Genomic DNA, 67,983 nt, shown 5'->3' with positions numbered 1-67,983 from the left:
TATATATATATATATATATATATATATATATATATATACTACTTTAGAAAAAATATACATATGCATACATTAAATATAATATTATTTTAGTCTATAGAAAATATATACACATTTATATATAAAATATAATATATATACTACTTAAAATACTACTAGAAGTAATATTCATACTACATAAATACACTAAATATATACTACTTTAGAAAACATATACACATGTATACATTAAATATATACGACTTTAGAGTCTATAGAAAATATATACACATATATGCATACAATATAATATATATACTACTTAAAATATTACTTAAAATAATATACATACAACATATATACACTATATATATACTACTTTAGAAAACATATACACATGTATACGTTAAATATATACTACTTTAGAGACTATAGAAAATATATACACATATATGTAGAATATATACTACTTAAAATACCGCTTGAAAGTTGAAAGATATATACATTACGTTTTATAGAAATAGAAAATATACACATATATACATACTAGATTACAATATATACTACTTAATACAATAATACTTGAAGTTTTGAACATATATACAAAAATTTACAATTTTACATAAAACACATAAAAGATAAACTTATATTATTTTTATATTTCAATACTAGTTGTCTAAGTAATATTTGCTAACATTATTTTTATTTTTTCATCATATGTATATATGTTTATTTTAATTACTTAGTGTAAAGTTTGAGAGTAATATATTAAAAGTATTTAATTCAAACTAGAAATTCAATTTAAATTTTAAAAAAAAATGAGTAAGAAGTGAATGAATGTTGTATTTTATTGATTGTAAAATGATCCAAAACTTATAATTTACATGAATGAGAAATCTACAAATTTTTCATCATTTTCCAACTCATGTATGTTAATATTAACAGGAACTATCATAGGAAAATCAAAATCAGTAGGGGCAAAATCATACATTGGACTTGACTGTACTGAGTTCTCCCTTTAAGTCATAATTTCTTCAAGATTTTTTTTCGTCTTTTGGATCCTCCTCCATTCTTTTATTTCTTCGTCCCGCTCTAATCCAATCTCTAAGGAAAACTAGAACATTCTTAGCATTGCTTCCCAATGAGTGTCGGTTCTCTCAAAGTTGTTGTCGTCCTTGACTAAAAGAACTCTCCGATGCAATGGTTGACATTGGAACATTTAATATATCTCTGGCTAATTTTGAAAGAAAAAGATATTGTATTTCATTATTCTTCCACTAATCCAAGGCGTTGATCCTTTCTCTACGTTCCTCTATTGGCTGTCGAAGATAATACTTAAGTTCTTCCCGAAAATGTGTTCTGTATGTTGAAGGCGCAACCTTGTCCTAAATATTTAAAAAAAAAATAATCAAGACAACCACTATGTGCCTACCATTTAGAAGATGATGGCTCCTCGGGAGCTTGAGGAGCGACAGTTGGAGTGATAAAGCTACATCAAGTAATCGGCATAGTGGTTATATAATGCTTCCATGTAACTGTTTGCATCACTCATAGCCATAAACAAAGAAGGTTCTTCTTCAGGCTGTATCTCCAAAGCATTATAAATAACACAACTAAATTCGGACATATTATTATATTTCATACATGAATTTATTATAGCACCAACCAAGTAAATTGAAGAAAGCGGATAAAAATATTTTTTAAATTTAGCAAGCATAACAGTAATAGCTTCTTTGTAATTTTCTCTATTCTTATATTCTTTAAGCAAACAAGAAATGTCGGCTAAATAAGCTAAAATATTACAAACAGTAGGATAATAAGCACTAGAAAATTCAACCATAGCTATATTAAAAAATTCAAAAATTAAACAAGATCAACAATTGCAGCCCAATCAGAATCATGTAGCATACACTCAGGAAAAGAACCATAATATTGATTAAAAGTCATTGTAATAGGAACTCTTTAAGTAAGACAAGTTTTTAAATAAGTATAAGTAGCATTCCATCTAGTATCACATTCTTCAGTTATAAGAATCGGTCTAAGTCTATTTTATTCACATTTAGCTTTAAATTCTCTCACTCTACATTTTTTATTATTTCCTTGAATAAATCCAATAGCAAGCCAGTCTTTTCAATATAAAACTCAAAAAATATTAAGACCATCTCGTACAATTAAATTATATATTGGATAAATTACAAATAGCCCAAACTTAAGAGACAATATTACTCAATATCCCTTACCTTTTTAAAATTTACATTAAATTTTGGTTTTCAACTTTACTCTTTATACATATCAACGGAACCCCACATCATATTTTTACTCCACCATTATATCATGCAAGATATTTCTTTTTTTTTCCAAAGATTACCTTCCTTAAAATCTCTCCCAAATTATAATCAATTAAAGCATCGCCCTTCCCAATTTTCTCTCCTTCATTAACGTATGTAGCTATTTTTTTCGATAATTTCCTCTCCTAAAATCTCTTCTAATTTTTTTATTTTAAAATCAATTGATACATATATAAATTTATCTAGTTATTCATACATGTTTATTCCTTAATGGTGATTCATATGAATAATAAATATGATATCATTATATGGGTATTATGGTGATTCATACGATAAATATAGTTTGTATGGATTTAATGGGTGATACATATGATATTAATGGGTGATACATATGGTATTATGGTGATTCATATGGTAGATACGGTTATTATTTTAATTATTGGGTGATTCTTATGCTATTAATGTGTGATACATTTTGTTCACAATGGAGGGGAACGGAGAAACCATCCCCATTGCCGGAGCTCATTGTTCAGGTGAACCATTACTAGTCCACTAAATAACGATCCACTCACCACTGAAAAACCCCATAGCATCCTACCCTAAAAACCACCCCACCGGCGTCACCAATAGCCCACCAAAAGTGACCCATTCGCGTCAATTCCAGCAAAATTTTCAAATTTGAATCTCCGGTGATGGATAATACTTCAAATTTGAAATTTGGTCGAGGGTAATTGTGGATTTTCGGTATATAGAAAATCTATCTTGTAACTGATTGAGCGTGATTTGCTTTGCATAATAAAACAAAATCTGGTATATCCTAAAATAAATATCTAGTTAGTTTTAAATGTATTACTTTTCTTCTTCAACTTCAATTCTTCTTTTTCAATCTTCTTCAAACTCAATTTATCTTTTCAAACTTTACACCAATCCTACCTCTAGCTTTGGCTTTTTTCTATAAAAAAATATTTTTAATTTACCTAACGTTCACTGACCTCAAACGGTCGACGCCGGCGACATCATAGCTACGCCGGCAATAGGTAATGGATCTCTCTCCCTCTCTTCTCTCTATCTCCTCGAATCTCCCTATTCCTATCGCTACCTCTCCTCTCTCTCCTTTCTCCTCTGTTCCCTCTCTTAGACACTCTTATCGTTGGCGAGCTTAGAGCTCTTACCGGCTCGACTCGACTTCTAGTGATGGATAAGTAGGGCATCTTTGGTCAGAAAGTCAGTCCAAAAAGGTTGGTACAAAGAAAACCCAACAAACAGTTTTCAGTAAGTTATAGAGGTCACTCTGCCATTATTCCAGTGATGCATCGACGGGAATATTTTTGCAACCCATTTCCGGCAATCAAATCAGCAGCACGTAAGAGCATCCCGGTGACATCTAAACCTTTGATTTTTAGATACTTCTTACTATTTAATTTCACGGTTTTATTGTGTTACTCCTTATTCTTTATGTACGCAGTACAATTTAGTTTCCTGGATTGTTTGTTTTTTGTATTATTTTTCTTCTTTCAGTACTTATGACTATAGTTATGCCTGGATCACTTAGTGGTGGGTATTATTGTATGGTTCTAGCTGAGAGGTCGATAGTGTATTTGTGTGCATATCTGTTATTCGCCTACTATTTTTATACTGTTGCTTTGTTTATTTGTTGGTTTGTCTGCTGGTCGTACGGGGCCTTTGTTACGGGTATTAAGTAGTGACCATGGGGGTTGATGATGGAGTAGGGTCATGTTTGAGGGGGTCTGATGATGATTAAGTTGGTCATTGAGGGGTTTACACTTCATGTGTGTAGTGTTTACGTGCCGCGGATGGACTTGGTTGAGGAGGTGAAAGAGAGCTTTTGGGAGGCTTTGGCTGAGGTGGTGAGAAGCATGCTTAGCTCAGAGAATATGGTCATAGTAGGGGACTTCAATGGGCATATTGGTATTTTTCTGGATGGTTATGATGATGTGCATAGAGGGTTTGGTTTCGGCGAAAGAAATGGTGAGGGGGTTGCTCTGTGGGATTTTGCGAGGGTCTTTGGATTGGTGGTTGTCAATTCAAACTTTCTAAAGAAGGAGGATCACCTGATTACTTTTCAAAGCGCTTCAGCCAAGACTCAGATTGACTTTCTACTACTTATAAAGGGTGATAGGGCTTTGTGTAAGGATTGTAAAGTCATTTCGAGTGAGCATCTTTCGACTCAACACAGGCTTCTGGTGATGGACTTGATTATCATGAAGAACAAGAAGAGTAGGTTTCAAAAGGGTAAACCTAGAATTAAGAGGGGTGGCTTGATGCCTGTTAGTGCACTGGAGATAGGGGAGGAGGTGGTGGGAATAAGGGTATGGGAGTGTAAGGGGGATGTGGATGTTATGTAGGATAAGGCGGTCAGCTATATTAGGGGGAGGCTATAGAGGTGTTGGGTGTTTCGAGGGGTCAGGCAGGATGACATAAGGGGGACTGGTGGTGGAATGAGGAAGTTAAGAAGAAAGTGAAGATCAAGAAGGAGGCATATATTTAGTTGATTGAGAGTAAGGATGAAGAAGAGAAGCAGGTGAATAGGGAGGTCTACAAAGTAGCAAGGAAAAAGGCTAAGTTAGCAGTTACAGCGGCTAAGACAACAACGTTTGAGGGTTTATATGGGGGATTAGGGGAGAAAGGCGAGGAAAAAAGGTTGTATAGTCTTTCTAAGACTAGGGAGAGGAAGGGTTATGACCTCGATCAAGTGAAGTGCATTAAGGGAAAGAACAGTAGAGTGTTGTTGAAAGATGTTCACATTAAGAAGAGATGGTAGGAGTATTTTCATAGGCTTTTAAACGAGGAAGGGGATAGAGGCATTGTGTTAGGGAAGTTGGAGCACTCGGAGGAGAGCCGCAATTTTAGTTACTGTAGATGTTTTAAGGTTGAGGAGGTCACAGAGGCTATTCGTAGAATACGAAGGGGTAGGGTGACAGGGCCCGACGAGATCCCGATGGATTTTTAGAAGTATGCTAGTGGAGCAGGGTTAAGTTAGCTGACTGATTTGTTCAATGCCATTTTCAGGACTACGAGAATGCCTGAGGCTTGGATATGGAGTACGATGATTCCTTTGTATAAAAACAAGGGTGACATTCAGAGTTGTAATAACTATAGGGGAATTAAGCTGTTGAATCACACTATGAAGATTTGAGAGAGGGTAGTTGAGTGGAGATTGAGAAGGGTCATGTCCATTTTAGAGAATCAGTTTGGTTTTACGCCTGTTCGCTCGATGACAAAGGCAATTCTCCTGGTGAGATGATTGGTGGAGCAGTATAAGGAAAGGAAAAAGGATTTGCACATGGTGTTCATCGATCTGGAGAAGGCGTATGACAAATTCCGTAGGGAGATTCTTTGGAGATGCTTGGAGGTGATAGGAGTGTAGGTGGCATACATCAGAGCTATTAAGGACATGTACGATTGAGGAAAGACTCTAGTGAGGATGGCGGGAGAAGACGTAGGGCATTTTTCGATAGAGACAGGTTTGCACCAGGGACGACTCTCATCTCTTTCCTTTTTATGTTGGTGATGGACGTATTGACACGGAGTATTCAAGGTGAGGTGTCATGGTGTATGTTATTTATGGATAATGTAGTGCTGATTGATGAGATGCGGGGGGAGGGGGTGAATGAGAAATTGGAGGTTTGGAGGCAAACCCAGGAATCTAAGGAGTTTAGGTTGAGTAGGTCCAAGACAGAGTATTTAGAATGCAAGTTTGGTGACTCGATTCAGGAGAACGGTGTGGTGGTGAGGTTGGACTCTTAGGATATTTGTAAGAAGGATAGTTTTAATTATCTTGGGTCTTTGATTCAGGAGGATGGAAAGATTGAGGAGGATGTCTCTAAGCTTATTGGAGCACATTGAATGAAGTGGAGGCTCGCCCCGGGAGTGTTATATTGTAGGAAGGTTCCCCTTAAGCTTAAAGGCAAATTCTACAAAGTACTAGTCCATCTGGCCATGATGTATGGAGCTGAATATTGGCCAATCAAGAACTCCCATATCAAATTATTGAAGGTGGCGGAAATGAGGATGTTGCATTGGATGTGTGGTCTTACTATAGGGGATAGAGTTAGGAATGAGATTATTCGAAAGAAGGTGGGAGTGGCTTCAGTGGAGGACAAGATGAGAGAAAGAAGGTTGAGATAGTTTGGGCATGTGATGAGGAGGTGCACGGATGCCCCTATTCGGAGGTGTGAGAAACTAGCTTTGGATGGCTTCAAGAGGGGTAGAGGCAAGCCAAAGAAATACTGGAGGGAGGTTATTAGGCATGACATAGAGCAACTGCAGCTTAATAATGAAATGACCCTAGACAAGAAGGTGTGGAGGTCGCGGATTAGGGTTGAAGGCTAGTGTGAGTATGTGGGTTGTGGCTAGGTGTTAGGAGAGTGTGGGGGTGGTAGTACTCTTAGGCCTGTGAGTGTATTGTTTACTACTAGGAGAGTATTTGTTTTCCTATTTCTTATTTCGTATTGCTTGTACTTTACTTATTTTGTATTTCCTTGATATTTACTGTTATTATCTTATCGCTTATTTCTGTTGTGTTATACATCCTATTTCGAGTTGCATTACGACCTTGCTATACTATTATCTCTCTTGAGCCAGGGGTCTATCGGAAACAACCTCTCTACTTCTTCGGAGGTAGCGATATGGACTGCATACATTTCACCCTCCCCAGACCTCACTGTGTGGGAATATACTGGGTTGTTGTTTTTGTTGTTGTTGTTGTTGTATCCAAATAGTTGGGATAAAATGTAATAACACTTACACATTCAGAAATTTATGTAAATTTGACAAGCACACTTAACATGAAATATTTCAAGTAACAATGAAGAAAGTTCAACTTTTAACAAGTCAATAGAAGTCTTGTTGTTAGATGCATTATCAAAAGCAATACATAAAACTTTTCTTTCAATACCATAATATTTTCCACTAGATAATTATAATATTCGAGAGAGATTGAGAGAATAAGATTGTGTGAAAAATGATTTAAAATTGTATGGTATTTTGTAACACCCTGCACTTTTCTTAGCTTAGATTCATCCCTAGAATGATAAGGGAGATCTTCCAAAGTAAATATTTATTATTTATTGTGGAATTCTTTAGATTTAGACCTTCCATTATGTGGTAAATTGAAGAAGATTTCCAACAATATAAGATTTTCCTAAATCCAATAACTGAGTAAGAAGTTATGACTATTTTAAGTTTCAGTCATAAAACATCATTGTTTGGACCCTTAGCGCATCGCGGATCAGTGTAAATTTCCAATTGTCCCAATTCAGTGGCCCTCTGTTATATTGACACATCGCGGAGATGGTCAATTTCCCTTTTGTCAATTTCCATAGGTCCAGCGTGATAATAGCGCATTGCGCCATGTGCCAAAATGGCATTCCAAAGGAGCACCGCGATATCTCCACGTAGCGAAGTCTGCCCAGTTTTCATTTGTCGATTTCCAGTGAGCCATAACGATAGTGATACGTCGCGGTGGCCACCCAAATCGGGAAAATATACATTTTTCAGTTGCGTTACAAAGTTTAAAAGGGGTATTTTGGTAAATCTCCAACCCCCAATCCGTCCAAAAACAAAAGATTAATCATATTTAAAAGAACTTTATGTTTTATTCATCATTCTCCCTCAAACAAAATCCTAAGGCTCATACTTTCTCTCTAAGAAACCTAAAATTTCCTCCATCAATTTTCTAAGATAATACAAGACTGAGAATCCCTTATTCAAGAACTCCAAGAAGTCATCTCCAAAACATCAATAAAGATCCAAGATTCAAGTTCTAGCATCTAGATCATCAAATTAAGGTATGTGTGGTTTGAACAAGGATAATTCTTTCATTCTTGTGCCCAAAACTTTATTTTAATTACAAATTTACTACAATTTATAAGATTTCCCATGAAATTAAAGTTAGGGTTTATGCCCATTATCATTATTTGCAAGATTATGAGATTTCCCATGATTTAGAAGTTGAATTACATGACTATATTCATATTTCTATGCATTATGCAGAAATTTCCAGATTTTATGATGAATTATGAGTGTTTAAATTATCAAGCATAAATTTTAAGATGTTTTAACATGAGATTGATGCATGGGTTGTTAAGCCCCAATTTAAGATTGTTATTTTGAGATTATTTATGTCATGAGCACCCTCAGATAAGATTATTCACAGATTTTGATAAAGATTTGACCTTTTGGTCCTAAGCTAAGATAAAGAATCCACTTTGTTGAGATAACTTGAGATTAAAAGAAAGAAAAGCATAATTGATTTTCTTGTAAACCCTTGTGCTATTTTTGAAGTGAATTACTTAAGTGTTTTAGAATAAGAATGGGAGTAGTATTTAGCTTCTAGTTGGGTAGGTTACTACGGTTTCATACCCCAAAACTATGTGCCAACTTAGGATTCAGATTTATTCCAACTTCTACATGGATGACTCAGATTGTGATCACTAAGATAGAAGCTCTATTCCGATGTCAAGGGTAGAACATTCATACCTAATGGGGGCCAGACGTGAGACTCTATGGATTCTCACATGGTGTATGTCGGTTAGAAAAATCTCCCAACAGATGTCCCCCACTCTTCAACAGTCAATTGATTTAAAGATTTAAGATAAAAACATATGTTTTTGAAGTTATGGTCTTAATATTTTAAGCCCTAAGATAAGCTATTTTATAGACTTCATAACTAAGTGTAATGGATCACAAGGTTTACATTATATGTCTAATCAATTATGATTATGATTTTCAGATTTTAGATTACTCAAGCCTGTGTGAGTCATTTACATTTAGCATGCATGATTTTATAAAGTGTGATGATATTATTTGCTTATTTCATTCACCCCCATATAGTCAGTACATCCTCAAAGTACTGATCCACATATATGTCTATGTGCTACATTATCTCATAATGTAGGTTCAGGTGCTCAATCTCAACAGCGTGAGTGATCTTCGGGCATCTCTTCTATATTCCTGCAGTTGGTAAGTCCTCATAGTTCGAGGACTTGGTTGTTCAAACTTTTAGTTTATTAGTAGATGTTTATCATTTTATTTCAAACAGTTTGAGTCAGCTGGGGCCTGTCCCAGTGACGCTCTAGATTCAGATAGTAGAGGTTTGTCGGACTACTAGATTTAGTATTCAGATTTTTATTTTAGTACTCAGATTTCCAGTATTTTCTTTATCAGATTTTGAGATTAGTATGATTCAGATATACCTAGATGATTCAGAAAGTTTTCCGCATATATTATGATTTTTCATTTATATTTCTCCTATTTTAAGGTTCAGATTTAGAAAAGGCAGCCAGGGTTAGCTCAAGACTACTTGTAGTTCGAAGCACCGTATGGCGTCCCGGGGATCAAATTTTGTGGCGTTACAAACTTGGTATCAGGGCCTAAGGTTTATGGAGTCCTAGGGAGTTAGACAAGCCACGTTACATATATTCTTAATCATCGTGTAAAGAGTGCCACATCTATGAGCAAGAGGCTATGGAGCATTTTAGAAAATCATCTCTTCTTTCATGATCTATTATGCATTCATTGTCTCTATATACTTCTAACTCGTGATTTCACGTGACATAAAATGTCTCATCATTGAGCTAACACCCACGAAAATGATAACCAGCTACCTCAGCCTGCAAATCCTTTGAATAAAAATGTGTCACATACAGTGTTTTGGGCTGCCTTTCAGGTGCTAGCCCAAGCTCTGATACCTAATGGTTAGAACCACTGACAAGCTGCAGGCCCACCTTAGCAAGATGGTGTAACAACCCGAGACTACCCCTTAATTGTTACACGGTGCTTATGGTCCCGAGGGACTACAAGCTAACCCATGAGCTGGTACCTACTGTGAGTACTGAATAATATAGTCATGACTACAGAAGAATGACTGAAATGACTTAAGGTTTTAATAATGAAACAACTACTGAATGATAAATCTGGCATAATATTAAAATCTGAATAATCTGAATAGCTAACTGTAGTGTCTGAAAAGCCTCTAAACTTAATACTGCGAGTTAATGGGATAGGCCCCCAACTAACTCTACTAAATACTGAGATAAATACATGAAGTAATAAAATCTGTCCTCAGATGATGAGGACTCACCACTTCTACTGTACTGCTGATGATCTTAGGGACTAAGTGTGATCTAGGAACTGAGCGTCAGCACCTATGATATGATACATCATAGCGCAAAAGAAAGGTATTTGATCAGTACTTTGAATGTACTGGTACGCTAAATGAGGTAGACTGATATGCATGGTTTTATGAATAGGAATAATAATAATAGCTAACTGATTATACATGTAAAACATAGAGTACTGAGTAGAGAACATGAAATCTGTAGGTACTGAAAATATAGACAAAACTGTAAATACTGAGTATGCATGACAGTCTATAAATACTGAAGATACATGAAAATCTGTGAACACTAGGGATGCACGACCAAGCATATAACATAAACTGAGTAAAATCTGTAAACTGAAATACTGACAAAATACTAATATCTTTATGCTTTGGCCAAACAACTCTAAGATAGTGTAGCTAAACTGAGACCGTAATAGAGACTATATCTGAGATGATATTTGAGACTGTATCTGAGACTGTGTGAGGTATCATCTAACCGACATTCCTTAATTTGGTCTAATCGGGGTCCAACCTGTAATCCCAGTTGGAAGGGTGTTAATACCGTGCCATGGGTACTAACAATGGTTGTGTAAATCTACTAAACTGATATAACATTGAAAGGACTAAGGGGGTCAAGCCTGGACTGATGGGTGACCCCTGTGAGATAGTCAAGCCTAGTCTGATGTGTGACTACTCATATCCTACACTGGCTACATAGTTTTGGAGTGTAGAGACTTTTACTAATTACTCTATCTATCTGATGGGAAAGCCACCATCCCTGCACTCGCTCGGTGCTGAATCCTACTCCTAACTGAAACACACTAAGATACTAGACCGTTCTAAGTTTAATGACTAATATTTGACTCTTCTGATAATGCTTATAGTATAATCTGAAGACTATTCTATAATGTACTGAGACAAGACTAAATAAACAGCTATAGTTTTTGGGTATTCAATGCCCCCAGGACTCAAAAACAATAACAGTAAAATGACACTAAAACTTGGAGATTAGAACATGAAGGCTTTTATTAAATCAATCACTTTTGTAGGCATTTTATCAAACACATGTAGTTCATGGTTTAAAACAATCATAGGAACATCATAAAACATATAGAAATAGCATGAATCCTACATAATAGAGTTAAATCATGATCTTGTTTAATAAATAACAATATTAAAACATGGAGGATTAAATAATAACAATTGGGGTTACAGATTGGACCCCAACTCAGCTATATTGTGATTATTTGGGGCCTTTCGCTTAGATAACTACCTCCCATAATTTCAGTTACATGATCAGGATATTCAAATATAGCCATACAATTTTAGTAAAAGAACTCAGATAGTTTTTTAGAATTCAGGACTGTCAGATATAGTCAACTCAGAACAGTACAGAACTTAGCTAGTTCTATCAAAAACTAGATTGTCAGATACAGTCGCTTAGTATTAGTTATTTCAGTTATACAGCTATTAGTATCTCATGTTATCAGCACTCAGGCTCAGTAATCATGTTATCACGATCTCAGTTACAGTTATTACATATTCATGAATGCATTCTCACGTTTATGTTATCATCCAATTAGTATAGTTCATGCATGTGAACCCTTTGCATTTATCCTACCTCACATGCATACTAGTACATTCAATCGTACTGATGCATTTGCGCTATGGTATTTTTATAGCATAGTTTCAGAAGCACGAGCTCCAGAGCATCAGTAGCAACCAGGTTTAGCAGTGAGTCCTCATCATTCGAGGATGATATTATGAGTTATTTCATTAATTCAGTTTTAGCTTTCAGTAGATGAAGTTAGTTGGGGATATGTCCCATCAACTCCTTATTCAGACAGTTAGAGGCTTTTCAGACTAGCATGTTCAGATAGTTATTTTAGTTGTTTTTGGTATTTCATACCCCACCCAGATGTTATATTTTAACAAATATTATGTCTCAGTTTTGAACCTTGCGGCCTTACAACCTTTATTTTTGCATTTACACAGTATATTATACAGTGTTTAGTTACAGATATCAGTCATGGGTTAGCTTGTGGTCCTTTAGGGTCATGATCATCGTGTAGCATTTCGGGTACCAGATTCAGGGCATTACAAACTTAATATCAAATCCTAAGGTTCAATAGTGTCCTAGGAAGTCTGAAAGCCGCATCTAGTAGAGTTTTGTACATGGGTGTATTGCGCACCATATTTTTGTACAGGAGGCTATGAGATGTTTTAGGAATAGTTTCCCTTATTTTTGTATTCATGTCGTGCCAGTGAGAATAATCTCAAGTTAATCTCTCAATCTAATCTATTTCTCTCTTTTTTCTATAGAACATGCCTCCCAAAAGAAAAAAAGGGAATTAGTCAGCCCCTCAGCCTGAAGATCTTTTGGGCGAACATGTTTCTCATGCAGAGTTTAGAGCTATATTCATTACTCTTGCTCAGTCAGTTGCAACTCAGAATAAATGACCAATTATTATTTCGGCTAATCCAATGGCCAGTTTAATTGTAGACAAGATTCGAGACTTTGCCCGAATGAATCCTCCATCCTTTCTTAGGTCTAAGTTAGATGAGGACCCTCAGGAATTCATCGATTAGGTCTATAAGATTATAGGCATCATGGAGGTTACTTCTAATGAGAGAACTGAGCTAGTTGCATACCAGTTGCAGGGCGCTGATCATACTTAGTTTAAACAGTAGAAGTTAGAAAGGCCAGATGATGCAGGGCATATTGAGTGGTGGGAGTTTTTCACTGTATTCTTAGATAGATTCTTTCCCTAAAAGTTGAGAGAGGCTAAGGTGTTAGAGTTTATCAACCTCAGGTAGGGTAACATGATGGTGAAGGAGTATTCTCTTAAGTTTACTCAATTATCTAGATATGCCCCTCATGTGGTTGCAGACAACAGGGCCAAGATGAGTAAGTTTGTTTTAGGGCTGAATGATAGTATGGTCAATGAGTGTAGGTCTACAATATTGAATAGTGACATGACTTTAGCCAGGCTTATGACTCATGCCCAAAATATAGAAGAGCAAAAGATTAAGATGAGAGAGAAGCAGAATAAGAAAGCAAAGACATGTAATTTTAACTTTGCTCAACCAAAATTAGAAGGAGGAAACCATTCTCAGTTTCACTTTAACTCATCAGTTCCAGCTCCTTCTTTATCTAGTGCTCCAGCTCCTAGATTCAGAGATGGTAACAGAGATAAAGCGCTAGGCTTTTAGTCTCAGGGTAGTGTTAGCAGTGCCCGCGCCTATCCTCTTTGCCAAACTTGTGGCAAGCACCATCAGGGAATTTGCAGAGCTGGCAGTGGTATTTGTTTCAGATGTGGCAAGCCAGGCCACCGATTCAGAGATTGTCCTTAGCCAGGTCCTCAGGGCTAGTAGAACTGTTCCTTAGCTCAGTCCGATCAACCAAACTAGTAGGGTGCCACCTCCAGTGCTACTAGTAGGCAGCGCCTAAATCGAATTTATGATCTTCAGTCCCAGCAAGATCATGAAACTTCTCTTGATGTGATTACTGGTACATTAAAGATCTTTCATGTGTATATTTAACATTTGCAAGATCTAGGTGCTTTCTTGTCTTTTGTTACTCCCTATATAGCAGTTGATTTCAGAATCAGTCCTGAAATTCTAGTAGAACCCTTTTTAATCTCTACCCCAGTGGTAAAACCATCATAGTCTGGCAGGTATACAGGAACTGCCTGATAATGATATTTTAGAAAGTCACTTCAGTAGACTTAGTTGAACTAGAGATGACTGATTTTGATGTCATTCTCAGCATGGATTGGCTTCATTCCTGCTATGCCATAGTCAACTTCAGAAATAGAATAGTCTAGTTCTAGTTTTTGAATGAACCTATCCTAGAATAGAGGGGTAATACTTCAACTTTCAGAGGTCAGCTTATTTCCTACCTTTGGGAAAGGAAAATGATATCTAAAGAATGTTTCTATCATCTTGTTCATGTTAAAGACTCTAGCTTTGAAACTCCCGGTCTTGCATCAGTACCAATCGTGAATGAATATTCAGATGTCTTTCTCGAAGATCTTCTAAGAATTTCTCCCGAAAGGGAAATAGACTTCGGTATTGATCTTCTTCCAGATACTCAGCCTATATCTATTCCACCATACAGAATGGCACCAACTGAACTCAAGGAATTAAAAGAGGACTTGAAGGATCTCTTCGATAAGGGATTCATCAGACCCAGTGTATCCCTATGGGTACACCAGTATAACTCGTGCACAAGAAAGATGGTTCTCTCAGAATGTGCATTGATTACCGTCATCTCAATAAAGTCATGATCAAGAACAAGTATCCTCTTCCTAGAATTGATGATTTATTTGATCAACTTTAGGGTGGCAGCTATTTCTCTAGATAGACCTCAGATCCGGCTATTATCAGCTCAAAGTCAGAGAATATGACATTTCGAATACAACTTTTCATACTCTGTATGGTAACTTTGAATTTCTAGTCATGTCTTTCGGTATTACTAATTCCCCAGCCACTTTCATGGACTTGATGAACCGGGTGTTCAAATAGCATATGGACCTATTCATCATAGTTTTTATAAATGATATTCTGGTCCATTCCCGCAGTGACATGATCATGTAGACCACCTCAGTGTCGTACTTCAGACTCTTAGAGATCATTAGTTATTCAATAAATTTAGTAAGTGCGAGATTTGACTAAGGTCAGTAGCATTCCTTGGTCATATCATTGTCAGTGATGGAATTAGTGTAGATCCTTAAAAGACTAAAGCGGTAAGAAACTGGCCTAGACCTATAACTCCATTAGACATCAGGAGGTTTTTGGGTTTGGCTGTCTATTATAGACATTTTGTTGAGGGATTTTGTTCTATTGCATCCCTTATGTCCAGACTGACTTAGAAGAAAGTTAAGTTTCAATGGTCAGATCTTTGTGAGAAGAGTTTTCAAGAATTAAAAACTTAACTCACCTCAGCTCCAGTCTTAGCTCTTGTAGATGGTTCAGATGGGTTTGTAGTGTATTGTGATGCATCCAGAGTAGGTTTGGGTTGTGTCCTCATACTGCATGGTAAGGTGATAGCCTATGCCTCCAGATAGCTTAAACCCCATGAAAAGAATTATCCTACATATGATCTTAAGTTAGCAGCCATAGTGTTTGCCTTGAAGATTTGGAGGATTTATCTATACGAAGTTCATGTAGACATATTCACAGATCATAAGAGCCTTCAGTATGTCTTTTCTCAGGAAGATCTCAATCTTCATTAGAGAAGGTAGTTAGAGCTCTTGAAAGATTATGACATGAGCGTTCTTTATCATCCGGGCCAGGTCAATGTAGTGGCCGATGCTCTCAGTAGAATGTCTAAAGCTAGTGTTGCTCATGTTGAGGACAGTAGGAAGAATTTAGCTCAGGAGGTCCATCAGCTTGCCAGACTAGGCATTTGCCTAGTTGGTACAGAGGAGGGTGACATATGGGTTTGGAGTAGTTCAGAATCATCTCTAGTTTCCAAGGTAAAAGAAAAACAAGATAGGAATCCCAGTCTAGTCAAGTTGAAAGAATCAGTCAAGGATCAGAAGGTAGAGGTTTTCTTCCAAGGGGGAGATGGTGTTCTACGTTGTCAGGGTCGTCTATGTGTTCCAGGTGTAGATGACTTAAGGCAGCGAATCCTTGAAGAAATGCATGGTGTGAGCTACTCTATTTATCTAGGGTCCACAAAGATGTACCGCGACTTATGGGAAATCTATTGGTAGAGTGGGATGAAGAAAGATATTGCAGAGTTTGTGGCTAAGTGCTCTATATGTCAGCAGGTAAAGATAGAGCATCAGAAGCCTAGTGGGTTAATGCAGGAGTTTAGTATTCCTACTTGGAAGTGGGAAGAAGTGAACATGGACTTTGTGACGGATTTGCCTCGTACTCATCATCAGCATGATTTAGTTTGCGTCTTTGTAGATAAAATGACCAACTCAGCTCATTTCCTTCCACTCCATACCTCTTATTCAACAGAGGAATATGCCAAACTCTATATTAGAGAGTTGGTTAGATTTTATGGTGTTCCATTATCCATTATCTTAGACAGAGGTACCCAGTTCACCTCTTATTTTTGGAAAGAGTTCCAAAAGGGTCTTGGTACCCATGTTCATCTAAGTACAACCTTTCATCCTCAAACAGATAGTCAAGTAGAAAGGACTATTCGAACTCTAGAAGATATGCTAAGGGCATGTGCAATTTATTTCAAGGGTACTTGGAATGACCACTTGCCTTTGATTGAGTTTGCATACAACAATAGCTATCATTCCAGTATTAAGATGTCTCCATTCGAAGCTCTTTATGGTAGAAGATGCAGATCTCGAGTTGGTTGGTTCAAAGTTAGTGAGGCTTCAATTATAGGGCCTGACTTAGTATTCGATTCCTTAGAGAAAGTCCAGTTGTTCAGCTAAAGACTCTGACCTGCTCAGAGCTGATAGAAGTCTTATGCAGATATACGCAGAAAGGATCTTGAGTTGGAGATCGGTGATTATGTCTATCTAAAGATCTCTCCCATGAAGGGAGTGATGATATTTAGCAAGAAAGGAAAGCCCAATCCTCGATATGTCAGTCCCTTTAAGATACTTAGTTGTTTCAGCAAGGTAGCTTATGAGCTCGAGTTGCCTTCAGATATAGCCTCAGTTCATCCAGTTTTCCATGTCTCATTTCCTAAGAATTGTATAGGTGACCTGGTAGTTGTAGTCCCTATTCAGAGCATAGACATTCAGAACAGCCTCTCCTATGAACAGATTTCAGTCAAAATCTTAGACTATCAGACTCATAGACTGAGGAAAAAAAAAGTTTCTCTAGTCAAAGTTCTTTGGCAAAATCAGTCCATTGAGGGAGCTACTTTGCAAGCAGAAGCCGATATGTGAGCCAAGTATCCTCACCTCTTCCCTGCCAAATCAGGTCTAGCTCAAGGTAACAGTTCTCCTTAAACTTTTCAGTTTCATGTTCAGACTTCAGTTACAATCTTGGTACTCAGTTCATTCTCAGAACTCCATTATAAACTCGACATTAAATACCACTACACATTTAGTCATGCATTCATGTATCAGTTCAGTTATATAGCCATGCATCAGACGTGCATTCTCATTGTGAGAAACCCAATTCATTAGAACACTTAGTAATGTATTCAAAAATCAATTACACATGCATCAGTTATGCATGCTCAGTAAGATATATTCAGTAATCAGTCATGTCAGTCATGAAATAATGTTCCAGTCATTCATGCTCAGTATGTGTTTTAGTCTATCATTTCTCCCCTCTTAGTCAGTCTCATTCAAGGACGAATATTCTCAAGGGGGAGATATTGTAAGACCTCATAAAATACTTAAGCTTAATTCAGTCCTTTAAGCTTGTCAAGGGGGTCACAGGCTTAGAAAATTCTAGCTAGGTACCATACTTAGCTTAATTTTATCCTTCAAAAGTTGGAAAATTCATTTCGCCACCTTAACATCCATTAGTGGTCTATATTCTTGTTAATTCATGATTAGGAAGGTCAATAGATGTTCCCGGACAAGTGTTGGATTTTTCGAAACTCATTTTAAGCAAGTTTGGAAGTCCAAAATAGTGGACCAACGTGATCTTGGCATGCCGCATCGCCAATCACATTGGTCACCAGTTGTGCAGACTGCCATAGCCAAAACAACTGAGGCTCGACACGCTTATGGTGCACCTCATTGCGTATAGCATCAAAACCCTCAACGCGTCGCGTCGCCCATAGCACCGGAGCCCAGTTATTTAACCATTAAATATCCGTATTTTTAAGGGCAAAGGGGTAATTCTCCCATGCCTATATAAGTCAAAAACACAGGATTAAGCCTGATTTACACCAAAATATAGCCATTTCCCTTAAGATCCTCTCAAGAACACATTAGGGTTTTCAATTGGGGATCCAATTCCAAGCAAATTTCTCCATGAATCATCAAGAATCTTGCATCTAAGGTATGCATAGTGCTCATTCATGGACTCCTTTCGTCCATGAAGCATAAGAATCAAGTTTTAAATTATGAATTATGATATTCATTCTATGAACTGAATTATGTTCATGTGTTGTTGTATGAATTACAATATGGAACCTTTATTATGTCTTTATGAAATTACGCTAATATATGGACTGAAGTCATGAAATTGGGTGGAATTACAAAGTAAAGTTGTATTAAATTCATGCTCATGCCTAAGCCTTAAATCATGCAATCTAAGTGGTTGATAAAATGCCTAGTAGAATAGAAATTATGCTTGCTAGTAAAACTGTGATCCAAGTTATGAATATACATTTTCCCCTATGTTTAAAATAATTTCCTAGGATTGTTGTGTAATACAATTGCGTGATGATATAATTATGATATTAAAATGATGAAGTTAATACATGATCATAAGCATTCTAAGCTATATACAATATTATGATAACCATGTTCTTCATGTCATAGTATAAATTGTTGATGTTGGCCATATATTCAAGAAAGTCATGCTTTGTCAGTTTCCTACTATCGAGTCCTGGGGGTACTTGTACCCGAAAAATATAATTGTGTACCTAGAGCCAATGTCATGTTTCACGATATCCTTAGTCAAACCATGATCCATAGAACTCAGTCAGTCATATGACTCAGGAAATCTAAGTAAATTCAGAAAGCTCAGTAGTATTCGTCAGTCAATAGAACTCCATGAAATCAGTGTAGTCCAGTTCAGTTAATTATATTTAATGTCTATTCAGATAGGAGTAGGAATTAGCACCGAGTGAACCCAAGGATAGGAACTCACCTGTTATATGTGGGTGTGATTCTTAGAAGAAATCCTTGTGTTCCTGAACTATGTAACCAGCATAGTTGAGACATCATAGCCTGTTATATGAGGGTAGATGAGGTGGCTTAACTTGTTATATGAGGGTTTCCACCATTCTCACTAGAGCTACTTGTTATATGAGGGTTACTCACAGATTGTCCTTACCAGTGGTACGGTATTGACACCCTTCTAATTGGGGTTACAGATTGGACCCCAACTCAGCTATATTGCGATTATTTGGGGTAGGTCGTTAGATAAATACTTCCCACAGTTTCAGTTACCGGATTAGGACTATCAGATACAGTTTTAGTAAAAGAACTCAGATAGTTTTTCAAAATTCAGGACTGTCAGATACAGTCAACTCAGAATAGTATGGAACTCAGCTAGATCCATCAAAAACTAGACTGTCAGATGCAGTCGCTCAGTATTAGTTATTTTAGTTATACAGCTATTAGTATCTCATGTTATCAGCACTCAGGCTTAGTAATCATTTCGGCATAATCTCAATTATAGTTATTACATATTCATGTATGCATACATGTGAACCCTTTGTATTTAGCCTACCTCACATGAATACTGATACATTTAATAGTACTGATGCATTTGTGCTATAGTGTTTTTATACCATAGGTTCGCACGAGCTCCAGAGCATCAGTAGAAGCCAGGTTTAGCAGTGAGTCCTCATCATTCAAGGATGATATTATGAGTTATTTCATTAATTCAGTTTTAGCTTTCAGTAGATGGAGTTAGTTAGGGACATATCCTATCACTCCTTATTCAGACAGCTACAGGCGTTTTAGACTAGCATGTCCAGACAGTCATTTTAGTTATTTTGGGTATTTCATACCCCACCCAGATGTTATATTTTAATAGATATTATGTCTCAGTTTTGAAACTTACAACCTTACAGCCTTTATTTCTGCATTTATACAGTATATTATGCAGTATTTGGGTATAGATATCAGTCATGGGTTAGCTTGTGGTCCTTCGAGGTCATGAGCACCGTGTAGCATTTTGGATACTAGATTTGGGGCGTTACATAGGCTGAGCATTTGGGAGAAGGTCTATTCCAAAGTTGATTTCCCTTTCGGGAGGAACTCCGGGGATATCTTCAGAAAATACATTTGAGAATTCATTTACTACTGGAACTGATTCTAGAGTTGAAGTTTCTGAGTTAGAGTCTTTTACTTGAACAAGATGGTAAATACAACCCTTTGATATCATCTTTTTGGATCTAAGGTATGAGATCAATTGACCCCCAAGAGATGTAGTACTACCCCTCCATTCAAGGACTGGTTCATTTGGGAACTGAAAATGAACTATTCTATTTCTATAGTCAACTGAAGCATAGCATGAGTGGAGCAAATCCATCCTAAGAATGACATCATAATCCATCATCTCTAACTCTATGAGATTAACTAAGGTAACTTTCTGAGATATTGTGATCGAACAGTTCCTGTATACCTGTCTAGCTATAATGGAAATAACTATTGGGGTGGACACTGAAAAGGGGTCTACTAGAATTTTGGGACTGACTCCAAAGTTGATGGTTATATATGGAGTTATAAAATAAAGAGAAGCTCTGGGGTCTGGTAAAGCATAAACATATAAGTGAAAAACCTGCAACGTACCAGTAACTGACGACCGAATGAAACTGATAACTGATGGGACTGGCCCTATTAGCGCACATCAGTACCCTTCTGAGAAACTACCTGAAACTCCCAAATCCATTGGCCTGGATTGCCACACCCAAAGATCACATCACTACCCACTCTACACTCACCCTGATGGTGTATCCCATACTTCTGACATAAAGAATTGGTACGAGAATTGCTAACACTGACCTGGGACTTAGATCCTGGTGCCCTATCCCTATGGTCATTTTTGAATTTAGGTACTGGGAAACTGGATAAAGAGTGTGCTGGGGTTGTAGTCCTCTGATGAAACTGAGGACGGTTACCACTTTCTGACTTTGGCTGATTGAAATCAAAACTACCCGTTCTAGCTCTCTTATTTCCTCCCTCCCTCTCCTTAATCTCTTGCTCCTCTATTTGTTGAGTATGAACCATCATCCTAGAAAAGTCCATCTCACTAATCAGTATTGCGGTCCTGCACTCCTTGACTACACTATTAGATACGCCAGACACAAACTTACTCATCTTAGACCTGTTATCAGCTACCACATAAGGAGCATAACTAGCTAACTGAGTAAACTTGAGGTAATACTTCCTCACACTCATGTTTCCTTGCCTCAAATTAATGAACTCTTAACACTTTGGCCTCTCTCAATACTAATGGGAAGAATTTGTCTAAGAAAGTTATGGAAAACTCTTCCCATTCTACAGGCCCTGCATCTACACCCCTATCAAACTTTCACTTCCTAAACTAAGTATGGGCTACATCCTACAATTGATATGCTTCCAACTCGACACATTGACTAGACGTCACCACATAGCATCTGTTACCTTCTTAACCAAATCAAAGAATTCTTGTGGATCCTTTTCAGACTTGGACCTCATAAAAGAAGGAGGATTCATCCAGGTAAAATATTAAATTCTAGTTGCAGCAGTATTGGCCACTGAGTTGGCCAAATCAGCAGTTGGTCGTTCATTCTGTGCTGCTATAGAGTTTACTAGAGTAGTAAACGTAGCCATAAACTCTGTGTGAGAGACGTGCTTATCCAGAGGATCTTCCTAGACGGGCTGAGGAGCTGGCTGAGCTCCAGAGCTTTTTTTTTCTCTTCTTGGAAGGAATATTCTGTAAACGGGAGGAAGAAATGTATTAGATAGGTAATTTAACTTAAGCTCATGCTCACTCGTACGACATGAATACTGAAAGAAGGGAAATTTTTTTTTCCTAAACGCCTTGTAGCCTCTCGTCCATAAGTGTGGCGTGCTACATACCCATGCACAAGACTCTACTCGATGCAGATTTTAGACTTCCTAGGACACTTTAAAACGTTAGGCTTTGATACCAAGTTTGTAACAACTCAAGACTACCCCTAGTCATTACACAGTGCTTACAATACGAGGGACCACAAGCTAACTCATAAGCTGGCACCTACTATGAGCACTAACTAATATAATCATGAATCTGGAAGAATAACTGAAATACCTTAAGGTTTTAATAATGAAATGACTAATAAATGATGAATCTTGCATAATACTAAAATTTGAATAATCTGAATAGCTAACTGTAGTGTCTGAAAAGCCTTTAAACTGAATACTACAAGTTGATAGGACAGGCCCCCAACTAACTCTACTAAATACTGAGATAAAGACATGAAGTAATATAATTTGTCCTCCGATTATGAGGAATCACCAATGATACTGTACTGCTGATTATCTAAGGGACTAAGTATGATCCAGGAATTAAGCACCAACACCTATGATATGATACATCATATTGCAAAAAAAAAGATATGTGATCAGTCCTTTGAATGTACTTATATGCCAAATGAGGTAGACTGATATTCATGGTTTCATGAATAGGAATAATAATAGCTAACTGATTATACATGTAAACATAAAGTACTGAGTAGAGAACATGAAATCTGTAGGTACTGAAAATATGGAGAAAGCTGTAAATACCGATTATGCATGTCAGTTAGTAAATACTAAAGATACATGAAAATCTATGAACACTAGGGATGCATGACCAAGCATATAACATGGACTGAGTAAAATCTGTAAACTAAAATACTGACAAAATACTAATATCTATATGCTTTGGCCAAACAACTCTAAGACTGTGTAACTGAACCGAGACCGTAACTGAGAGTATATCTGAGACTATATCTGAGACTGTATTTGAGACTGTGGAAGGTATCATCTAACCGATATTTCTCAATTTGACCTAATCGGGGTCCAACCTGTGACCCTAGTTAGAAGGGTGTTAGTACCGTACCACAAATACTAACAATGGTTGTGTGGATCCACTAAACCTATATAATGTCCAAAGGACTAAGGGTGTCAAGCCTGGACTGACGGGTAACCCCTGCGAGATAGTCAAGCCTAGTCTGATGGGTGAATACCCATATCCTACACTAGCTAGATAGTTCTGGAGTATAGAGAATGCTACTAACGACTTTGTCTATCTGACTGGAAAGCTCCATCCCTGCACTCGCTCGATGATATATCCTACTCCCAACTTAAAAACACCAAGATACTGGATTGTTTTGAGTTTAATAACTGATATCTGACTCTTCTGATAATGCTTATAGTATAATCTGAAGACTATTCTGTAATGTACTGAGACCAGACTAAACAAACAGCTATAGTTTTTGGGTATTCAATGCCCCCAGGACTCAAAAACAATAATAGTAAAATGACACTAAAACTTGGAGATTAGAACATGAAGGCTTTTATTAAATCAATCACTTTTGTAGGCATTTTATCAAACACATGTAGTTCATGGTTTAAAACAATCATAGGAACGTCATAAAACATATAGAAATAGCATGAATATGACATGATATAGTTAAATTATGGTCTTGTTCTATAAATAACAACATTAAAACATGAAGGATTAAATAATAACAACAATTTCATAGTAACATGGTATAGAATCATAGTTCATAGGATTCATGGGTGAAACCATAATTTAAAACATAATAACTTGAAAAGATCATTATTTTATAATTTAAAAAGGTTTCTTGGACTCCATAGATGAAAGGGGATCCATGGATGAACATCTAACATAATTTAATTGATGGATTTCTTGAAGTTCTTGGTGAATTCTTAAGGATTGACCTTGAATTTGAGAGGTAGGGTTCTTTATTAGGAGAGAATCTTCTTTAATTTGAGGGAAAAGTTATTAAAATAATGAAATAATGGGTTAATTAGGGTGAATTTCGTGTTAAAAGCTGACTGGGGAGAGGGAAAAAGAGTGTAATGCCCTCACATTTAAAACTCAAAATTATTGGAAAATTTATAATTTTTTGAGCTGGTGCAACGTGGTGCTGTCGCGCTGTGTCACTAGAATTGAACAATTAGGAACTGAGGGCTTGGCGTGACGCAGAGGAATCGTGATGCCCTTTTGATTCTGAAATTCACCTTTGGCGCGACGCGCCATTATCATGACAGGACACTAGAAATGGACAATTGGGATTTTGGTTGATGGTGCGATGCGGTGGTTATGCAGAGATTCACTAGAAATTTACAATAGTCATTTGTGCTGACTCCACAACGCGCTAAGGGTTAAAATAATGGTGTTCAATGATTGAAACTTAAAATCACCATAACTTCTTACCCGGTTATCAAATTTAGGCAAATTTTATATCGTTAGAAAGCTAATTCAATTTCCTATGCAATGGAAGGCTCTAAACTAGAAAATAATGAGTGTTTCAAAAATGATATGTACAAATACTAATGTATAAGGACTTAGATTATGTTAGGCAAATAGGGGTATTACAGATGGGGACTTAGTTGCAGCCAGAATCCAAGATTTTATTAGGATGAATCCGCGAGAATTCCTTATGTCGAAGAAAGGTGAGGACCTACAATTGTATCTAGATAAGGTTAATAAGATCACCCAAATTATACATGTTTCTGAAGAAGAGAGTGTAGAATTGGTATCCTATATGCTAAAGAATGTTGCATATGATTGGGTAGTAATGTGGAAGAAAAGTAGAGGGGAGAATGCCGCTCCCATGACTTGGCAAATTTTTCAGGATGCATTCTTGGATAAGTTCTTCGTATACGAGATGAGGGAAGCTAAGATAGAATAGTTCATGAGCCTGAGGTAAGGCACAATGACTGTGAAGGAGTATTTCCTCAAGCTGAACCCGTTGTCTAAATATGCCCCTGAACAGATGGCTGACCCTAGGTCAAGCATGAGTAAGTTTGTGAACGGTGTGTCTGGTTTGGTAGTTAAGGACTATAGGACTACTATACTTATTGGAGATATGGATCTTCCTAGATTGATAATGCACGCTCAGCAGATTGAGGTATAAAGGGGGAAGGAAAGAGAAAAAGCAAATTAAAGGGCTAGAACAGGGCAGTTTGATCATGGTCAAAATAGGTCTAGAGGAGGAAATCATTCACAGTTTCAGAATCTTTCATCTATGCCTACACCTTCTTCAGCCAGTGCTCCTACACCCAGAAATAGGTAAGATCAGTAGGGTAAGTCTTCTATGTCCAGGTCTCAAAATAATGTGAGTAATAGACCTAATCATCCCTCATATGCTAACTGTGGTAAGAATCGTGGAGGTGAATGTTTATGGGGTCAGAAAGGTTGTTATGGTTGTGTCCAGCCGGGTTACGGAATCAAAGAGTGCCCGCATGCTAGGCGGGGGAATAGAGATGTTCGTCCTCAGACTCAGGAAAGTAGTGCACTAGCAAATCTAGGTCGCCCAGTTCCTCCTTAAGGCACATCATCTAGTACCAGTGGCGGTCAGTGCCAGAATCGGTTTTATGCTTTAACATCCCATCAGGAGCAGAAGGTTTCACCCGATGTTGTGATTAGTATGCTTCATGTCTTTCATTTTGATATTTATGTTTTGTTATACCCTGGGTCGATTTTCTATTATGTGACCCCATTAGTTGCAGTAAATTTTGAGATAAATTCAGAAAAGATCCTTGAGCCTTTCTTGGTTTCTATGCCAGTAGGAGAGTCGGTTATTGCTAAGAAAATCTACAAGAAATATCTTATCATTGTCCTTCATAAAGTCATGTTAGCATACCTAATAGAGTTAGATATGGTTGACTTTGATCTTATCCTTGGTATATATTGGCTCCATTCTTGTTATGCTTCTATAGATTGTCATACCCGTGTGGTGAAATTTCAGTTCCCAGATGAGCCAGTCTTTGAGTGGTTAGGTAATTCAGTGTCTCCCAAGAGTCATTTCATATCTTACCTTAAGGCTAGAAAGTTGATATCCAAAGGTTGCATTTATCATCTAGTTCGATTCAAAGTCACAAAGTCTTAGTCTCCAATACTTTAGTCCGTTCGAGTGGTAAACGAGTTTCCTGATATTTTTCCAAAAAATATCCTAGGAGTACCTCCCGATAGAGAGATAGAATTTGGTATTAACGTTCTCCCAAATACTCATCCTATTTCTATCCCTCCTTACCGTATGGCTCCCACAGTGCTTAAGGAGTTGAAGGAGCAACTCAAACATCTTCTAGATAAAGGCTTCATAATGCCTAGTGTTTCTCCATGGGGCACTCTCGTCCTATTCGTGCAAAATAAAGATGGTTCTTTACGAATGTGCATTGACTATCATCAGCTAAATAAGGTCATAGTCAAGAACAACTATCCCCTTCCTAGAATTAATGACTTGTTTGATCAACTCCAAAATGCAAGTTAATTCTCAAAGATAGACCTTAGATCCGGCTATCATCAGCTTAAAGTAAGGGAATGTGATATGCCAAAGACAACTTTTAGAACCCATTATGGTCATTTTGAGTTTCTATTCATATCTTTCGGGCTAACCAATGCCCCAGCAGCTTTCATGGACCTTGTGAACAGAGTGTTCAAATAGTATCTAGACATGTTTGTCATAGCATTCATAGACAATATCCTTGTGTACTCCCATCATGAGGATGACCATGTAGACCATCTTAGAATTGTCTTATAGACTCTTAGAGATCATCAATTATTTGCCAAATTTAGCAAGTGTGAATTTTGGCTAAGGTCAGTAGCCTTCCTAGGTCATATTGTTTCCACCGAAGGCATAAGAGTCAATCCCCAAAAGACAGAAGCCGTAAAAAATTGGCCTAGACCTATATCTCCGTCAGACATTAGGAGTTTCTTGGGTCTAGCTGGTTATTACCGCCGTTTTGTTATAGGTTTCTCTTCTATCGCATCTCGTATATCTAATTGACCCAAAAAAAAGTTAAGTTCCTATGGTCAGATTCCTACGAGAAGAGTTTTCAGGAGTTGAAGACTCGACTCACTTCAGCCCCAGTTTTAGCATTACCAGATGTTATAGACAGTTTTATTGTTTATTGTGATGCTTCTAGAATTGGTTTAGGTTATGTGTTGATGCAGAGAGGTAAGGTCATAGCCTATTCCTCTAGACACTAATCTTTCCATGGGAGAACCATCTAAACCGAACCATTACCCAATCACTTAGTCAATATTAGGATGATATTATTATAAAATCACATATTAACAATAATCCAGGACTAATTATTATTAATGCGGAAACCAAAACTACTTACTAAAATTCTCAAGACCCGAAAGTCATCGTACAAGAACTACTAACAAAGATCATGTCTAAAAAGACATCCAAAAATAAAGTAAATAAAGAATGTTTCATTGACCGAAAGATGGACAAGAAGAAATAAGATGACCCATGGCAGCCTGGAGACGGAGTGTTCACCCTTAAATCAAGATCTGCTATCAAACTCTAGAGGTGAGGTCATGTCTGAGCCTAGAACACTTTCTGCACTCAACAAAAGAAAAGTACAGGGTAGTATCAGTACAAACCACCATGTACTGGTAGGTATCATAGGTTAACTCAATTTAATAGCATGTAGACAACATAAATCAAATAACAAGTAGACAAGTATCGTCACACAACAAATATTCAATGAATCAATAATACAGCAACAACAGGTCAAAGAGTGCTCACAAACAAGCGACATAACTATCAAAAGTATCTACCATACTGAAAACATCCACCGAAATAACACAAATATGTACACACATGCTATGGGACTTATTTTTACCCAAATAGTCATGACCTACAGGGAACAATCTATGTTCATGTACCGTAACAACGTGGTACCCGATCCAACATAAATATAAACGTACCGGCGTGGTACCCGATCCAACATAAATATAAGCATACCGGCGAGGTACCCGATCCAACATTAATATAAACATACCGGCGTGGTACCCGATCCAACATAAATATAAACGTACTGGCGTGGTACCCGATCTAACATAAACATAAAAAAGTATTATCAATATCAATTTACACAACCTCACAGCATGCCACACAATGTGCCAAGTTTACAAGTACACTTAAAGTCATAAGACAATTCCATCAAGTTAATTTTCAATAAACATTCATACACAAATCAACAATCCAAACATCAACAATTTCAAGCATATCCGAATACCAATCCATAAGTATCCAATTTAGGAGCATCCACACAATTAAGTCGAGTTTAAACTCCAATTAAACCGTAACCTACCTCAACCAACGAATCCAAAAGTAGTGAATCCACAAACGCCTTGCCTTTTTCTCAAAGTTTCAGAACGTTCAAAATTTGTTCCAAAATATATACTCCCAATAAAAATATGAATCTAATAACACCCTTTTATAAATTCTTACGCTAAGAATTCTAAACCTAAAACTAAAGTTTTCTATTAAGAAGATGGTAGTCAATAACAAATGCATGAAAATTTTCCCTTAGGCCTAATATAACCATGAATACGTACTACTGGGATTATGAAATCTTGACATTATCTACCTTTCCCCCTACATCATCATCATAGGCCAATGATTAAAAACCTTTACACAATTAATAGAAAAGAACAAGATTTATATAACATAGACACCTAATTCTAAAACAACAATATACTTATTTGTGCGCCACTGCCTAACATTACACCCCACGTTACTGTGCACCATGACATGATAATTACCTATTAGTAGATAAAACTTCAATTCCATAGCCTAAATAGCCTAGTTAGTTCGTCAGTTTTCATAGCAATGCTACTGTATCTTGGCGTTATTAACCACCAGAAAAAAATAATTCCAATAAATTGGTTACTTATTGATAAGCTCATTACAGTGGTACAACATATTTCAATTCAACGAAAATCTAACCTGGAGTTTACACCAAGAGATGAGAGATTTCTTTTTGAAATTGTAATGGTGAAAACCTGGGTTTCATGCCCTTCTTCAGGCAAATTTCTGATTATTTTAATAAGTATGAAAACCATCTCTACTTAAATTTATTCTAATACCTAAGTCTCAAGAGTTTTGGAAATATAGCTTGTCCCATAACTATCAACTTAAATAATATTTAAAATACCCAATAGATCCTTGAATATTATTTGAAACCTCGAGAAAATAAAACAAATATGTACATTGACTAAAAAGAATATTTCAGACCTATTGAAAACATTACGACACTAATCGGAGGTCGTCCAAACTAAAATTGACCACGATCGGACTTACTTTATCAAACCTCAATAATTCAATGACTTATTAAATTACTTCTAAACACCTTAAGGGTTGGTACTATTCGCCCCCGTAAGTCCTAATTCACGTATACAAACTACGGAGAGCCCTAAAATAAAGAAGATGAGAAAATTTCACAAACGACAGAGAGAGTTATTACATCAAATACTAATTAAACAACCGTTCATACCCGAACGGGCAAAGAGAAGACTGTGGATACCTGCTACGCATGTCTGCTTTGGTTTCCCAAGTGGCCTCCTTAATAGGACGATTCTTTCACTGGACCTTCACAGATGAAATCTCCTTAGTCCTCAGCTTAAAGACAACTTAATACCTAGTAGAGCTTATGTATACCTCCACCGCCCCAGACTCGGAAGGTTCAATCAGTATACAACTACACAAGGCATATTCTTCACCCATATATATTTATATATGCAACAGTCCTATACTGGCTGATAAATATAAGTGCATACTGATGATAGGTGATGTGCGTATAGAAATGAATGCAAAGTACACAATCAATATCACCACTCATCATAATTGTCCTCATCAGGACCATCATTATCATAATCAACCTCCAGCCTTACCATATATCAGTACATCATTAATAGTATCCTCCGGCCCTACCGGGTATCAACATATTATAATTATATTCTTCAGCCTTGCCGGGTGTCAAAACCATCACAATTGTATCCTCTGACCTTTTCAGGTACCAATATCATCACAATAGTATTCTCAGACCTTGCCACCGGCCTTGTCGGGTATTAACATATCACCATAATAGTCATTACTGAATAACATACACTATAGTACTCATAAAATTAATAGTCATGTCACCATAGAATATCTATCTATTCAATACTTTCCAACTACACGTTATTAGCTAACCAACACTTATTATAATATAATCACTAGTTCACTAGTCATCACATAACCCCTAGTTATTAGCCTAAACATTATCCTTTACATAATAATTATTTATGGGATACCAACTAACTACTATTTATTTAATAGCCAACATCTAACATCTAGTCAAGGTTCATCACTAGACCAAAACTGTCATTTATCCACCATTCATTATTATCAACTAATCATCCTATATTCGTTAATCATTACTAGACAACACATTACTGCTTGTCACCTAACCATCTTTTATTAGCTGACTCCAATTCATTATCTAACCATCTTTTACTAACTAATCCTTGCTTAACTATTCATTAGTTAACCATATAGAAACTATTCAAAGTTATTAACTAGTCACCTCTTATGCCAACAGCTCTTATTATCTAGCCACATTAACATACAACTCCTCGTTTATCGACTAATCGACATCACAAACTTAGTCCTCAATACCAACCAATCTTCACCTATGTTAGACCTGAGCTCACCATAAACCAGCATTAACCATTGCTAGCTACCATGTTTCAACTAAGCAAGATTCATTAAATAATACATTAGATTCCTAGCCATACAAGTGTTATAGTCCCCTAATAGACAACTAGTTACCACATAGCTAAACCGTTAAATAGGCAAAACAATCGTAAGATCATATTTAAGCTAAAATCACACCAATTACCAACATAATACTCATGAATGTACCAAATTTGTGCATGCCATCATCAGCATCCAATCAATAAAGTCGTAAGCAATATACTGCATCTTCCTCCCATATTGGAAAGATGTGTATACAAACATATATGTATTCATAAACTATAATCGTATCCTTTACACTGATAAACACTCCTCGAATATTCATTCACTATCATAACACAGCCTTTGACTCATTAATTCATCCAGAATAGTCACAACATCATAATCATGGCCATAGGGCAATATGCATTGCCGAAACTCATATCAAGAAATTATATTTATAAGTCATAGCATATCTCTAATCATCTCACATATAGGAGGTATCTTACATATTAGAGGCATAATATAGATAAACATGTAATCATCTATAGAATATTTTATATCAATAGGTCATACATCATGACTACGAGGAATCTCACCTCTCTAGGCTAATTTACATATCTAAGAGGAAATAGCATCTCTATAGGTCAATCATCAAGTCTAAGAGGAAATAACATCTCTAAGTGCCCAATATCCCTTCTACAGGAAGTATCATAACTATTAATCAAAATCCACAATCTAGGAACATCAATACAAGTTACCAAGTTATGAAGTAACCTTATTCTAAGGTTTACTAGCCTCATCTATGTCTAACATCCACAACTTATTCCATAAGACTTAACACAAGTTAGGCCTAAGTGGGCAAGACGGTCCTACTTCTAATCCTCAATTTCCATAAATAGGCAAACTATGCCCTAAACTAGGCTAAGGTATCTAGTTCATCTTCTAAATGTCTAGTAAGCCATATTCAAGCCTAAGATAGCAACTTCGACTAGAACTAAGGTACTCAAGTCAACTCTACCCAACTTACGATTTCAAGACTACTACGTTAGCCCAATAAGGCTAAATGTACAAATCGTGCTTCAATTACTAAAACCACATCCCAAACATAGGTTTACATCATAGCCACACTACAACTAATCTAAACTAGAGAGAAAAACAATAGGACTCAAAAGAGGTAGAAACATGCCATTTTATGGGTCCCACATAATTAGAGCCTACAACACATTATCCTCCACAATATTGTTAATGTCCATCTAATCATCATACCGTAACCACTCAACAAGAAATATCCACCAAGTATCACTCAAGAAAACATCAATCATGGCATTTAATATTTCATTTGTTCTCCTATTCAGGGTCATCACTAATTATTTTATGAATGTAACTAAGACATTTGATTTTGCATTGCCACTATCATGAAAATTACTATCCTCTAAAAGTTTCATATATCAGCCAACTTTGTGGGACATGCAAATATATAATTCAACCACAAGGTCAAGTCAATAATTTATCTTCTCAAAATTTTTCCTAATGCATAAATCTACAACTACAACTTATGTCCTGACATCACTAACTCAATATATTTCGACGACAAACACTTCAAGGTCAAGTCAAACCTCTCTTATATCAGTAACACCAATTTAAGATATATAGAGTCATTCTTATTTCTACCTAACAATATTTTTATTATGGGCTTTACTTAACTCTTAATCACCTCAAGAGTGGTCCCCACACCACTAGCATATAAGCAAGGCCAAACAAAATAAATTGATTATAGGTCATTGACAGTTTCATCACCAATATCACATTCCAGATGAGTCATCAATCAAATTCTATAGGTATCAACAACCTCTTCTTGTTTTTATCACTTTTATTTAAAACTCATTATTTTTCCAAGCATTAAGAATTTGTCATATAAGGAACTCAAAGATAATGTCACTTAGCTAGTCCTCACAAGGAACCTGTTATAGTTTCAATAATAAAACTACACAAAAATTCTAAATACAGTCTCAATGGTCGGACCACACAAGGATCCCCAAATAATATCAAATAATCAAACTACACAAGAGTCCATCCACAACATCATTAACAAGAACCTCTCATAATGAAAAACACATATCACCTCAGTCTTTTACTTATGTCACTTTTTCACCATCTTTACTCAATATTATATTCTCATATCATCCTCTCAATTCTTATACCATTAAACTCATCAGTATAATAGTACCAAAAATAAGTAAGCACTATAGAATTTCTAGTTTCATAATAACAAGAAATCAAATAATCCCATCACATTTATCAACAAAAATAACTTAGTCAATTTTCATCACTTAAGAAAAATTATTCACAACAATGACAAAATCTAGCAACACAAGTTTAGTCAAATATCAAACACAATCAATCAATAAGTTCACAACTTTCACAAGTCTTTACCTATTAACAATAAATTTTAGACCTTATTAACAAATACCAATTGAAATCTCCAAGATTTTTATTCAAAATTATTAAGATACCAATTGGAATCATCTAGATACCAATTGGATTCAATCGAGTAGTCCAAGATTGGGATGGCACGATGGAGAGAAAGAAAGCAAAATCACTTCTACATGCCTCATAGCCTTACAAAGATTAGGTGTGGGGACCTTCACATCAATCTACGAAACTCTACTTGACATTGCTCTTATTAACAGATACCAATTGGAATCACCAAATAACAATTGAATTCAAATAATAGCATGTAAGAAAGAAGAATTTGAATTTTCCTAGTGTCCTATAGCCTTCCGAAGAAAAGTACAGAGGTCTTCGTACCGTTCCACAGGACTCTACTAGACATGTTCTTGTACAACGAGATCAGTGAATCTAAGGTTCTAATACCAATTTTGTCACGACCCAAATGGCCATGAGTGACACCCATACTAATCTTTTTGTGGTAGAATCATCTAAATCTAACCAATACCCAATCACTTAGTCAATATTAAGATGATATTATTATAAAATCACAAATTCACAATAATTCAGGACTAATTATTATTAATGCGGAAATCAAAACTACTTACTAAAATTTTCAATACCTGAAAGTCATCGTACAATAACTACTAACAAAGCTGTCTAAGAAGACATCCAAAAATAAAGTAAATAAAGAATGTTTCATTGCTCGAAAGATGGACAAGAAGAAATAAGACCATCCATGGCAACATGGAGATGGAGTGCTCACCCTTGGATCAAGATCTGCTATCAAACTCTAGAGGTGAGGTCATGTCTGAGCCTAGAACACTTTCTGCACTCAACAAAAGAAGAGTACAGGGTAGTATCAGTACACACCACTATGTACTAGTAGGTATCATAGGCCAGCTCAATTAAATAGCATATACATAACATAAATCAAATAACAAGTAGACAGCCATCGTGACACAAAAAATATTCAATGAATCAACAATACAGCAACAACAGGTCAAACAGTACTCACAAACAAGCCACATAACTATCAAGAGTATCAACCATACTGTAAACACTCACAGAAATAACACAAATATGTACACACATACTATGGAACTTATTTTTTCTGAAATAGTCATGACCTGCAGGGAACAATCTATGTTCATGTACCGTACCAGCGTGGTACCCGATCCAATATAAATATAAATGTACCGGCGTGGTACCCGATCTAACATAAATTTAAACTACCGGTGTGGTACCTGATCTAACATAAATATAAACGTACCGGTATGGTACCCAATCCAACATAAATATAACCGTACCAACGTGGTACCCAATCCAACATAAATATAAACGTACTGACGTGGTACCCGATCTAACATAAACATAAACAAGTATTATCAATATCAATATACACAACCTCACAGCAGGCGACACAATATACCAAGCTTACAAGTACACTTAAAGCTGTAAGACAATTTCATCCAGTCAATTTTCAATAAACATACATACACAAATCAACAATCCAAACATCAACAATTTCAAGCATGTCCGAATACCAATCCACAAGTATCCAATTTAGGATCATACACACAATTAATTCGAGTCTAAACTCTAATTAAACCGTAACCTACCTCAACCAATGAATCCAAAAGTAGTGAATCCGCAAGCGCCTTGCCTTTCCTCAAAGTTTCAGAACGTTCAAAATATGTTCCAAAATATATACTCCCAATAAAAATACGAATCTAATAACACCCTTTTATAAATTCTTACTCTAATAATTCTAAACCTAAAACCAAAGTTTTCTATTAAGAAGATGGTAGTCAGTAACAAATGCATGAAAATTTTCCCTAAGGCCTAATATAACCATGGATACGTACTACTGGGATTATGAAATCTTGACATTATCTACCTTTCCCCCTACATCATCATCATAGGACAATGATTGTAAACCTTTACACAATTATTAGAAAGAACAAGATTTATATAACATGGACACTTAATTCTAAAACAAAAATACACTTATTTGTGCGCCACTGCCTAACATTACACCCCACGTTACTGTGCACCATGACATGATAATTACCTATTAGTAGATAAAACTTCAATTCCATAACCTAAATAGCCTAGTTAGTTCGTCAGTTTTCATACAATTGCTACTGCATCTTGTTATTATTAACCACCAGAAAAAATTAATTCCAACAAATTGGTTACTAATTGATAAGCTCATTACAGTGGTACAATATATTTCAATTCAACGAAACTCTAACCTGGAGTTTACACCAAGAGATGAGAGATTTCTTTTTGAAATTGCAATGGTGAAAACTAGGTTTCATGCCCTTCTTCTGGAAAATTTTTTATTATTTTAATTAGTATGAAAACCCTCTCTACTTAAATTTATTCTAATACCTAAGTCTCAAGAGTTAAGAAAATACTAGCTTGGCCCATAACTATCAACTAAAATAATATTTAAAATACTCAATAGATCCTTGGAAGTTATTCAAAACCTCAAGAAAATAAGTCAAATATGTACATTGACTTAAAAGTATAGTCCAGACCTATTGAAAACATTATGACACTAATCGGAGGTCGTCTCAACAAAAATTGACCACGATCGGACTTACTTTATCAAACCTCACTAATTCAATGACTTATTAAATTTCTTCTAAACACCTCAAGATAAATCCTAATCCACGTTGACAAACTATGGAGAGCCCTAAAATAAAGAAGATGAGAAAATTTCACAAACGACCGAGAGGGTCGTCACGGAAAATTTGGAAACACTACTTGTATGGTGTACACATTGGTGTGTTCATGGATCGCAAAAGCTTGCAGTATGTGTTTACTCAAAGGGAGTTGGATCTCCATCAGAGAAGGTGGTTGAAGTTGTTGAAGGATTATGACATGAGCGTGTTGTATCATTCGGGCATGGCGAATATAGTGGCAGACGCCCTTAGCAGATTATCCATGGGCAGTGTTGCTCATATAGAAAAAGATAAGAAAGAGTTAGCTCAAGAAGCTCATCAATTGGCTAGATTGGGTGTTAGGTTGGTTGATTCAACTGAAGGAATCTTTGGGTTCAAAGTATTTTCGAGTCTTTCCTAGTTTCTGAAGTGAAGGAGAAGTAAGATATGGATTCTAGTTTGGTCAAACTAAATGAGTCGGTTAAAGACCAAAAAGTAGAGGTTTTCCCTTAAGGGAGAGATGGCGTGTTGAGATACCAGAATAGATTGTGTGTGCCTTTTGTGGATGAGTTGAGATAGAAAATTATAGCTGAAGCATATAGTGCATCTTATTCTATTTATCCAGGTGCTACCAAGATGTACCTCGACTTGCAGGAAATCTATTGGTGGAGTGGTATGAAGAGAGATATAGCTGAGTTTGTAGCAAAGTGTTCAAATTATCAATAGGTTAAGGTAGAGAACTAGAGACCTGGTAGTGTGTTGCAAGAGTTTGGTATCCCCACTTGGAAGTGGGAAGAGGTGAATATGGATTTTGTGACTGGTTTATACTATTTGCGTCATCATCATGATTCGATTTGGGTTATTATAGATAGATTGACTAAGTCAATGCATTTCTTGCCAGTTCATACATCCTATACAGCTGAGGATTATGCTAAGTTGTATATCCAAGAAATGGTTAGATTGCATGGAGTTTCTTTGTCTATCATCTCAGATAGAGAAAATCAGTTTACTTCTTAGTTTTGGAGAGTCTTTCAAAAGGGTCTTGGTACCCAATTTCATCTTAGTTCAGCTTTTTATCTGCAGACAAATGGTCAGGCAGAAAGGACCATTCAGATTTTAGAAGATATGTTGAGAGCTTGTGTTCTTAATTTCAAAGGTAGTTGGGATGAATATTTGTCGTTGATTGAGTTCGCTTATAATAATAGTTATTATGCTAGCATTCAGATGGCTCCATTTGAGGCTCTTTATAGGCAAAGATGTAGGTCACTTGTTGGTTGGTTTCAAATGGGTGAGGCCATTTTAATTGGACCCAACTGGTATTCGAAGCCATAGAGAAAGTTCAGTTGATTAGGGAGAGACTGAGAGTATCCTAGAGTCATCAAAAATCTTATGCAAATGTGAGAAGAAGAGATCTTGAGTTTGAGGGTGATGATCTAGTGTATTTGAAATTTTACCCATGAAAGGGGTGAAGAGATTTGGCAAGAAGGGGAAGCTTAGTCCCCGATATGTTGGCCCTTTCAGAATTGTGAGTCGTGTTGGGAGAGTAGCTTATAAGCTTTAGTTGCCTACAAACTTGTCAGCCATTCATCCTATATTCCATGTCTCTATGCTTAAGAAGAGTATTGGTGACTCCACTGTTGTAGTTCCTTTAGAAAGCTCAGATATTCAGAATAGTCTTTCTTACGAAGAGATTCTAGTCGAGATTTTAGATCATCAGATTCGTAGACTAAGGAACAAAGAAGTTCCATTGGTCAAAGTACCCTCACCTTGGGAAGCAAAAGCATATATGCAAGCCAAGTACCCTCACTTTTTCTCCATAAACTCAGATTTAGTCGAAGGTAATACTCTTCATTGATACAATTCTTTTCTACTCATATATTCATCTATATAGTTGTCCTCGTGTAAGTTCATGCACTCACATAATTACTCAGAAGCTCAGAATAATTTAGATTCAGACTCGCAGTTTATTTCAGTTGTGCATGCTACCTTATATTCTCATATTCCTTAGAAATGTCAGCTTAGCTAGCCACATTCGAGGATGAATGTTCCTAAGGGGAAGATATTGTAATACCCCTCACTTTTCTTAGCTTATATTTATCCCTAGAATGTTAAGGGAGAGCTTTCAAAGTAAATATTGAATATTTCATATGGAATTCTTTAGATTTAGACCTCCTATTATGTGGAAAATTGAATAAGCTTTCAAACGATATAAAATTTTCCTAAATCCAATAACTGAGTAAGAAATGGCTATTTTAAGTTCCAGTTGTAAAACACCATCGTTTGGACCCTTAGCACATCGCGGATTAGTGTAAATTTCTAATTGTCCCATTCCAGTGGCCCTCCGCGATATTAGCGCATCATGGAGAGGGTCAATTTCCCATTTGTCAATTTCCAGAGGTCCAGCGCGATAATAGCGCATCGCACCATATTCCAAAATAACATTCCAAAGGGGCACCGCGATGTCTCCACATCGCGGAGTCTACCCAGTTTCCATTCATCTATTTCCAGTGAGCCACCACGATAGTGGCGCATCGCAGTGGCCACCCAAAATGGGAAAATATACGTTGTCCAATTCCGTTACAAAGTTAAAAGGGGCTATTTTGGTAAAGCTCCAATCCCCAATTCGTCCAAAAACAAAAGATTAAACATATTTGAAAGCACTTTATGCTTTATTCATCATTCTCTCTCAAACAAAACCCTAAGGCTCATACTTTATCTCCAAGAAACCCAAAATTTCCTCCATCAATTCTCCAAGATAATACAAGATTGAGAATCCCCAATTCAAGAACTCTAAGAAGTCATCTCCAAAACATCAATACAGGTCCAAGATTCAAGTTCTAGCATCTAGATCATCAAATTAAGGTATGTGGGGTTTGAACAAGGATAATTCTTTCATCCTTGTTCCCAAAACTTTATTTTAATTATAAATTGACTGCAATTTATGAGATTTTCAATGAAATTAAAGTTAGGGTTTATGCCCATTATCATTATTTGCAAGATTATGATATTTTCAATGATTTAGAAGTTGAATTACATGACTATATTCATATTTCTATGCATTATGCAGAAATTTCCAAATTTATGATGAATTATGAGTGTTTACGATATTTTAACATGAGATTGATGCATGGGTCATTATACTCCAATTTAAGATTGTTATTTTGAGATTATTTGTACCATGAGCATCCTCAGATAAGATTATTCACACATTTTGATAAAGATTTGACCTTTTGGTCCTAAGCTAAGATAAAGAATCCACTTTGTTCAAATAACTTGAGATTTAAAGAAAGAAAAGCATAATTTATTTTTTTGTAAACCCTTGTGCTATTTTTGAAGTAGATTTCTTAAGATATTGAGCATAAGAATGGGAGTAGTATTTAGCACCGAGATGGGTAGGTTACTACGATTTCAGACCCCAGAACTACGTGTCAACGTAGGATTCAGATTTATTCTTACTTCTACGTGGATGATTCAGATTGTGATTACTAAGATAGAAGTTCTATTCCGATGAAAAGGGTACCTAATAGGGGCAAGACGTGGAACTCCATGGATGCTCACATGTTGTATGTCGGTTAGAAGAACTTCCCAACAGATGTCCTCCACTCTTCAACGGTCTATTGATTTAAAGATTTAAGATAAAAGCAAATGTTTTGGAAGTTATGGTCTTAAGATTTTAAGCCCTAAGATAAGCTATTTTACAGACTTCAGAACTAAGTATAATGGCTCACAAGGTTTACGCTATATGTCTTATCAATTATGATTATAATTTTCAGATTTCATATTACTCAAGCCTGTGTGAGTCATTTACATTTCGCATACATGATTTTATAAACTGTGATGATATTATTTACTTATTGCATGCACCCCCATATAGTCAGTACATCCTCAAAGTACTGATCCATATATATGTCTATGTGTTATATTGTCTCATAATGTAGATTCAGGTGCTCAATCTCAGCAGCATGAGTGATCTTTGAGCATCTCTTCTACATTCTTGCAGTTGGTGAGTCCTCATAGTTTGGGGACTTAGTTGTTCACACTTTCAGTTTATTAGCAGATGGTTCTCATTTTATTTCAGATAGTTTGAGTCATCTGGGACCTGTCCCAGTGACTCTCAAGATTCAGATAGTAGAGGGTTGTCGGACTACCAGATTTAGTATTCAGATTTTTATTTTAGTACTCAGATTTCCAGTATTTGCTTTATCAGACTTTTGAGATTAGTATGATTCAGATATACCCGGATGATTCAGACAGTTTTCTGCATATATTATGATTTTTCATTTATATTTTCTCCTATTTTGAGGTTCAGATTTAGAAAAGGCAGTCAGGATTAGCTCAGGACTACTTATAGTTCGGAGCACTGTGTGGCATACCGGGGATCAGATTGTGGGGCATTACATATTTATAGCAAAATTTTTGAATTAATTTTTTTAAAATAAACCAATTATGGACAAATGGCCATTGGATCCAAACGACATTATAGCCATTGGAAACAGCTAGCCCAGCAACAAGCCAAAAGTAAGAAAAAAATATATAATCAGGTCAGGCCGGGTATCTGGTGGGCCTGGTCCAGTTTAGTTACTAGGCGGGTCCACTGGACCTGTCAACTGAGATGGCCCAGACCAGGACCGGCGGCCCTATAACCCGGAGACCCATCGGGCTGGTTCATATTGGGCCGGGCCTTCTAAATGGGCCGAAACGACCCAGTTGACAGGTTTAGTTGAAACATACCGATTGTCTCCAAAAAATAACACTATTAACTAAGAGCCAAAAACTGACAAAGATTTATCAAATTTATAGAACACCCAGTAAATGATAAAAGAAAAAAGATAAAAATTGCTCTCAAATTTTCTTTCACACAAACTACTAAGACCAAATATATAGTTGAAAATGTGAGACTGCCATCAATCAAAATATATATATATATATATATATATATATATATATATATATATATATAAAGGAGAAACATAGAGGAGGTGATGTGGAATCCTTTATGGTCTTCATTGACATTTATCTTTTTTCTCATTTTTTTGACAATTTTTCTTATTTTTTTTTTCTATTTTCTTATTGCACAAGAATAACTATTACAATTACTACTCATTCATTTATTCCTATTCTTCAATGTAAAAGTTTAAATGTCTTAAAAATTTTCATTTCATTTATTCCTATGCTGTAATCTTTATTGTAAAGATATTTAGAAGCCTCAATATTTACTACTTCAGCCTATCATTCCTCATACCTCATTGGCCAAGAATCACAATTATTATTTCCCTCCTTTTTTTGGGCACTTTTTCTATTTTTTTTCTTCATTTTAGAGAAACTCAAAAGCCCTTATAAGCAATGTTAATTACATAGTTTATAAGTCTTTCAGTTATGTACCTCTTTGTATTGCCTTTTAGTTATGTACCTCTTCGTATTTCAATCACTATTAAAGACAACAAATACATAACATTTGAGTGGAAATGATGAGCATCTTCAATTCAATCATTATAAATTCTGTTGACTTTACAAGCTGTGGTGTAGGAATCAACATTCAGTTGTGTGCAACAATTTTATATTAATTGTATACTGATTGTTCTGCTAACTATATTTGTTTTTTTCTTCATTTTTGTCAATCTACTCTTTTCCTGGGCTTAAAGTTGTCTTTCTTGAATTCTTTATTACAATAAAGGGCAAAGAAACTTAATGGGAAAAGTTAAATTCATATTATTCATGTCGTAGGGCAGATTTCAATGGTTATTGATTCATTTTATGATGATTTAGAATTACTATACATTTCTTGCAACATAATATGTAAGTTTTATAATAAACTTTATACATGCATGCAGGGGGCATTTAAAGAAGAGGTGCAACAAAGCAGTAAACTTTTGGAGGTGCTTAGAATTAAAGATAAAAAAGTATGATGAATTTGGAGTATGGAGGTACAAGTTTTGATTGACAAAATGGTGACATTCGTTCAAACAAAAAGAAAGCAAAATACTACTTAAAAATCTCTTTTGATTTACCTAATTCCAGGTATATAGATAAGAAGCGAAGGAATATATTTTTCTTTTTAAGTTCTGTTTCTTCATATTGGTAGTGGTGGTAACCATTTTATTCATTTGAATCGTTCCAACTGATTTGATGTTGATGACAAGTCTTATCTTGCTTTATTGATCGTTGAATGTGAATTGAAAATATTCTTTTAATGCATAAAAAAATTTTAGTTATTACTTGAGTTGGGACAAGAAATTAGATGGAGGAAAACAAACAGACGAGGAGAGATCATTTTCCGTGAAATTATATTCTTGCTTTAAATGATTTTTTTATGAAAAATAAAAAATAGGAAAAAAAATATTTTTTGGTTTCCCGCTCGGTGTGTTTAGTACCCGCATTAAAGTCCAAATAAATAGGATTCGCTATGGATGAAAGAGTACTTATCACTCTACCACAACTTTATTGATATTTATATACTAAGTGTAAACATATAGAACATGTATCAGAAATTCTAATCCATTTGAATATATCACTAAAAACAAAATTTAAACTATTTAAATTTAAATATATATAATTTCTAATATTTTGAAAAGTATTTTTAAAAATAATCAAAATTCAAATAAATTACAATATAATGTTCTAAGAAGCCAAGTCTTCAAAAAGAACGGATGGGAATGAATAAGACTTGCTACGTTGCATAATATTTTTTCATATGACTAAAATAACATTTATAATTGGCTACATAACAAAAAAAAATTACTTTATTTATTTCAATTTGTCTTTTTTTTTTTTTTGGTTTAACTAAGTTTTGTTGTATTCCTTCCTCGTACATTTGATTTTTACGTTTGTTTTTTTGTTGAATGCATGTCTTAGATAAAAGATTTTTCTTTTTTTAACTTTGATGCCGTAACAATTTTATTCCATTAATATCAACTAAAGATGCAAGAAAAAATATATGACCGCGCTTCCGGATTAACTCACCAGTCACAAAGTAAATGCCTTAAAGGCAATTAATAGAGTTGAAGTCAATTGTTAAGAATGGAAAGGAGCCGTTCGCCAACAACCATATTTGACCAAAATCAATAGAATATGAATGCTACCATAGTAATCTAATAATTATATATGTAATAAATTCTTTTGATCAAATTAATTCGATACAATCATAATAGATAAATTTTATTATTTTTTGAGATACTAAAAATATTTTTATAACAAATTACTTTGTAGCATGGCTTGTTGGTGTTTGTTGTCTAGTGTGGTCAATGTAGATGATTTTATGTGTTGTAAAAAAAATTTTCCTATCTCATTGCTAAATGAAGAATATTTCAGTATTTGAAAAGTTCTCGCAGGTTATTGGTGAAACAAGATTGGCAGATACTGCATCTGAAATTTAGTATATGAATACAAATTTTTCCTACAGATAATGGCTAAAGGGTGGATATTTAACCCATAGCGTGTATGTACGAGGGTCAGGTGAGTTTGACAGTTTCGTGAGTAAACTAAAAAATATATTTTATACTTGATAGTTATTTACATATCTTAACTTGGACTGATTGATCATGACCTAGTGATATTTTGTTGGCTTATTGCTTAAATTCAAAACTGCTTATTTATTGCTTGTTATACTGGGTGTATGTTGGTTGATCTTGGATTAACTTGTTGTACTATAATATGGTTATGTGTTCATATTCCTATCTTGAGTTGGCCAAATGACCCTACCAGTCGATGACAATACATAATTTAAAGGAATATTTTTCTATCTACATAAAATTAGACTCATATATATATATCAGACACAATAGTACTTTTTCGTTTACCAAACATAGCAGAAGTCTTTTTATAGGCATCAATGATAGGAAAATTGGTTGGTCAAATTGCTCTGGCATGTGGTCTTGTGGCTTATATTGTGTTGCTGAGGTGTAGGTTGTGCTATGTAGAAGTTGATTGAATATGCTGAGTATGCTAAATTATTTGTATGGATTTGTCATCATCAAAAAGGAAGAAATTGTTAAGTCCTTAATTTTGGTGATTGACAAACTCATAGTTTGGGACCTATTCCCTAGAGTTTTTGTGATGACAAAAGCTACTACACATTAGGGAACAAGTTGGGCTCACCTATTGCTATCACAGTGAATAGTCCAGCTAACACAAGGTACAAAAGTTGTTAAAAAGGTTCTGCAACTTTTTTGCCTCAACCAATGAGATCTCTCCTAGGTTTTCTTGTGTCATAATATATATTGAGCATCTTTCTCAACAAGAAAACCAACAGTTTTATATACTCATAATTAAATATCTCTCTGAAGTGCTAAATCAAAGGCGACAACTGCAACAATGAACGGTTTGCTTATAGAGTTGTATTTTTATTTCATTGTTGCAATTAAATCTTTGTAATATTGTTCTTAAAAGTTTGCCTAAATTAACTTACGATTGTAGTAGGTGTTGTGGTGTAACCTTCTCTTTGTAAATCATCTAGAGTTAGGTGATTATCCAAGCTAGAGTTAGCTTGAAGAATCCAGTTAGAGTTAGCTGGAGGTGGAAGTAGTAGAGTTACTACTTGTGTTTTCTTGTAATAGAGTTATTGCTAGGAAACAAGGATTAGGAGCTTAATCCTTGGTGTCTGTATTTAAAAAGTTGCTTGGCTATAGTGGAGTTTAGAAATCCTAGAGGCAGGTCATGGTTTATCTCCCTTGTGCAAGGAGTTTTCACGTAAAAAAAACCTTGTGTCCTTTATTTCATTATATTCCTGCACTTTTTACTTTGCATATCTCCTAGTTTTGGTTATGTGAGCGCATTTGGGAATAGGTCGCTGAGCTGAGGAGCAACCCACCCTAACCCTTCATTTAGTATCAGAGCTCTGGTCTTCCTATAAAGGCTAACACCTTGGAAGGATCTTGAGAAATGGATGTTTCCTCAAATTTAGTTTTGAAAGACTCATAAGCTACTTATAGTTCTGGAGAAAAGGAAATTTCTCTCATTGCCAAAAAGGTGCTCAAGGCCTTGAAAATGTCAAGGAGTGTACTCAAAAGAGATGAATCTAGCAAGCAGTGAGGGGCGGCTCAAGAATATTCGTGCCCTAAGCAAAAATCAAAAGGATGCCTTAAAATTTTAAGAAAAAATAACTTTCTTTTAATGAACTATATTTTAAAAATTATATAATCGACTTTTTCTAATTATTCATTTTTAAGTAATAATATAATCAATGCATTTAATCTTTCTTGATACATTGTATACTAGATATATGAACTTCTTCTAATGTTCTTTCCTTTTATATAAAAGTTATTTTTTCTATAAATAAAATTGAATTTTCATACAAAAATTTATTTATATTATTATAAAAAATGAGGCCCCTCAAATTTGGGGGCTTATGGCGGCCGCCTATTTTTTTACAAGGTAGAGCCGCCCCTTCAAGCAGTGTAATGAAGCAATAGGCAGTGGTACCTTCACAAGTGTGGCGAAGTGGGTCATTTTATCAAGAACCGTCCTATGCACAAGGTTGAGAAAAAAGGAAAGCAGTTGGTCCCTATGAAGTGTGACTAAAGAGCTGAGGCTGACAAGATTGTTAGTCAAGTATTTGTAGACTGGTGGAATAATTCATAAAGTGACTCAAATGAGTCTGAGCAAAAAGAAGACATTTCCATCACGGTAATAAAAGAAAAGTTTTAAGTCTCTGATTCACTCCTCGCTTTGATGGCAGACACAAATCAAAATGAAAGTAGACCTACGACTATCTCGGATATCAAAGAGTGTTTGAAGGATTACTCCCTAAACAAGATGAGATCTTTTGCCTCTGGGTTGATTGACTCCTTAAATTAGATAGCTGAAGACAAAGAGAATATAAAGAAATCCCTTGATAAATGTGAAGAAGAATTTATTGAGTTGAGTGTCCAAGTGATAGAACTCACAAGTGAAAAGGGAAAACTGAAGGATGATCTAAACTTATGTGAAAAAGAATTGGTTGAACTAAGTGTGTAGGTGGCTGAACAGCAAGAAACTTGCCAGAATCTCTCATGTGAAAATGATCTCTTGAGTAAACAATTAAGTGACATTACTAAGTCACTGTCCAAGGGGAAGACAGAGGGAAGTAGCACACAATTTCAGTTGGAAGAAGTATCTGAATCTAAAGTTAATATGGCTGAAACTCTTGAAAGATACTCTATTCTTGAAAGGGAATTGGCTAGAGTAAGAACTGACCATACACAGGCACTCACATGGACTTCTTCACCACAAGCTCTTACAACTTTCACCTAAATTCCAACAGCTAGAGTAGTTCAAGTTCTACTGTCAAGGCAAAGGTTCCAACTATGCTGTCAGGCATACAAAAGGCAAGAATGATCACGCAAGCTCACCATGTGAAAAGGTTGGGCACTTAAGAAAAATATGTTCTTTCAAAGATACAATTTAGAGAGAGATGAGAAAACTCATCACTCTATGAAAAGAGAAAGAAAGATTACCTAGCTGGACCAAGAATAAAATCCATTCTCTATCCTCCTATTGGAAACTGAGACTGAAATGAATTCCTAAGACTAATGACTGATTTGTGATGTAGGTTAATGCAAGGGGTTGCAGCTAATGCAGGTGTAATAGCTGCCAAAAGTATATAACTAAAAGGTTGAAAGAGTACCTCTTGCATCAGGCCCTTAAAGGAGGCAAAGTCTCCTTAGTATACACTTCTGTTTCTTAGGAATGATTGTAAGGAACTGGTTGAGAGAAGGTTGAGGAGATAGAGCCTATGTGATTCAAATAAATGGTGGATGCTTTTAAAAAATTCTCCTCAATGGCTATGAAATGGTAAGAAGGCATCTTGGCTAGACATTGGCATACATATCTAATTCAGCTTTATATCTTCTGCGAATATACACCCAGACTAAAAAGAAGAAGAGTAAAAGGGGGAGAAGGTGAGATAGCTCACAAAAGTATTTTAAAAATCGATTAGGGATCAGGTCCCAAATTAGGTCAGTATCACTTATTATTATTATATAGTGACTTTTTAAATTAAATGATATGTTCCACATCACGCTCCCACCCTTTTCTAAAACGTTGTCATGTCCTTTAAGTCTAAGAGACGCGCCCATCGAACTGGACACGTATTTTCAAACATATCCCATCATAAAATCTAAACCATTCTTTATTGCCTTATTTAAAATCACAAATCAGATTCTCTCTCTTTCATTATGAAGAACTCTCTTTCTTTTTCTCATAAGCTTCATCAGTTCCCCGACACTCTTAAAACTCATACCAGCTACTCCTGCACAATATTTCCCAATCTTTACAATGTCAAATTTCTCCCCACCCTTCAAAACAAATGAACTCACTCTCCTAAAAAATGATAGATACTCCTTTTGTTTCGTCTGGGTGCGAAGAAAAAAATATTATTACCAAGTTTTTCCCGGGATTTCTATTCCAAGAAGGCAGAAACTCCCGATGCTTCTCATCACAAGGATGAAAATATTACTAATGACCTTTTAGATTCCAAAATAGCTTCATCTGAAAACTTTATTCCAAGTGATGAAGAATCTAAGATTGAATTTCTCAAAAGCCTCTTTCCTGCATTCTTTTCTCAAGCCAACAAATCTGATGAATCATCCCCTGATCAACTAGTTCTTTCTTGTTGGGAGTTTGATTCCTTTTTAAAAACCAAACTCTCTCCTATGATAAGTCTATTTCCTCCAGCAAATCCGATAGTGTCTCCCTAGATTAAACTCTATTTGGAGATCTTCGAACTTCTAGGTAGCCTCTCTCGATTATTCAAGCTATGAGCGAGGAAATTAGAGTACAGGGTCTCACAGCCTTAAGTGCAGAACCACCAAGATAGGAAAATCCTCCACAACTCTTTTTGCAAATAAATCAAATGTCTCAACTTCTGGTGATGATGATGATCATGAGATTCTTTCACCAATTCTTGATCTTTCAGGTGGGAATAAGACTATTTAGAGTGGGTCAAATAGTGATAATACTAAGCCATTGTCCTGGAAATTATCCAGGAAGGTATTAGTATCCCTAGGAAGAAATAAGATGCCAAGAACCAGGGCAAGTTGCAGAAATACAATGAAAAAAACTCTGGTTAAAATCAAGAATAACACTAAAAAGAGAAGGATAGAGATAGAAAAAAGAATAGACATTACTGAACCAGTGGTTGTTGATGAGTCTGATGAGGAAACAGAGGATGATGATAGCAAGGATAGTGACTTTGACAATATTAATGATCTTTTTGCAAGACGTCCTGATGATGATGATGATGATGATGATGATGATAATAGTATTTTCAATAGTGACACTATTGACTCAGATGTAGAGAGAAGAATGAAAGCCTCAAGAGATAAAGTAAGAAAATGTTATCTTCCCAAAAGAGGAAAAAAGAAGTATCTCTTGAAAAAGAAAAGAGTACAGTTTCTCTAAGAAAAAGAAAAAAAATACAACTAGAAGAATCTGTGTCTAAGTTGACTACGGGGAGAAAAAGGGAACAATCTGCAGACAACAAAAAATTTGATAGTAGTCCCAAAGTTGCGAAAATCACACGAAGTTCTAAACCACCGCCTAAGGTAAAGAGTTCTTTGAAAAGGCCCCCTCTTCTGCTAGAAAGGGAAAAGGTATTTCAAGAAAATAAGGCAAGAAATTCTAAGGACTCAAGTATTGAGAGGCATAGTGTTTGACCCTGTTGTTGCTGAGTTTTCGAGAATGAGAGAACTACTTGAGTGGGTTAGATTTCAAGGATGGGAGCACTTATTTGAGGTACCTATTCCTCCTCTTTATGAACAGGAAGTGCATCAGTTTTATCACCATTTGACATTCTTAAAAACTTATTTATACCTGATCTCTCAGGTAAAAAAAATAAATATTGCATTTGATAAGAAAGTATTGTCTAAGATCTTGGGAGTCCCTACTGAGGGGATAAAATCAGTAAGAAAGGAAGAGGGATTTACCAAATTATTGATAATCTATATTGATCTAGATGACATGAACATAAAGAATGTAACCTAGATGGTATTGAAGGGTACGTACCAACTTCTCTTTGAGTTGGTGAATAAGTTTTTACTTGCCCAATTGAAAAAAAAAAACACTGTAACAGGCCCAGATTTATATCTCATGGAAATGTTGGCCAAGTTTAAGTCAATCGGTCTTTATGCACTCATCATTGAGCATATGCATATAGTGATGACTGCAAAGGATGGAAAACATGGGCTATCTTATGGTTTTTGGCTCAACGGGGATCTTTGATCATTTCAATATACTGTGTGAGTAAGGAAAAGTTGGATCAGTTAAGCAAGTTTTTAACTTGACCACTCTGGAGGACAATGAGTGTGTCCCTAGGAGAGGTGATAAGAAGTTTAAGTCTCTTGTATCTGAACTGATGGAAAGACAGAAGAGGTTGAAGGATGAACTAGAGTCCATGACTACCCTGATTGCCCGAAAGGATGCTAAAATTATTGCACTGAAGGTAACATCTAGAAAGGGAGGAGAAGTTGGTATAGATTCACAAGAAAAGTTGCGCTCTAAAAATATTTCCTGTAGGAATGAGTGAAAAAGATTGAAGATAAGGTTGAAATATTAACTGCCAAAAATAAGGACCTAACTCAGCAGATCCTTAAGGCACATGAAAAAGCAAGTGAGAGGATGACACTGTTTCTTAAGCAATGGTCAAAATCTTCTTCCTAGAATCTCTTTTCTTTGATCCTCACTCCTTCTCCCCCAGCTCATACTCCTATTTCTCCTGTGATGACTTTGGTATATATATAAGTTGTTTTACTATCACTATTTTTGAATGGTTTTTGTACTGATCTAAGTTGATATTAAAAGTTTGTTCTGTGCTATCCCTTTCTTCTACTTTTTATCTGTTGTCTCTTATATTTATAAGTGTTGCCTCAATACCCATGAACTAATATGTATGACTTATCTATGTTTGGTTTACTTCTTAACCTTTTTTATGATGCCAAAAGGAGGAAATTGGTTGGTGATGTGTAGCCTGCGTATTTAGATATGTAGCCCATAGATATATAGTTTGACAGGTGTGGGTTGAGGTGTTGTTGCAACTGGGATGAAACTACTGTGTAGTCCATAGTTTGTGTTGATAATGACAGAAATTCTCTCACTCGAGGGGAACTTAATGCTCATCGATAGGGAAAATAAGGTGGTGGGTGACTATCTTCTTATAGGCATCAGTGATAGGGGGAATTAGTCGGCCAAACTAGTCTCGCATGTGATCCTGTGGCTTATGTTGTGTTGCTGAGGTATAGGTTATGTTTTCTAGAAGTTGATTGAAGATGTTGAATTGCTTGTATGGGTTTGTCATCATCAAAAGCGGGGAAGTTGTTAAGTCCTTAGTTTTGATGATTGACAAACTCATAGTTTGGGATTTGTTCCCTGGAGTTTTTCTGATAACAAAAGCTACTACACATTAGGGAATAGGTTGGGCTCACCTGTCGCTATCACAATCAACAATCTAGCTGACACAAGGTACAAAAGTTGGTGAAAATTGTTGCCATCTTTTTGCCACAACCAATGAGATCTCTCCTAGGTTTTCTTGTGTCATAATTTATATTACTCATCTTTCTCAACAAAAAAACTGATACTTCCATATACTCGCAATTAAATATCTCTCTAAAGTGCTAAATCAAAGGTGGCAGCTGCTACACAGAATGATTCGCTCATAGAGTTGTATTTTATTTCTTTGTTGCACTTAAGTTTTTATAATATTGTTCTTAAAAATCTACCAACATTAGCTTATGATTGTAGTAGGTGTTTTGGCGTAATCTTCTCTTTGTAAATCATCTAGAGTTAGGTGATTGTCCAAGCTAGATTAGCTTGAGGAGTCCAGTTAGAGTTAGCTAGAGGTGGAAGCAGTAGAGTACTACTTGTGTTTCCTTGTAATAGAGTTATTTTTAGGAAATAAATGATTAGGAGGTTAATCCTTGGAGTCTGTATTCAAGAAGTTGCTTACATATAGTGGAGCTTAGAAATCCTGAAGGCAGGCCGTAGTTTTTCTCCCTTGAGAAAGGAATTTCCAAGTAAAAAAAAAATGATGTGTCCTTTATTTTACTATATTCCTGCACTTCTTTCTTTACATATCTCCTAGTTCTAGTTGTGTGAGCGCATTACCCCAACCCTTCAGTTAATGTATAATTTCGCCTAAGGCATTACTTATTTAGTGAAATAGTACTATTATATTTTAAGAAAATGATTTTTCTTATTGAAATGTAAAATAATTTCCCTTATAGGCAAAAGTTGTTTGTCTTGTAATTTATTTATCTTTTTCATTTTACTAATTACTTTCTCTAACTTATGTTTAGACATAATTATTATTTTTTTAGTATTAAAAAGTTTTGTCAAAATACTTTCCAATTAACTAATAATCATTTTCTCTTGTGTTTTTCTTCAAATCTGCCCAACAACAGTTGATAGTTAATCATTTTTTTTGGATTTGTTGGACTTTGTTGAAGCTATTGATACTGTTATATGATTCTAATTTGTCAGTTGCATCGGTAGGTGCCTTATAACATATACTTCCCAGTCACTTTATCATCCCAATTATGGTGCCTTTCATGTGTGTGTTTTTTTCCTTTATTGCTTTCAGTTCTTTGTTGACTAGTTAGATATCTTCATCCCTTGCCACTTTATCAAAACACATGTCCAACATATTTTCTTCCTCTTCCTTACCAAAAAAATTTCTAGCTCAGATCACTAGAATAACCTTCAGCTGGACTATGTCTTGATACTAAGGCCCCTAACTCATTTTTCTTTACAGTCGCACTTTTAGGGACAAATATGGGAGCTCCTGGACTTAGACTTAATTTGCTATTCAAAAGAGGAGGTGAAACCTCTCCCTCTCCATCTGCCAAATCAGCCCATCCAGGAGTACTCATCTCCCCTTTCATCAAGTCTTTGTCATTCTCGGTGGACGGTACGAGCTGTCTAGATTCACCGTGATGTTCACCAACCAATTTCAAAGATTGGGAAAGGACATCATGATACAAGGTGTTCAATCTAACCATGAGTGGCTTGGTCAGTAGATTGGAGTTTACTGATATGGCAGCCTCCAGAACTGCTGAATTTATAGTTGTTGAGCACACAGATATAACTTGATCTTGTTGCCCAAAGTGCCCCTTGTTTGCCTCCTTCAAAGGTGTACCTTTTTCTACCAATAATTCTAAAGAATTTGAAGGATTTCTTGTCCCGAGATGTTTATTGTGGCTAAATTTAAAAATTGGAATGGGTGTCCCTATTGCCTTTAAATTCCCTTTGAGATGGCCCATATGATCATTAGTAAATGAATTTTGAGGCACTGCATGTCCAGAATTTGAACTCCAATTGACGTGAGGTTAACAGTAGAGGGTTTGTGACTATCATTTAACCACCATAAGATGCGTCTCCTAGGCTTGCAAATCATCCTCTATACTGACAGTTTCAAGTCTTTTATTCATCAAAAAACCATACGAGTTTGTGCTAAGTGGATCCTTAGACACATTAGATCATGATGATTTTTGAAATAAGAATATTTGTTTAGATTTTGTTTAAAATATGTATATAATTGCATAAGTTGTGTTTCAAAATATATGCAAAATCTGATAAAGGTGTATAAAGATTATATGCTTCAAATATGTAATGTGTATAAAATCTATATAAAACTTGTATTGAAAATATATTCCTCAAACATAAGCTTTTGCACAAATTGGGATACTTCCTTCCGGGTAAGTTCAGAATGACCCTCAAATGGGTTGATCTTGATATTTTGTCCTCCATAAAGAAAGTCTGACAAAAATAACCTTCATAGGGGATGATCCTGATTTTTTGGCCCCAGTTAATAAATTTTGCCTATAAAGCAAACATTCTAACTTTTGTCCATAAGACAAATGTTCATGTCATTTTAAGATAACGAACCTACATAATTGGCCAGAAGTTCTATCTTATAGGCAAAAATTAGAACTTAAATATGTTCTCATAAAATAAAGGTTCGAACTTTTTCCCATAATGCAGACTCAAGATATTTTAAGACAGTTAATCTGCTAATTGATCAGAAGTTATGCCTTATAGACAAAAGTAAGAACTTAGGATTGTTGCCTATCAAACATAAGTCCCAACTTTTATCTAACAAATGTTCAGGACATTTTAAGATAGTGAACTTGTTCAATTAGCCACAAGTTCTGCCTTATACTCAAATGCTAAAACTTATTTAACGTGGACAAAAATTCAAGACCACAGACTTTGAGAGACAAAAAATTAAGGTCGAATATTTAGAAGACAAAAATTCAAGACCGACACTTTAGAAATGCTGGACGTAATTTCCTGCTTCCTCCCAGCCCATTTGTTACATCTATCAGCCCATTTTGTAGATGAAGCTCTCAAATGGATGAAGTTTAGGAATGTTTGCCGTGGAACCTAAAAATTCGCAGTTGCTAGTTTGCTAACCAACGAATGGGCATTAAATGTATTTGTTTATATATAATAGCTCACATGTCAATTTTCAGCTGAATACCTCTCAATATTGAGTCTTGCCATTAAATAGAAAATATTCAATGATTACATCCCTAAAGATCCGTCTTCCTATCCTTAAAGATCAACTTTTCTATCCCTCTAAATTCGCTATTCTATCCCACCAAATCTGCTCTACTAAAGTCACTATTATTCTCTTTAACTACTAAATCAAATCTATGTAATTACACTAATATACAATAATATATGGTTACATTAATATATACAATATTTACATCATGCTAATATCCCCCTCAAATTGATGCTGGTAGATCAAGAAGCATCAATTTGCCGACTAGAAAATGATATCATCGTCATGCCATTGATTTTGTAAATGCATCAGCTATTTGAAGATCATTGGACATGCCTTGATCTATAGCTTCTCGTATATAATGATTGTCTACTTCGATGTGTTTGGTCCGCTCATGATAAATCGGATTAGTAGCAATCTGAATAGCACTTGTATTGTCAGCATGGAGAGAAGTAGGATTAGATTGAGGAAATCCAATCTCAACAAGTAATCCACGAAGCCACACAATCTCGGAGCAAGCAGTAGACATTGCTCGATATTCAGCCTCTGTTGAAGATTTTGACACGTGGTATTGGTTCTTACTCTTCCAAGATATCAAAGACTCTCCAAGAAACATGCACGAACCAGTAACCGAACGACGAGTGTCAGAATATCTCACCTAATTAGAATTACTAAAAGCTTTAAGACAAATAGGCGAACCACTAGGAAAGAATAATGCACGATTAGATATTCCTCGGAGATATCGAATGATGCGACGGACAGCCACCATGAAGATGACGGGGAGCTTACATGAACTGACTAACTTGTTGAACTACAAAAGAGATATCAAACCTTATAATTGTAAGGTAATTTAAGCTCCCAACTAATTGCCGAAATATAATTGGATCAGGAAGAAGGTTGTCTTCCTCCCGGCGATACTTTACATTCGATTTTAATGGAGTATCTAGAGAGGAGGAATCCTGAAGACCTGCCAAAGAAATCAAATCTTGGGTATATTTGTATTGATTTAGAAAAACACCAAATGAATCGCGATGAACTTCCAAACCCAAGAAATATATAAGAGTACCAAGATCTTTCATATGAAAAGAATCCTTAAGTTGCTGTTACAGGCTAGTGATTAATGAAGAATCAGTTCCTGTAATAATAATGCCATCTACATATACCAAAAGAAGAACACAGCCTGTGGATGTTTTACAAAGAAACAAAGATGAGTTATAGTTTCTCTGCTCAAAAGAGAAATGTAGCAAAGTATACCGACACTTGTCAAACTAAGCTCTGGGAGCTTGTTTTAATCCATACAAAGACTGCTTTAACTTTCATACATCTGATGTAGGCAATGAGAACAAACCTGGTAGAGGTTTCATATAAATATCCTCTTTGATATCACCATGAAGAAAAACATTTTTGACATCCATTTGATGAAGAGTGCAGTTTTGTGAAGGAGCAATAGCAATAATAGTTCGCACCGTCGTCATTTTTTCTACCGGTGCAAAAGTATCTTCATAGTTCACACCATGCTCCGTCTAATTATCAAGAACAACCAACCGAGCTTTGTACCAATAAAGAGTTCTATCAGAATGAAGTTTAATTAAATAAATCCATTTACATCCAATTGGATGGACATTTGAAAGACATAAAACAATATCCCATGTGTCATTTTCTTTAAGAGCCAAAAGTTCTTCCTCCATTGCCTTCTGCCAACATTCGTGCTTGGAAGCTTATGAGTAAAGAGTTGAAATAGAAATGGTGGATAAAGTAGATGAAAAACCATACCAATTAGGAGTACGAGATACTCTCGTAGATCGCTGAGTGGGCTCAAGAGAAGTATGCCTTGAAGATTTCTCAGATTCTAGTTGTGGAGCAGTTTCAGGTGGCGGATCAATATCGGGAGGGGGTAAAGTTGGCCGCCGACGTTCGTACATAAATCCAGGTTTAAACCTCTTAGAATAAGATGACAAATCCTCAAAAGTAGGAAGAAGAAGAAAACCAGGAGATGACTCAACATGAGTAGGAAAAGAATACTGATTCTCAAAGAAAACAACATTTCTAGAAATATGAAATTTATTAGAACATAGATAATAGCAGAGAAAACCTTTCTGTGAAGTACTATAACCCATAAAAACACATTTAGTAGACTGAATAGAAATTTTATCACACTGACAAAGAGGAAGATGCACAAAAAAAAATACAACCAAATGTATGAAAATTATCATAACTTGGAGTTTTGTGATAAAGACCAAAATATGGAGATTCATGATTTAAGACTTTAGATGGTAGTCTATTAATTAAGTAAACAGCAGTAGACAAAGCTTCTACCCAATACTTAGATGAAACAGAAGACTCAATCAATAAAGTATGAGTGACATCTAAAAAATAGCAATTTTTACGTTCAGCAACCCCATTTTGTTGTAGCGTATATGGACAGGAGCGTTGTGAGACAATTCCTTTTTCAAGAGAAAATTTTTGAACTCATAAGACATATTCTCCGCTATAATCGGATCTTAATAATTTGATGCAAGTATAAAATTGAGTCTCAATATAGGCCAAATATGCCTTGAATATGGAAAATACCTCAGATTTGGAACAAAGAAAATATACCCACGTAAATCAACTATAATCATCTATAAATGTCACAAAGTACTTGAAATGAGCATGAGAAATAATTGTTGAAATACCTCAAACATCACTATGAATGACATCAAAACACTTAGTAGCATAACTACCAAAATTAGGAAAAGGAAGAATTTTACTCTTGCCTAATTTACATGTAGAACAATCAAAGGAAGCAGTGGAAAATTAATTTTTGTTCCCCAATAAACTCAAATTTGATAAATGAGATAACACAACAGAATTTAAATGTCCTAAGCGTTTATGACATACCTCGGTCTTACTAGGTGTAGAAGTACAAGCAAATGATAGAACACAAGAAATGAAAAAGTGTATAGGAAACAGTCGTCCAACTTTAGGCCCCTTTACAATTATCATCCCCGACACTTGATCCTATATAAGACAACAATTACGAGAAAAATTCATATCAAAATTTTTATCTACCAATTGTCCAACTGAAATAAGACTAGTGGAGAGCTTTGGTGACATAAAAACATTGTTGAAAGTTTTAGTAATATCCCCAACCTTGGTAATGGGTAAATTACTACCATTGGCAACTTGAATTTGTAATGGACCATGATACTTACAAATATTTTTTAGCATACTATATGGGTTGGTCATATGATTGGAAGCTCCAGAATCAACAAACCAAAAACTAGATGTAAGATCATTACCTTGTAGCCCTAAAGCTGAAAAAACTGACATGATCATTTGTCTTACAATTTCAGGAGTAAGAAATTATCCTGAAGATGAGTTCTCAGTAGTGAAATCATTTGTCCCAGCTTGAAAAGCATTGACCTTATGATTTTGAGGGCGTGTGAGACACTCTATGATAATGTGTCCTTGTTGTTTGAAATAATTACAAAACTTCCTGCCATAATTGCTAGAAATGTGACCATATCCCTTGCAACTGTAGCATTGAGTTCTAGGCATACACCTACCTTTTTCTTTACCTTGGGAAACAAATGCAACAACAATAACATCAACTTTCTTGAAAGCATTTTGTATGACAAAACGCTGCTCTTCACAGAGTAATTCCCTAAAACAAACATCCAAGGAGGGGAGACGAGTCACGAATTAAGTGGGAGCAAACACTCTCAAACTCAGAGCGTAACTTCATCAAAAATTGATCTCTCTTGCTTTGCTCATGAACTTGTTAAATTACTGAGAGAGATTCGGCAGGTATTTTGGCATAAACAATATTTATAAATTCAGCCCATAAGTTCTAAAATCCAAAAAAATAATCCTGAACAAAAAGACTTCCTTGAGAGTAATTACCAATTTCATACTCTAAGTGAAAGCGTCGAGCACTATTATCTTGGTTGTAAACCCTTTGTAAATAATCTCACATGGCTTTAGTTGTCCTATAAGGCCTGAGATTAAGAACAATAAGAGGGTTAATTGACCCTGAAAGCCATGTCATCACCCGAGCATCTTTAATCTTCCATTCACCTAATTTTGTAGGATCAGTAGGAGTAGGATCGGCTCCATCTATATGGCCTCATAGTTCTTTTCCAGTGAAAAATAACTGAAACTGAAACTCCCATGACAAAAAATTCTTTCCAGTGAAATGATCATTGAATGATCCAAATAGATATGAAGTCATATTTATGAAAACTAGAAACACTGACTCAAAAAGAATAACCAAAATGACCATGATCAAAATCCAAGGTGTTAATTACCGAGGAACAATCAACAAAAAATTGAAATTTTTCAAAAAGACTGAAAGGAATCACAAAGGAACTCTATGAAACAAGACAACCAAGAGAAGGTTTTGATACCATATCAATTTTCTGCTGAATGCCTCCTAATATTGAGAGTCTTACCATTAAATAGAAAATATTCAATGATTACATCCCTAAAGATCTGTCTTCCTATCCCTAAAGATCAACTTTTCTATCCCTCTAAATCCGTTATTCTATCCCACCAAAGCTGCTCTACTAAAGCCACTATTATTCTCTTTAACTACTAAATCAAATCTATGTAATTACACTAATATACAACAATATATGGTTATATTAATATATACAATATTTACATCATGCTAACATGACAAAGCACTCAAAATATTTAACACATTAGACATATCCGGGGTGACGAGCTCAGCTAAAAAGGTGTTGACAGGGGAATCAATCTCTAACCTTCCTTATGAGATATCACTTGTTGCACCAACTCAGCCGCCCTTATGGGTGTTTACGGGTGCAATGCAGTTCATATTTCTTTTTTAAAAGAAAAAAACATTAATACAAATTTTGAAAAACACTATAAAAAAGACAAATATTTTCTTACAAAACATATTTTTTCTTTAAATGCTCAGGAGGTTGAATTGGCAAACAAGACTTTGGGAACTATAAACAACCACAAGATTATTGCTTTAGTATGTAGTTGAGTAAAATTTGAAATACTTAGATATTTATATCAAATCATTTATATATAACGTGACATCTGTCTTACGTATTTTTTTGTGATCTAACTATGGTTAGTTAACATGTATTTTCACCTAGGGCATTACTTATTTACTGAAATAGTTTTATCATATTTTAAGAAAATGATTTTACTTACTTATAGGCAAAAAGTTATTTGTCTTGAAATTAATTTAGCTTTTTCATTTTACTAATTACTTTCTCTAACTTATGTTTAGGCATAATTATTATTTTTTAGTATTAAAAAAGCTTGTCAAAATACTTTCCAATTACCTAATAATCATTTTCTCTTGTCTTCTTTAAATCTGTCCAACAACACTTACCATTTCTTCTTGAATTTATTCAATTTCGTCGAAGCTATTGATACTGTTGTATGAGTCTGGTTTGTCAGTTGCATCGGTAGATGCCTTTGAACATATTCCCCAGTCACTTTACCATCCCAACTATGGTGCCTTCCATGTGTCCATTTTTTTTTTTTTGCCTCTATTGCTTCCGGTTCTTTGCTGCCTAGGTGAGATATCTCCATCCCTAGCCACTTTATCAAATCACATGTCCAACATATTTTCTTCCTCTTCCTCATCAAAATAATTCACACTCAAGTCACTAAAATAAGCTTCAGTTGGACTATGTTTTGGTGCCAAGGCCTTGACTCATTTTTCTTTACAGTTGCCCTTTTAGGGACAAATATGGGAGCTTCTGGGCTTAATTTGCTATTCAAAGGAGGAGGTGAAACATGCTCCTCACCATCAGCCAAATCTGCCCATCTAGGAGCACTCTTCTCCCCTTTCATCAAGTCTTTATAATTCCTAGTGGGTGATACGAGTTGCTCAGATTCACCTTGATGTTCATCAAGCAATTCCAATGATTGGAAAAGGACCTCATGAGACGAGGTGTTCAATGTAACCATGAGTGGCTTGGTGGGTAGATTGGAGTTTACTGATATGGCATCCTCCAGAACTGCTGAATTTATAGTTGTTGAGCACACAGATATAACTTGATCTTGTTGTCCAAAGTGCCTCTTGTTTGCCTCCTTCAAAAGTGTACCTTTTTCTGCCAATAATTCTAAGAATTGTGACGGAATTCTTGTGCCGAGGTGTTCATTGTGGCTAAATTAAAAACCGGAATGGCTAAATTTAAATTCCCTTTGGGATGGTCCATATGATATTAGTAAATGAATTTTGAGGCAGTGCATGGAAGGGATTCAAAATATCCAGAATTTGAACTCCAATTGACATGAGGTTAACAATAGAGGGTTTGTGACTATCACTAACCACCATAAGATGCATCTCCTTGGCTTGCATATCATCCTCTATACTGTCAGTTTCAAGTCCTTTATTCATCAAAACGTCATACGAGTTCGTTTTAAGTAGATCCTTAGACACATTAGATCGACCGCTTTGTTATACCTTGTTGTGACCTGGTGAACCCATTCGAGCTACTACATTCTTTTTATGTGACATGGTAGTCCATCCTTTCTCATTAGCCATCTCCAAACCTTTGCCCAAGCCACTTGCATTCGACCTAGACATAGAAGCATCAAAATTCCCTGCAACATTCTCAGAGCTACAGGAATTTTCAATTACTTGCATCAGCTCATATCCATCTTTCTTTTCTTTTGATCTACTCGAATTACTATCAGGAGTTACAACCTTGGAGTGCCCCGCTTGCGTCGCCAAATTTCCATCTCCTTTCAAGATTCCATCTCCAGGTTGCTTACATGTTAATTGACTTGCATTCTGTTCGACTTGTGCTGCATTTATCAACATCCACACTAATTTGCTGCCCAGAAACACTACCTTGTGGCACATTATGAAGCTCCCTGTTTCCACAAGTAGTTCGATCAACACCTGTAGCATCAGATTTCTCGGCTTCTTTATGATCAATCCTCCTTTTCTTATTTAAAACCTCTCTCATATCTCCTGCATATTTTCCCCTGCAGCATGCTCAACTTGATCATGGACAACTTCATCTTGGCTTGAAATTTGATTTCTCTTCAATATCAAACGACATACATCTTCATCATGCCCTTGATGCTTACAATGGTTACTATATGAAGGTAAATTATCATAAACAATTTCCTGGTAAACCTCTGACATGTTACCGGATTTATTATCCAAGTACTGCAAGTGTATATGTTTTGGCAGTTAATCAATCACCTAAATCCAAGATAACTCTAACTCTAGCTGTACTAGGTCTTGATTTAACTTGTGTTGATTTGTCAACGGCAATTGTTTTCCCACTGCTGATGCAATGGACATCAATGAGTTCAAAGCAAACAAATCTGGTAAAAATCTGGCAACGGAATCCAAACTACAGCCTTCATCATTTCCTCCTTAGGATTAAACCAATAGTCCGTGAAAAAACACGATATTGATGTTCTTTTCCATGTAAGGAAAATAATTCACTTGCCTTGATAAATAATTCCCTTTGGGAAGACCTGTATGATGATTAGTAAATGAATTTTGAGGCAGTGTACGGAGGGGATTCATGTTATCCAGAATTTGAACTCAAATTGACGTGAGGTTTACAGTAGAGGGTTTGTGACTATGATTAACCACCATAAGGTGCATCTCCTTGGCTTGCAAATCATCCTCTATACTGGCAGCTCCACGTCCTCTTTTATTCATCAAAACGTCCTATGAGTTTTCGCTAAGTAGAGATCGACAACTTTGTTGTACCTTTTTGTGACCTGGTGAACCAATTCGAGTTACTACATTCTTTTTTGTGTGACACGGCAGTCCCATCTTTTCCCATTAGCCATCTCCAAACCTTTTCCCAAGCCACTTGCATTCGACCTAGACATAGAAGCATCAATTGCACCAGCTCATATCCATCTTTCTTTTCTTTTGATCTACTAGAATTACTATTAGGTGTTACGTCCTTAGAATGCCCTGCTTGCGTCGACAAATTTCCATCACCTTTCAAGATTCAATCTCTAGATTGCGTACATGTTAATTGATGTCCATCCTATTCGACTTGCGCTGCATCTCTCATAGCCTGCTCGTTATCAATTCTAACGTAAAAATTACTGTGTTCAGTTTTTACTTCTGTGAACCACGTATACTTACTTGTTCTACAGATAGACAATCAGTAGGGATCATACTCTAACAAGTGGTATCAGAGACGGTTGTCTTAAATAAGGTTTGCACCTAACATCAGATCATTATAATGAATTCCGGACCTCCTACTGGTCACAGTGAAGGTCAATCCACTACTAGACCCCCACTCTTTGATGGTACTCATTTCATCTGGTGGAAAGCCAGGATGGAGATGTTTATTCAAGGAGAAGACAATGAATTATGGGATAGGATTACTGAAGGTCCTACTATCCCTATGAAGATAGAAAATGGTGTGCAAGTCAAGAAAATAAGGAGTGAGTTTACTGCTAATGATCTTTTGGCTTTAAAGAAAAATGCTAAGGCAAAGAATATCCTAGTCTGTGGTCTAGGACCTGCTGAATACAATAGAATATCTACCTGTACCACTTCTAAGCAAATATGAGAAGCCTTAGTAAATGCCCATGAAGGTACCTCTCAGGTAAGGAAATTCAGGATCTCTCTCCTTTTTTCTGAATATGAAGCGTTTAAGATGAAGGAAAATGAATCCTTGCATGATATGATGACAAGAATTACTACTCTAACAAATGAGTTAACCTCCTTGGGAAAAGTCATCACTGAAGAAGAACAAGTAGAGAAGGTTCTGAGAGTGCTACCAAAGTCAAAATGGAATGTTAAAGTCACTGCAATCAGGGAAGCAAATAAGGATCTCACAGGTATGACTTTGGATGAACTAGTAGGGAATTTAAGAACTTATGAAATGGAAGTTGATGGCATTAAGGAACAGAAGGCTTCTGAAAAAATCATGGCCTTGAAGGCTTCTGATAGTGATGAAGAGATTGAACTGGATAAGGAATAAATTGCCTTCATAACGAAAAACTTCAGCAAGGTTTTTAAGAAGAATAAGGGAGCAGGTAACAAGAATGGAGGAAGGAAAGAGTTGAAAAAGAACAAAAGGCGAGGAGGAAGGAAAAGGAAGAACATGCCATGATAGCTACATGGGGATCTGACTCTGATAATGATGATGATGGAGTTGATGAGACAACATTTATGGCTTTTGGAGACTCGGACATTGAGGAAGAAGATGATGCTTCTGAGGTAAGTTTACTTGAACTAAAAGAAAAACTGCATTTTTTTTCTAAAACTAAACTTGTTTTCTTGATGAGTGATTTAATGAAAATTTCCAAGAATTAACTTCTTATAGGGATGAATTGTTCAACAGCTTGCAAGTCTTAAATTTGATTTCATTGACTTGAAAGTTTGCAAGAAAAATGTTGACAAAGAAAATTGCACTCTCAAGGAACAAATTACACTGCTTGAGTCCTCAAATAATGATCTTAAGTCTGAAATCCTTAAACTGACTCTCACTGACCATGGTAAAAAGGCCATAAGTAAAGAACAAAAAAATGCTGAACTTGAGTAAACTAAGTACAAACAAGAATGCTATGACTTGACTGAAAAGATGGATAAGATGAGTCAAGAGGTAGCAAGATTAAAATTGGATCTAGAAAAGTCAAATAGATGGACAAATTCTTCAAGAATTGTTCATAAGCTTGGTAAAAGAAATCACAATGAAAAAGCAGGCTTGGGTTTTTATAAAGAAGCTGATAATCTTCAAAACTTATGCTATATTTGTGGCAATCTTGGACATCCTACTACTGAATGTCCTATGCTTGCTAAAAGCAGATATCGAAGTCTGAACCTGGCAACCAATCTTTCTTAGACCAAGAAAACAAACACTAAAATTAATCTGAGAAACAACTCAGTCTACTTGCTTCCTGCTTGGACTAGAAGAAATTTAATTCATCCTTTTACTAACAAAACGGGACCCAAGCTTGTCTGGGTTCCTAAGTCTAACCATTGATTTCTTATTCAGGAGAAGGTGAAGGGAAACAAAAGGCATTGGTACCTAGATAGTGCTTGCTCAAAACATATGACTGGTGACAAGAAAAAGTTCTTTTGACTCTCCAAAATAGATGGTGGGAGAGTCTCTTTTGGAAATGGAAATAGGGGAACATAAATGAAGTTGGAAAAATTGGCTCATCTGAGTCAAAAGTTGTGGAGGATGTTTATCTTGTGGAAGGACTGAAGCATAACCTGCTAAGCATTTCACAATTGTGTGACAAAGGTTATAAAGTAATTTTCACTACTGCAGGTGTTAAAGTCAAAAGGATGGACACCAAAGAAATTGTACTTACTGCAAGGAGATACAGGAATGTATACAAAGCAGACATAATGGCAATACCAGGACCTGAGTTGACTTGTCTAAGTGTAATAGAAACTGATCCCCTCCTTTGGCACAGAAGACTTGGACATGCAAGTCTGAAACAACTAAACATACTTTCCTCCAAAGACATGGTATTGGGACTACCCAAGACCAAGTTTAAGGAAGAAAAGTTATGTAGTGCATGTGTAAGGGGGAAGCAGGTAAAATCCTCTTTCAAGTCAAAGATCCATGTTAGCACTACCAAATGTCTTGACCTAGTTCATATGGACCTATGTGGACCAATGAGACAATAAAGCAGAGGTGGAAAAAGGTATATTTTTGTAATTGTTGATGATTATTCCAGGTTCACCTGGACTTTGTTTCTACTCTCTAAAGAAGATGCCTTTGATGTCTTTGAAATCTTCATTAAGAAAATAGAAAAGAAACTGGGCACTTCATTAGTTTCCATAACGTCTGACCATAGAACAGAATTTGAGAATGCAAAATTCTTAGATTTTTGTTCATCAAATGGAATAGATCATAACTTCTCAGCTTCTAGAACTCCACAATAAAATGGAGTGGTGGAAAGGAAAAATAGAACATTGGAAGATATGGCTAGAACAATGATGCTTGCAGCAAATGTTACTAAAAACCTATGGGCTGAGGCAATAAGTACAGCATCATATATCACAAACAGATGCATAATTAGACCCATGTTAGAAAAGACTCCCTATGAATTACTAAAAGGTAGAAAGCCTAACATTTCTCACTTTAGAACTTTTGGTTGCAAATGTTTCGTACATAATAATGGTAAGGATAATTTGAGAAAATTTGATGCCAAAAGTGATGATGGAATCTTTTTAGGTGATTCACTTCATAGTAAGCGACACTGAGGAACAGGTTACACAACATGTTTCATCGACTGAAGCAGTCAAACTTGGGGGCACTTTCACAGGGAAAACTGAAGCTGAAGGCACAGTGTTAGGGGTAACTGAGCCATCAAACACTTCACATCAGAACATTAGCAGTGATCCAAGCAGCTTACTAGGCTTGATCCCAAAAGGATACAAGTATCAAGGTTCGCACCCCATTGAGAATGTACTTACTGATCTCACTTCTGGAATCACCACAAGATCTGAATTGAGAAGTATGTGTGCATTCAAGGTATTCCTATTAGAAATAGAGCCAAAGAAAGTAAGTAAGGCATTGCTTGATGTTGATTGGATCATAGCCATGCAGGATGAATTGAATCAGTTTGAGAGAAGCAAAGTATGCTATTTAGTTCCTCTTCCAAAAGATAGATCAGTCATTGGGACTAAATGGGTGTACAGAAATAAAGTTGATGAGTATGGAACAGTCACAAGAAATAACACAAGACTAGTGGTTCAAGGATACAACCAAGAAGAAGGAATTGACTTTGATGAGACTTTTGCTCCTGTAGGAAGACTTAAATCCATAAGATTGTTGGTTGCCTTTGCCTCTTACATAAAGTTTATTTTGTACCAGATAAATATGAAGAGTGCATTCCTAAATGGCATTCTCAAAGAAGAGGTTTATGTGAAGCAACCTCCAGGATTTGAAAGCAGAGAGTTTCCAGATCATGTGTACAAGATGGATAAGGCTTTGTATGGGTTGAAACAAGAACCAAGGGCCTGGTATGAGAGATTATCAAAGTTTCTGCTGGAGCATGGACACACCAGAGGTAAAATTGACAATACCCTTTTCTTAAAAACTAATGGAAAGGATTTGTTAGTTGTGCAGGTGTATGTGGATGACATTATTTTTGGCTCAACCAACATGAATATAACTGATAACTTTGCTAAACTCATGAGTTGTGAGTTTGAAATGAGCATGATGGGGGAGTTGAATTACTTCCTGGGTCTTCAAATAAAACAGTCAGCATCAGGAACAATGATCCATCAATAAAAATATGTCAAAGATCTTCTCAAGAAATTCTCCATGGAGGAAACTAAAGAAATAAATACTCCCATTACCACTACCATAAAACTTGATCTGGATGAAACAGGTTCTGATGTAGAACAAAAACTATATAGAGGTATGATAGGGTCCTTATTATATCTCATAGCAAGCAGACCTGACATTGTGTTTAGTGTAGGACTGTGTGCAAGGTTTCAAGCTAATCCAAAAGAATCCCATCTGAAGTCTGTAAAAAGAATCTTCAGATATTTGAAAGAAACTAGTGATCTTGGGTTGTGGTATCCCAAAGGTAGTAACTTTAATTTGGTAGGATACTCTGATGTTGATTATGCAGGATATTTGGTGGACAGAAAAAGCACTACAAGTATGGAACACTTCTAAGGATCATGTTTGATTACCTGGTCCACAAAGAAGCAAAATTCAGTAGCTTTGTCTACTATTGAGGCTGAATACATTGATGTTGGGTCATGCTGTGCTCAATTGTTATGGATCAAACAACAACTTTTGGATTTTGGGGTAGATGTAGATTGTGTTCCCATCTTTTGTGATAACACAAGTGCTATAAACATAGCCAAAAATCCTATCCAACATAAAAGAACTAAGCATATTGATATTTGTCATCACTTCCTTCGAGACAATGTTGAAAAAGAAAATATATCAATTATGTTTTGTTCAACTGAGGAACAAATTGCTGAAATATTCACTAAGGCTTTGAGTAGGGAACACTTTGAAAAAAATAGGTTAGCATTGGGGATGATTAAAATTGTATAAATCTCCTTCAACGATTGACTAGAATATGATATGCCTGAGTGATTGTTGATTAATTCAGTCTTACACATTTAGTTGTGTGCCCAAATTCCAAGATTTAAAGCAACATGATATATCTATGTGTTGTTGTTTTTTTATAGATGGATCATCAAGGAAAGAGTGGTCATGGACTAATCAAACACAGGTATGATTATTGTTTTCCATAGTAGCATTAAGAGAAATAGGTCATATACATGGTTCTTTCTATAATGATTAAAACTGCCAAAACCCAACAGTCATCTTATTCAAAAGGCTGCCAGACCTTTCCCATCCGTACAGAACCTCTACATCAGCACATTTCTCCAAAATCACAGTCCCTTCATCTTTCAACTCCCTTCTCACTTTTCTTAAATACGCCTCTTGTTTTCTCTCCTATCTCCACTTCTCCTTCAACCTCTAAATATTCACCATACCATGGCGTCTTCCTTCTCTCCTTCTTCTTCTACAAAATCTAACATTAATCCTTCTACACAACTTTTTCTCAACCCAAACATCAATTTACCCTCACTTATCCAACCCTAAATCCTTCTCAACCTATCTGATTTCCCATTCTTCACAACCTTACCATACCCCTTCTCTTACTCTTCTTTCAAACCCTCACTCTTTCTAGAACCCTTACCACTATCAGTAGCTCCTTTTCAAATTTTTGATCGAGATGACATTCCAATTTCCAACCTTATTCCTAGACAGTCAAGATCAAATCTAAAATGACAACCCTCATTTGTCGCCATTGATGTCGATGATGATACTCCTGAACACTCTTCTCCCGCCATCCCTTCATCTCGAACTCCACATACTCGGAGAAGAAAACAACAGGAAGATGCTTGTTTGGAAGAGGCACTTAGGGTAAGTAAAAAGAAATGAGTCGTGCCTAATGCTTCTCCTCTCCCATGTGATTCCTCTCCTGATATTTTCATTCGCTCTAAGAGAAAACTAAAGCATATACATACCATAGCTAAAACATCAAAACCATATCTCGCTCATAAAATATCCCCCCTCCTCCCACTCTCATAGCCTTGTCATCTTTAAAATCCACTGTTAAAACCTCTACTGACAAAGTCTCTACTGGAAAAGGCTCTACTCCTTCTAAATATTCTCCAAAATCTGTGTCACTTCCGAAGAAATAGGTCCCCAAACCTAGTCCTTCTGTCTCATATGCCTCAGATTCAGACTATCTTCCTGACACTTCTTCTGTGCCTCCTGATAATTCTGATGTTGATATTAATATTGATACTCCTGCTGCTAAAGCTTCTCAGTCATACCATGTTCTGCATTTTCAGAAATGAAAGATGGTTAGAGGTAGGGTTGTCACTGGTTTTAGGGGTCCTGATATAGAAACTTTGGTATCCAAATTGATGGCTCAAGGGTAGTCATCCTTGCTTCTACAAGGTAATCATCAAAGAAGGTTTGAAAAAGATGAAGTGTATGAATTTTATACACATGGAGTTGCGATTGGGGAGATGATCTCAACCTCTGCTCATGGAAAACTCATCAATCTTTATCCTGCTGATTTGAGTAGAATTCTAAGTATTCCTACTGGAGGTTGGGGTCACTATGTAAAAGGATCTTGGCCTCCTCTTGACAATCTTCCATCCGCCCTTGATATCTGCAAAAAAATTTCTAGAAATTCTT

General features: G+C 35.9%; 1 protein-coding gene and 1 long non-coding RNA gene across 2 annotated transcripts; one reads left to right on the top strand and one right to left on the bottom strand.

Moving 5' to 3' along the window:
* Positions 1-4,078: 4,078 nt before the first annotated feature.
* On the top strand, positions 4,079-4,630 carry LOC107848930. The gene has a single exon (XM_016693641.2). It carries the CDS (start codon positions 4,079-4,081, stop codon positions 4,628-4,630), a length of 552 nt encoding a protein of 183 aa, XP_016549127.2.
* Positions 4,631-27,400: 22,770 nt separating this feature from the next.
* LOC124889371 lies at positions 27,401-35,558 on the bottom strand. Its single transcript, XR_007048317.1, has 3 exons — positions 35,428-35,558; positions 33,936-33,998; positions 27,401-27,556 (listed from the first exon to the last, which is right to left on the bottom strand). It is a non-coding gene; the product is annotated as an uncharacterized LOC124889371 (long non-coding RNA).
* Between the last annotated feature and the right edge of the window lie 32,425 nt (positions 35,559-67,983).

The sequence above is a fragment of the Capsicum annuum genome, chromosome 12 (genome assembly GCF_002878395.1).
Source record: "Capsicum annuum cultivar UCD-10X-F1 chromosome 12, UCD10Xv1.1, whole genome shotgun sequence".
NCBI lineage: Eukaryota > Viridiplantae > Streptophyta > Magnoliopsida > Solanales > Solanaceae > Capsicum > Capsicum annuum.
Note: the sequence above shows the minus strand (reverse complement) of the source record. Positions and strands in the feature narration are given on the sequence as shown.

Bases quoted from the DNA above. Each gene is read 5' to 3' on its own strand.
- LOC107848930 (XM_016693641.2), top strand. From the start codon at position 4,079: ATGGACTTGGTTGAGGAGGTGAAAGAGAGCTTTTGGGAGGCTTTGGCT.